This window comes from Martes martes (genome assembly GCF_963455335.1).
Source record: "Martes martes genome assembly, chromosome: 2".
NCBI lineage: Eukaryota > Metazoa > Chordata > Mammalia > Carnivora > Mustelidae > Martes > Martes martes.
The window spans coordinates 139,649,214-139,716,878 of record NC_137889.1 but is presented as its reverse complement, the minus strand read 5'-3'; the positions used below and the strand labels follow the sequence as shown (position 1 = coordinate 139,716,878).

The 67,665-nt window shown below is 55.1% G+C and overlaps 3 protein-coding genes across 4 annotated transcripts in view; all 3 read left to right on the top strand.

Moving 5' to 3' along the window:
* Nucleotides 1-954, top strand: part of TMEM129 (transmembrane protein 129, E3 ubiquitin ligase) — a 5,167-nt gene extending 4,213 nt beyond the window's left edge. The window contains exon 5 of the mRNA XM_080796608.1: nucleotides 1-954. This exon is cut by the window's left edge and continues 107 nt beyond it. Within this exon, the coding sequence (XP_080652734.1) occupies nucleotides 1-12 (12 nt within the window). The 3' untranslated portion in view covers nucleotides 13-954.
* An 821-nt stretch (nucleotides 955-1,775) lies between these two features.
* On the top strand, nucleotides 1,776-15,646 carry SLBP (stem-loop histone mRNA binding protein). Of its 2 annotated transcripts, XM_080797663.1 has the most exons (8): nucleotides 1,776-1,907; nucleotides 2,006-2,122; nucleotides 4,966-5,070; nucleotides 7,980-8,039; nucleotides 8,334-8,471; nucleotides 9,121-9,270; nucleotides 10,646-10,727; nucleotides 14,680-15,646. In XM_080797663.1, exons 1-8 carry the CDS (start codon nucleotides 1,849-1,851, stop codon nucleotides 14,794-14,796), a joined length of 828 nt encoding a protein of 275 aa, XP_080653789.1. In that variant the 5' UTR covers nucleotides 1,776-1,848; the 3' UTR covers nucleotides 14,797-15,646. The 2 variants fall into 2 exon arrangements, with proteins under 2 accessions (XP_080653789.1, XP_080653790.1); XM_080797664.1 differs by lacking the exon at nucleotides 4,966-5,070 and having other exon boundaries at nucleotides 14,680-15,642.
* A 15,492-nt stretch (nucleotides 15,647-31,138) lies between these two features.
* Nucleotides 31,139-61,551, top strand: FAM53A (family with sequence similarity 53 member A). Its single transcript, XM_080797291.1, has 5 exons — nucleotides 31,139-31,362; nucleotides 41,075-41,301; nucleotides 49,367-49,421; nucleotides 51,156-51,763; nucleotides 60,716-61,551. Exons 2-5 carry the CDS (start codon nucleotides 41,224-41,226, stop codon nucleotides 61,025-61,027), a joined length of 1,053 nt encoding a protein of 350 aa, XP_080653417.1. The 5' UTR covers nucleotides 31,139-31,362; nucleotides 41,075-41,223; the 3' UTR covers nucleotides 61,028-61,551.
* Nucleotides 61,552-67,665: the final 6,114 nt, after the last annotated feature.

The window sequence follows — 67,665 nt, the reverse complement described above, 5'->3', positions numbered from 1 at the left end:
GCCCTACCCTGAACCACTTGCCTTAATTTTATGTAGCATACCTGCCTTTCAGTTACATGCCAAACCCAGGTTCATCCAGACTGGTTGCAGTTTGTCCTCCAGACTCCTGTCTCCAAGCTGGCTGGTGGCCCTGTGCCCTGTGTCCCCTCTGCACCCATCCAGGCTTCTCAGCGTCTGGGGAGAGTCTGGCGGTGCAGAGAGAGACTGGGGTGCCACTCCAGGGTGAGAGCACTGCCTGGGACTTTCTGGGTGGGGTGGCCCCTACCTGCCACCTGCCCCGGGGAGATCCTGGACTTCCTTTTAGAGGCTGGCTTCTCTCAATTCCTGTTCTTCAGCTACATGCTTGTGGGGGTTGCTTGTCTCCTGGAGGGCATGCACTTCCATGCCTACTGCTGCCCCATGAGTCCAGAGAAAGGCCAAGCCTGACTCCCAGCCAGAGGGTATACTGAGCTGAAGACAACAGCGCTGTCCTTGCAGACAAGCTTGTTGGGACACAGCACAGGGCTGGCCATAGCTCTGTAAGGCCACCTGGGTCAGAAAGTGCCCTGCCTCTTCCCAGTTCCTGGTGGCATACCTAGGAGGGCAGGAGCAGCCAGGCCATCAGGCCCAGCTCTGACTGATGTGGTTGCTGGAGGGGGCCCTCGTATTTGTAGCCCTAAGCCTCCTAAACCTGGCTCTTTGAAGCAGGGGTGATGGACCAAGACGGCTTGCCTTGGCTAAGGCCACACTGAAGCCCAGGGATTTGGGAGCCGAGGTGGCTCAGCCTCGTGGGCTGCCAGGGTACCCCGCCAACTGAGGCCATCAGAGGGGACGACGAGCCTAGCGTCAGCCAAGGGTTTCAGATGCTGTCGAAGGACTGGGTCGGGTTATTTTTATTACAAAAGAAAGTTACTTAGTTTTATAAATTTACTGTAGCTGAGCAATACAGTATTTAATAAAACAGTCCGATGTACATACTGGAATATTGTGTTTTTCCTGATACTCGAACTGGTAACGCGCGAAGCCGACTGGGAAGTGGCAGCGCTTTGCCCATTTCCGTCTAAAATGAGGCGGAAGGCGGGCGCTGTAGGAGCTGCAGCCTCCGTTTTCCCAGCTGCCCGTTCCTGGGGCTCCAGCGGGGCTGGGCAGGGGTTCCGCAGAAAGGGTGGCGGCCCTCACGGCGCGTGGGTCGGAGGGGCGTGGAGGGCCCGCGGAGCGCAGCCACGAGCCAGGGGCCAGGGTCCGGAGGGCGGCGGAAGTGAGCTCCGCGCGGCGGGGAGAACCGGCGGAGGCCGACGGTCCAGATTGCGCCCTCCCCTTCCGGGTTCCCGATTCCCGCCTGCCCAGAGGCCGCCCCCGCGGGGTCGACCAATCAGAGGCCGCCTTGCCGGGCCAACCAATCAGAGGCGCGTCCTCTCCCGGGTCCTGGCCCCTCCGAGCGCCTGGGCCGCGCGCGCGTCCGAATCTCCCGCCAAAAGCCCCCCTCGCCCCGCCCCGCCCGCCGCGCGGAGGTTCGGCAGCCCCGGCCGTCCCATGCTAGGACGGGGGGCAGCGTGTCCTCGGGCCTGTCCCCGTCTGGCCGCGCGGCGTCGGCCCGCCGCCTTCCGGAAGGCGGCGTCGGGGCTGCGGTCCCGCGTTCCCCTGCCCGGGCCCGGGACGCCTGCGAAGCGCGTGCAGCCTCCGGGGCTCCCCCGCCGGCCTGGGCCCGATGGTCTCGCCCGCCGCGGCGCGCGCGGGAGCTCCGGGGGCGGGGCCGGCGCCACATAAAGGCGGTTGGGGGCGGGGCGCGCGCAGAATCTGTCAGCGCCGGCGCGGGTGAGGCCGCGGTCTCCGCCTCCAGCCCCGGACCCAGCCGCCGCCGCGCTTGCCATGGCCTGCCGGCCGCGCAGCCCCTCCGCCTATGGGAGCCGCCGCGACGGCGGCAGCAGGTGAGGCGGTCCGCGCGTCCCGGGCATTCCGGGCGGGCCGGGCGGGGGTCCGCGACGGGCGCCCGGGGCCTCCCCCTGACGCAGTGTGTCGCCCGCAGTCCGCCGCCCCCCGCGAGATGGAGCCTCGGGCGGAAGCGCAGAGCCGACGGGAGGCGCAGGAGGCCCGACGACGCTGAGGGCCCTGCGAAGCCGGCGGGCGAGGGCCGCCCGGACAGGTGGGCCCAGAGTGCGGCGCGGGCGTGTGGCGCCCGGGGCTCCCGCCCGGCTGGGGGGGGGGCGTCCCGCGCGCTGGCGGTGCCCGCGCTCCAGCTCAGCCGGCCGGAGGGGGCCGTGTCGCCGGCGGGTTGGGTCGCGTGTGTCCTGCTCCGGCGGCGGCGCAGCCTGGGCGGGGATCTGCGGGGCAGGTGCGCTTCGTGCAGAGCCTTCCCGCCGCACTCCCGCCGCGGGTGGTTCCGGGCCCCGGAGAGGCCGCTGGAAGCCGGGGGGCAGCGGGGAGGCCGGGAGCTCCTGGGGCGCGGGCGGGGCAGGCCCTGTAGGCGGGCCTTGTGTGGGGAGCGGCTGACCGGGACGCGGGCGCTGTGGGGGGAACGTGCGGGGACTGGACTTCCCGCGGTTCTGCACTCGTTGGCGGGCCCCGGGTTCGGACGGGAGTCTGGGGAGACTCAAGGCGCAGGGGTGGCTCCGAACACCCTTGCTGCCCACGGAGCCGTTTGCTGCGAAGGAGAGGGTGGGGGTAGAGCGGATCCGGCCGGGGAGGGAGGCGGCGACTGGAGCCGGCAGTGTGGACGCTCAGAGCGCCGGGTACTGCACGAGTGTGGCCTGTGCGGAGTGGAGCCTTTTAAAGACGCGCTGCTGGGAGAGCTGCTTGGGCAGAGACGCTGATGTGGCCGGCGCCTGGACGCTGCTGCAGCCGGACGTGAAGAGAAGCGACGGAACCCCGTGGGGATCAAGATCTGAGTGCTCGGCGGTCTCCGGTTTAGCGGAGAAGAAAACGTTAGGTCCTTATACGCTGCCACCAAAGTCTTCTGTATCCCCGTGGGTGGGCCTCTGGCTCGGGAGTCAGCCACCGGGGCCTTACTCCTTTAACACGGCGGCGGGAGTGCCCTTGGCTTCTCTTGGCTCTGTGGGGGCTGCTTGTCCCCTGTCTGCTGCGGTGATGCCTGGGGGGCGACCGCGGGTGCCTGTAGTAGGGCCCTTAGTTCATGGTACAAGGTAGGCTTTGTTTTCTATTGCAGCACTTTCCCCTAAAAGTACTTTTGTCCTAGAATAGGATAGGTTGAATACGCTCGCTTGATCTAGAAAGGTGGCCTTAGTTCTACCAAAGGTATTTTCTATTTTACCAAACTATGCGATGTAGTGGAAGGTCATTTGTAAGCACCTTTTAAGAGTTCAGCAGTCTGTCATGGCCCAGACCTGAGCCTCTTGGTCCATGAGTAGGGACACTGAGGTCCAGCTGTCGACAACCTTCCACGTGGTTCCTTTCTGTGTCTGGGATGCAGTTACTGAGTCACTTTAACTTTTGGTTCTTTAGATTGACTTCAGATCCTGCCAACCATTTTTAGGTTCTGGAAACTTAGTTTTAGAAATCTTAGTTTTTCTGGGTGAGATAGCTGTAAGAGAAGAAGTGGTAATTGCGCACAGTTATCATTCATCTGTTGCTGCGGTGGCATGTGGTTTGCAGCTAGGGTGCATCTGGTCTCTTAGAGTGGCACCTGGAGTTGTGTCTATCTTTGGTGTGTCAGTGGCGGCCAATAGAAAATTGAGGAAAAATAAAAATGTCGGTTTGCATCTAATCTACAAATAATAGACATACCAACAGTTCTGAGTGCCAGAATTCTTGGTATTAAGCCTTTTTCAAATTGCTTTTTTTTTTTTTAAACAATTTTTTATTTGAGAGAGCATGCGTGCAGAGGCTGAGGGACAAGCAAGACTCCCCACTGCGCAGGGAGCCCGATGTGGGGCTCAATCCCAGGATCATGACCTGAGTCAAAGGCAGGCACTTAATGGACGGAGCCACCCAGGCACCCCCTCCTTTTTTTTTCTTTTTAAGATTTTATCTATTTAACAGATTGCAGGCAGGCCGGGGCTGGGGTGAAGCAGGCTCCCTGCTGAGCAGAGAGCCCTATGTGGGGCTCAGTCCCAGGACCCTGAGATCCTGACCTGAGCTGAAGGCAGAGGCTTAATGAGTCACCGAGTCACTCCATAAGTTGGTCTTTTTTTTTTTTCTTTTAAGATTTTACTTATTTATTTGACAGAGAGAAAGAGATCACAAGTAGGCAGAGAGTTAGGCAGAAAGAGCTGGGGAAGGGGGTTCCCCACTGAGCAGAAAGCCCGATGCTCTCTGAGATCAAGACCTGAACCCAAGGCAGAGGCTTAACCCAATGAGCCACCCAGATGCCCCTTGATGAAAGGTTTCCTTGATCTCTGGGTTGAACTGAGCTCCTTGTTTACACTTAACCAACTCTAAGGCGTGCTGTTTCCAGTACGCTAAGTCCTAATGTGGCAGGAACTCCTACGTATATTCCTATCCCATTATTTTAATTAGGTGATACGTTCTGAATAGTTAATTAAGTGCATTTAAAAGTAAATAATAAGCACCATTTATTAAGTACCTTTTATGTGGTGGTCACTTTTTGTATATGTGCTGCCGAAGCGAGCACGGTGGTCACTTTTTGTACTATGAAGTGTTACCTAGTTTCTTTTTAAAATACTGAAAAATAAAATAGTTTCTCATTTTGTAAATGAAAGAACAAGTTGTGTTCTTGTCTGTGCTGAAGGTGGCTTGTTCACGTGGCCTTCCCCCCAGTGGACTGTTTCCTTATGATCCAGCCAACACCGGTAGATGGTGGGTGCCCGCAGGTTCTACAGATAAACCCCCGAGAGGCTTGAAGTGAATTGCCCAAACTCAGTGAGCTAATAAGCAATGGAGTGGAGAGTATCCTGGAGCCCATTCCCTCGACACTCTGCAGACAGCATGGGAGCATCTCCTAGTGTGCTGTTTGAAAGGACACTGAATGAAGGTGTCCTGGTTCAAACGCGCGTTTTTGTTGTATTGCAGTTTTACCACTCCTGAAGGCCCGAAGCCCCGTTCTAGATGTTCAGACTGGGCAAGTGCAGTTGAAGAGGATGAAATGAGGACCAGAGTTAACAAAGAAATTGCAAGGTATACATCCCAGACCCTTGTGAAGTGTGATCCGTGGTGTTGCCAATTATATGTTAGTTTCGAGGTGTGTGTTAGAAGGATGATTCTTCAGAGGGTGGTTCCCATTCCAGCAGCATTAGCAGTGCCTGACCACTTGTTGGAAGAGCCCATTCTCAGACTTCACCTGGCCTGCTGAATGGGAAGCTCGGGTGGGGTCCAGCCATGCCTTACATGAGCGGTGCAGATGCATTTGCTCACTGAAGGACTGTTGTCTTAGTGGCTGTCCTTCCGCCATGGCGGTAGGTGGGAGGTGGTGCTACCATGATGTCGCCAACCTACCACGATGCCTCTAACCTACCACATTGAGTTCTGCCACCCCAGCCAACTGTGTGGCTCTCTATTTACCTTTTTTTTTTTTAAAGATTTATTTATTTATTTATTTGTCAGAGAGAGAGAGAGAGAGAGAGGAGCGAGAGTGAGCACAAGCAGACAGAGTGGCAGGCAGAGGGAGAAGCAGGCTCCCTGCCGAGCAAGGAGCCTGACGTGGGACTCAATCCCAGGACGCCGGGATCATGACCCGAGCCGAAGGCAGCTGCTTAACCAACTGAGCCACCCAGGCGTCCCTCTCTATTAACTTTTAATTTATTATTTTTTAAAAGATTTTATTTATTTGTTTCACAGAAGCAGGCAGAGAGGCAGGCAGAGAGAGAGGAGAAGCAGGCTCCCTGCCGAGCAGAGAGCCCGATGTGGGGGTCGATCCCAGGACCCTGGGATCATGACCTGAGCCGAAGGCAAGGGCTTTAGCCCACTGAACCACCCAGGCGCCCCTATTTATTTATTTTTTTTAAAGATTATATTTATTTATTTGACAGACAGATTACAAGTAGGTGGAGAGGTAGGCAGAGAGAGAGGAGGAAGCAGGCTCCCCACCGAGCAGAGAGCCTGATTCGGGGCTTGATCCCAGTACCCTGGAATCATGACCTGAGCAGAAGGCAGAGTCTTTAATCCACTGAGCCACCAGGTGCCCCTGGCTCTGTCTTTAGTTAGGGAGTGCACTCTTGTCTGATACCTGGTTCAGGTAACAGCTCGGAAGTGGGAGAGCACAGGGAGGGGTCCCTGGCTTGGGGCCTAGGAGCCCCTTGCAGTTGTACCCAAAATTGTTATGTATATCCAAGTTCTCACAAACTCCAAGCCTTTGCCTCGACTCATTATGGTTCACACGATGCATCCTTATGCACTGCTTCTCTCTCGATTACAGTCTGGTATTTTTGGATCTTTCCTTCCATTTGAAATATGCCATCCAACCCAGCTGATTGAGCTTTGAATTGAAATGCTGTAGCTCGTAATCAGTTGGAGTATATTGAACTGAGTCTCTTGGCTCTTAAATCTTCAGAGAAGATGCATCATCTGAGCAGGGAAGTAGGGCCAGCCTGCCTGTGCCACCTCTGCAGTGCTTGATGGTGCTTACAGCTACGTCAGGAAAGGCCCAGGCCACACGTGCGTTAGTTAGGGCCCCTCAGAGGGCTGCTTGAATTTCTTTTAGGTATCAAAATGTATGTGTGTGGGTGGGCAGTATGCCTGGTTAGAAATGGGCTCCTCCAGCATTTGGAATTAGTTGTTTTATTTATATAGATTTCGTTTTTCCCAACTGTAGATCTAGGATGTTTGATTTGGTCTCTTGTAGTTTCTGTGTTCCGTTCCCAAGGCTCGTAACAGCTTTCTGCACATAGCCTATCTGTCCTGACCCTTGCCATGGACTATTTACGGATCTTGTTGATGGAGACCCCTGTCTCTCTTGACTCTCCTTTGGTGGACCCTGCTTTGTTCTGCAGTTGTCTCATAGGCCTGTCTCCAAAAATTGTTCTACTTTGCAAAATAGGCCTGCTCTATTTTGGGCCACCTTGCCGATCACACCCTTCCTGATGGAAAGCTGCTGCTCTAGTAAGACCCTGGTGGTTTGACCTACTGCTGATGGTAGTCTGCCTTTTTTACCAGAATTTAGTTCACTGTACTTCAAGAAGGATAATATGCACTACACATCACCTGTCTGGAAAATGGAAAATGGGTTTTAGCCATACTTGGAAGCCAGTCTGTTTCATCTGGAGTCCCTGAGAGAATGAAGCCCTACATATAGTGATACCGAGGACCTGCTTTCTCAGTTCTCACAGGCTGGTATAGAATCAGAGCTTTTCTAGGTACACAGGAAGTAAACTTGTTTGTTACTTCCTGGTTTCCAAACTGTACTTGGTGCCTCAGCAAACTGGGGGGCCTGGCACTTTTGAATTGGGAGACAGTAAGATATGACATATTTCAGACATATGAACTTCCAGTTTGAGGTGGTTCTTGGCTTCAATGTTAGATTGAGCTACACCCTTTGGCTGACATACCTTAGCAACGCAGGGTTCCGGTAGTTGCAGTGATAGAAATCAAATGCCTCCTGAAATCCATGAGGAACAAGACTGGGGTATGTTCAGTCTCTTTTGCAGATGGAAGAAGGCAAGCAGAACCCAGTAGGCATACATGTAAGCACTTGTGGTATTTGAAATAGAAAAGAGTTTATCTCAATTTAGGTTTATTTATTTTTTTTTTCAAAAAGTGGATCTCACTACATAACCTGAAGCTGTTAGAGGCTTTTTTTGGCTTAGAGAATCTCTCCATTACATATGGCGGTGCCCAGGGTTATTAAGGAAAGTCGTTTGCTCCCAGAGCCTGGCTGCTCTAAGCGCTTTGTACGAGCTTGGTGTATAACTGACCTTATGAGAGAAGGTAACCGAGGGAGATTAAAATGAAATGGAACCACCGTGCCGTTACCCTGATTCACTTACCAGTCCACACTGTTCAGGGAGAGGACCTGACCTCTGGGGGCTCCCTGAAAAGCACTGTGTTAACTTGTATACCTTCTAAAAGAGCAATGTTTATTTTGTTCTCAGATATAAAAGAAAACTACTCATAAATGACTTTGGAAGAGAGAGAAAATCCTCATCGGGAAGGTAAATGCCATGTAAATGTTTCTTCTCTTAATTCAATAGGCCTGACACTTGATGGTGGGAAGAACTGCACATGGGATGCTGGTTTCCCAGCAGCTTGCGCTGCTTAGTCCTTTCCTCCCTGCTTTGAAATTTGTGCCTGTTATGTACTACATTCCCATGGAGACAGTTCTGGACTGTTCTGGGATTAACGTGGTTTAGAATCCAGAGGACAGATGTTCTTTCATTGTTGTGTTTTATCATTGTCTTATGTAGTGGTCTTAATTTTGAGGCTCGTTCTGTCCATCTCATCTTTAGTTCTGACTCCAAGGAGGCGGGGTCCACGGTGCCAGCTGACTTAGAGACAGACGAGAGCGTCCTGATGAGAAGGCAGAAGCAGATCAACTATGGGAAGAACACCATCGCCTATGACCGCTATATTAAAGAAGTCCCCAGGTAGTCTTGTGTCACTGGCGTGTCCCGATGGGGCTGTGGGGCACTGCAGTCTAGTCTCTGGTCTGCTTCCGTGGTAAATCTGACTTGGTGTACTTCATGGCAGCTGAGGACCACTGAACCACTTTGAGGTGCTTATGTGACAGATGAGGAAGGAAGGGGACTGAAAACCCAGGGACAGGAAGATAAGAAACTAACATGTTATAGTTCAGAGTGTTAGGTAACATTTCAAGTCCCAGGACTGCTGGGTTTTAGACACATAAAGCTGTTAACATGCGTGATAGGAGAAGAGTAAAGTTCAGGTTATAGTTGTAAAGATGGTGTTGGAGAAAAACATGAACTTTGTCCCCTCTTGTCCCAGCAGCATGCTCTTCCTACCCTGCTCCTCACACACAGGGTTGCAAAGAAAGCTCAGAGAGGGTATCCATTTCATGGTAGGACTAGGGGTCATATATGCTTTTCTGGAGCACAGATGGCAAAGGGAGAGGAGAGTCAAAGGGGTAGTGCTTTTTCGTACATAACTTTTGCTCATTTTATGGTCTCAGTTGATCTACAATTTTTGATACCTCTAATCTCAAGAGTTTTGTTAATCTTCGAGCTGACGTACAGTGGCAAATGGTATGTTCTAGAACAACCTCCCTCTTTCCTGTAGACACCTCCGACAGCCTGGCATCCATCCCAAGACCCCCAACAAATTCAAGAAGTATAGTCGACGATCGTGGGACCAGCAGATCAAGCTCTGGAAAGTGGCTTTGCATTTTTGGGATCCTCCAGCTGAAGAAGGATGTGATTTACAAGAAATGTATGTCTTCGTTGCATTCTTATCCTCTGTTTCTGCAGTTGGTGTAGTGATTGAAATCACGTGATCGTTTATGTGCAGGTTATCATGGTACAGAGGGTCCCTGGGAGTTCTGAGAGCACCTTTGCATAGCTAGAGAAAATGGAGATCAGTAAACCTAGTGATATGAGGGCTGTTGTTTATTTGTTCTTAAATTTTAATTATTTTTAAAAAAATTTTTTAAAGATTTTATTTATTTATTTGACAGAGAGAGAGAGATCACAAGTAGGCAGAGAGGCAGGCAGAGGGGGAGGGGGAAGTAGGCTCACCGCTGAGCAGAGAGCCTGATGCGGGGCTTGATCCCAGGACCCTGAGATCATGACCTGAGCCGAAGGCAGAGGCTTAACCTGATGAGCCGCCCAGGCACCCAGTTTGTTCTTAAATTTTAAAATAAACATTCTGAAAGGTATTTGAGTAACCTATTAAACTATGAAAATAAAAGGTCTTAATTAAGGAAGCTTCTTACTCCCCCCCCCTTTTTTTTTAAGATTTTTATGCTGGGGGGAGAGAACATGAGCAGGGAGGAGGGGCAGAAGGAGAGGGAGAAACAGACTCCCTGCTGAGCATCAGGCCTCAAACTGAAGGTAGCCCCTTCACTGACTGAGCGCCCAGGTGCCCCTTCCTGTTGGTTTTTCAACTCAAGCCTAGTTGGAAAGGTCTCATGCTGGGTTTTTGCCCCAGGGTGAGGACACCTGTTGAATAGGAAGGTGGAAAGGACTGTCTTGCATGTGACCCCTCCTTGGGCACCTATTATTCAGCTCCCTCCTGACCTGGGCCTCTGCCTTCCTCAGAGACAAGTTTATTCATTCAGCAAATACTTGAGTTCCTGCTTTGTGCTGGGGAAATTTATTAGGAACTGTCATTTTTGAAATGAGTTATAACATGGCTTTATAGATTTGGTCTCACAGATGTCATAACATCATACTGATTTTTTTTCCCATTATGACACTGTTGTCTGTTCTCTAGGAGTAGAAAATAGGAAAATTAGCAATTGCAGTATTCACCTCCCCCCGCATTGGGCCTGTATTGGTGCTTCTGTGTAGAAGGATGCTTGTGGGTGTGTAAACAGCCGCACCACAGTTGAGAATAGGCAGGTGGTGGTATTCTCTGAGCCAGGTGGACGTTTCCCCTTGTGGCCACTGTGCTAACCCTACCTGTGCAGGGCAGGGAGGTGAGGGTTCACTGGAAACTCCCCATTGCTTCCGGAGCAAGGGAGATACTTGGTAGTCGGTGTGCGCATGGGGCAGCGTGCTGATCGTGCTTGTATTTTGTGAACAGTCTGGGAGGACCTCTCTGCTTTAAGTGGTGGCTGATGCACCTGTTTCCTTTCACTTGGCAGACATCCTGTGGACCTTGGGGAGATGGAGACAGAGTCTGTGGAAAGCAGCTGCGAGTCCCAGACGAGCTCTCAGGATAACTTCGTAAGTGCCTTTTCTTGGTTTTGTCTCTCACCATGGTGTTTTGGGTTAGTTGTTGACTGCGTCTTCCCCTTGATGAACTGGCATTGAAGCTGGAGTTCAGTTCTCCTGCTTTTGAAGGGGCTCCTTTATCTCTTCTCACATCACTGAGATGTCGACTTGATGGCATTCCTAGGTAGTACCCTTAATTGAAGTTTTTGGTTCAATCCACCTACTCAGTCCTGCCATTTTCATTTTAAAAGTGAAAGGCCTTTTTTCCTGGATTCCAGTGTCTGTGTAGGTCTTGTCCCTGACATGAATTTTAGGCTGTATGCAGTTTGTGGTGGTGATTTGCTAATGCAAGATTATTTGTTAGTTACTTCTAAATAAAGGTATGCTTTGGGCCTTAAGGGTTTCCCCCACATTTGCCGATTTTTAAAAATTACATGTCTTTGAGGGGGAAAAAAAACTATAAAGATTAAGAACAGGGGCGCCTGGGTGGCACAGTGGGTTAAAGCCTCTGCCTTTGGCTCGGGTCATGATCCCAGGATCCTGGGATTGAGCCCCGCATCAGGCTCTCTGCTCAGCAGGGAGCCTGCTTCCTCCTCTCTCTGCCTGTCTCTCTGCCTTCTTGTGATCTCTGTCAAATAAATAAATAAAAATCTTAAAATAAAATAAAAAAAAGATTAAGAACAATATACAAGAGGCACCTAGGTGGCCCAGTGGGTTAAAAAGCCTCTGCCTTCGGCTCAGGTCATGATCCCAGGGTTCTGGGATTGAGCCCGCATTGGGATCTCTGCTCAGTGGGGAGCCGGCTTCTTCTCTCTCTGCCTGCTTCTCTGCCTACTTACGATGTCTGTCTGTCAAATAAAGAAATAAAATCTTTAAAAAAAAAAAAAGAACAATATACAAAATTAGCTCATCTAACCCTGTAGTTGCTGGTTGGGTGCACGTTCCTTCAGACTTTTCTGCATGTGTACAAGCAAATATACACGAGCAGTTTGTAATAAAAGCCCTTTATTACCTTTATAAGGAGACCACCCTGATATTTGCATATGGAAATACTTAGCATATTGAGTGAAAAAAATAGATTGAAACTAGAAAAAAGCAAATATTTGTTGTGAGGTAGTTAGGCTTTCTGTGGGATCATGCTGTACTGTATTTGGACACTTGAGAAGCTGGTAAAATAAAGGTGCATAGTTGCCTTTTTCTTTCTCTTTTTTTTTTTTTTGCCTCCCATCTGTGTCCCACCCATGGCAAGCCTGGCATGTGTCCTTCTAGTTTTGTGGCCCATCTGCATACCTTGCCCTCTGTGTGACTGTCCCACAGGAGAGGAATAGCAAAGTTAGATCATGAGGCATAGAGTTTAACGGGTTATTATTTTTTTTTAATATTTTATTTATTTATTTGACACAGAGAGAGAGAGATCACAAGTAGGCAGAGAGGCAGGCAGAGAGAGAGGGGGAGGCAGGCTTCCCTCGGAGCAGAGAGCCCGATGCGGGGCTCGATCCCAGCACCCCAAGATCACGACCCGGGCCGAAGGCAGAGGCCCAACCCGCTGAGCCACCCAGGCGCCCCCAGGGTGCCTTTAGTCTTTTTGAAGACTAATGACGTGGAAAAATTTTAGAGATAAATAATAGCAGGATATTCAGTGATGGAAAGATTCCAGTTTTGTGGATATTTATGTGTATGTAGGACTAAAAGGGACCTGTGAAAATCTCAACTGGGGTTCATCCTTAGTTTGGATCAAGGGTAACTCTTGTCCCCGCTCAAGAAACATTCTGGGGATGCCTGGGTGGCTCAGTGGGTTAAGCCTCTGCCTTCGGGTCAGGTCATAGTCTCAGGGTCCTGGGATCGAGCCCTACATCAGGCTCTCTGCTTAGCAGGGAGCCTGTTTCCCCACCTCTCTCTGCCTGCCTCTTCTTGTGATCGCTCTCTCTCTCTCTCTTTCTCTCTTTCTGTCAAATAAATAAATAAAATCTTAAAAAAAAAAAAGAAAGAAACAGAGTCTGAACATCCCACCTGCAGAATCAGGAGTTAGAGGGAGCTGCTCAGGCCCAGGGGGCAAGGAGGAGCCGGACCATGAAGATTAGAAGTAGGAGTCCTGGGGGGTCCAAGAGGAGGTGGTTCAGAGATGGCCGGATATGCTGAAGGGAGGAGAAGCTCAGGACTAAGCCCTTTATTTAGTACTACGCACACCCAGGTAACTGGGTCCCTCAACCACCCCAGTAGACATGGACATAGCCATGATGTCACTGTGTTCCAGAAATGTCATGTTGACAGAGCACTCCTGTCTAATCAGCTGTCCATGTTCAGGCCTCCTGGTTGCCCTAAGAATGTTCTTTTTACAAGTCTTTTTTTCTTTTTTGATCCACAGTTAGATCAAGGATAACTTGTTTAAATTGCCGTTTCTTACATCTTAACTTAGAATAGTCTTCCTCCCCTTTTCCTCCCATTACATTAACTTTTTGGGAAGACTTCAGGCTAGTTTTGTAGCGCAGAGTTCCTCATTTGGGAGTTCTATTGTTTCTTGCAGAACCAGATTCAGAGTGAACACTTAAGGCAAGACCATGGTGGGAGTGTATGGCCCGTTGTCCCATTATTGGGGATGTTAAGTTTATAATATGATTCAAGTGGTATCAGCCGGATTTCTTCCTTGTAAAAATAACTTTTTTTAAAAGATTTTAAGTTTTTTACAGATTTTATTTATGTACTTGAGAGAGAGAACAAGAGAGCACAAGCAGGGGGGCTACAGAGGGAGAGGGAGAAGCACTCCCCACTCTGTGGGGAGCCACATGTGGGATTTGATCCCAGGACCCCAGGATCATGACCTGAGTGGAAGGCAGACGCCACCCAGGCGTCCCTAAAAATAACTTTATTTTATTATTTTTTTTTAATATATATATATTTTTATAACTTTATTTTTAACATTCATTTAAAATTTTGGTTTTAGTTGGTATAAACATTGGGTTTCCCTGGGTTTAAATGCTCTAAATCATAAACTCTCTTAACCTTTGATTGTATGACCTTGTAATTAAGCTTTTTTTTTTTTTTTTTTTTAAAGATTTTATTTATTTGAGAGAGCGAGAACATGAGAGGGGAGAAGGTCAGAGGGAGAAACAGACTCCCCGCAGAGCAGGGATCCCGATGCAGGATTCGATCCTGGGACTCTGGGATCATGACCTGAGCTGAAGGCAGTGGCTTAACCAACTGAGCCCCCCAGGTGCCCCGTAATTAAGCTTTTTTAATGAAAAAGCAAAACCTCTTTAGTAAGGCAGGTCAGAAATACGCTTAATCAAACACTGCTCTCTCCTGGCCTGAGAGCTATTGTTTAGTTTTGTCCCGTCTTTCATCAGTATTTTGTGCTCACAGAAGGTGCGCATAGGTGTGCACATCTGTCTGAGCTGCTCACTTTACACAGTGCTTTGGATCTAGCACCTATGATCCCTTTGGTAGTGTAGTTATTGGGGATTGTGAGTGAGCGTGACATACGCTCTGTCACGCGATTCCCACAAGTTGCGGGGTGCAGGATGGGCTCAGCGGGGGCTCTGTCCTCTGCCCAGTGCTAGAGTAGCTCAGCCAGGTCCTCCTCGGCTGGCAAGCACGTGCTCCTTGGTTTGGGGGGACTCTGCTTCACAAGTCACGGGGAGCGGGTGGTGGTGCCCCCAGTCCCCGATACAGCCCCCTGAGGGTCAAAGGGCTGGGGCTCAGTCGCTGTAAAGGGTCTGTGAGTTTCTAATGGGTTGGTTGGTGGGTAGGGATTTGACCTATCCACTGCGTGGAAGTAACTAGGAGATGGATTTGAATTCTCTCTCAGTAGCATTCCAGAACACACAGACCTTCACTGGCCATGCTCTGTCTGGGTCCCGTAGAGCTGTGAGCGTGGGAGGCAGTGGTCGCAGCCTGTGCTTAGTGCCTGCAGCACCAGGCTCCACATGCCTTGGGAGCTCGCCCTGACTGTGCCTCTGTCTTCTAGGACGTGTACTCTGGCACACCCACTAAAGTCAGGCACGTGGACTGCCGAGTGGAGGACGAGTTTGATCTGGAAGCTTGTTTAACTGAGCCCTTGAAAGATTTCTCAGCCATGAGCTAACCGATGCTACCTGGAGGCTACTGGGAGCGAGAGTGCCTCCACCTGGCAGGCAGGTTGGGGGCTGGCCAAGCATGTGTCCTGCATTGGTAACTGGAGGGTTTCTGTTCCTAGTTCATTACTGCATTATCTCATGGTGAATTGTTACTCTTGCCTTATTTTCTTAAGAAACGTTAATTTTATGTATAGTGAGTATATTTTGCATGTTTTAAATTGTAAATGGAACTAAATCCAAGGAAAACTGAACTTGAAGCAGTCTTGGAAACTTAGTTGCTTAATCCCTACCATCCTCTAAGTTAACCTGACAAGCTGATTTTGACTGGTTTTCCCCGAGTATGTTAGACATTAAGTTGTTACTTGTCAGATGGCTGGTTTGGGGTTAGCCACACATTCATGGGGCCAGTTGTGCATCAGCTTTCTTTACTGGTATCTGAGTATTCTCATAATTGGTTAACTTTAATATCTTTATGGAAACTTAATATGGGGCCTTTTGTCAGTATGTCAGGGTGTGGGTTTTTTTTTCCTCATACAGAGCACTGGATAGTCAAAGATAGTAAATTAAGTGTTAAGGGATTTTATGTAAGTTATACAGTCTTAATTTGGTACTTGTAAATAGTGGTAGGTAGGCCTTCTACCTGTAATACTCCAAGAGTTAAGGCAGCAGAGGGGTTTAGAAAGAACATTTTTTTACCGTCCGTTAATTTACCATGTAAAATTGCTGTAAATGACATGTACAGATTTTCTGTTCAAATATTCAATTGTAAACTTCTTGTTAAGACTGTTATGTTTCTATTGCTTTTGTATGGAATGATACTGCAAAAATAAAAAGAAAAGAACCTTCTCTAGCTGATTTATTATGTTGTCAAATAGGCTGACTGCCAAGTGAATTCCTGTGTTTGGAGGACCTTACCCTGTGGCGCTGGGGAGAACAGTGCATGGTGGTGAAGGAAGCTTGGCCCCAGCTCACTGAATTCTGCCTAGTGAGGAGGACCTTATTTTATGTTTGGAGCTCTGATGGCGGATCTTGGTTCGGGCCAGAGTCACATCCAGATCTCCTGTCACTGTAGAGCCTGGCCATATTCGGTGGCGTGTGCCCAGTAGACTTAGGGTGGAAGCCAGGGGATCTAGGCTTGATGCTCATTCAGCAGCGGAGGTGGGTGGCAGGGCTTTCCCTGTTTCCTGAGACAGACCAGGGCTGTGCAGTCTGCCTTGGAGCAGGGTAAGCATCAGGTTTCGAGGGGCAGCCTTGACCACTGCGTATCTTCCGTAATTACGCCTGTGATCCCTGGAAACTTGGCCTATGGATGGTCTCTCAGACATGATGCAAAGGATGGGTTTTGGCAGCTTTGTTCAAGGTCTTTCAAAAAGGCAGGAGTCCTTCCTTGTTCACTTTATTGAGCCCATACTGTGTGTCAGACACAGTTCTGGTAGGTCTTGGAGACCTGTAGGAGACCGGGTGCTCCAAAGTGTGCACTCATGCTCTACTGGGTACAGAAGACTGTAAGTACAGTGTCAGGTTAAGGGGTAAGAACAGAGATGGGCAGGGGGATTGGGGAGGACTGGGAAGTGGGAAGTTATCTTTTTTTTTTTTTTTACTTTTTTAAAAATTTATTATTTTTTTATTTTAATAAACAAGTTGTCATTTTTTATAGGTTGATTGAGAGATGCCTGATGAGGTGGCCTTTGGACAGACGTGATCTCAGGGAGGAACAACCACCTCAGAAGGCAGCAAGTGCAGAGGCCCTGGGGTAGGCTGTATAGACTTGTGTATATAGACTGGTGTATAGACTGCTGGTAAATGGCTCACGTGTGGGAGAGATTTTGTAGCTGGGCAGGAGCTGGCAGGACTTGGAGGAGGAAAGTGCCGGTGGGTGCCTCTGTGGCTTTGAGGAGACTTGGGGTCAGGGGCTTGGGGGGAAGGTGTGCAAATACTAGGAACTGGAGCAACATGGTCCTGGCCACGTGGCGACGGAGTCGAGCAGCACTGTTGCGTCTGGGGTGGGGGTGGAGGAGGACAGGCTGGATGGGCTGCCCGGGTGTTCTAGGCAGTGCCTTGGGCGCCCCTGCTTCCTGTTGGAGCTCCGGCTGAAAGGCCCGAGGAGAGCGGGAGCCCAGGGAAGGGCTTGTGGGCAAAGGAGCAGTGCTCACTCGTCTCCCGTGCCTTCCACCTTCCCGGGGATAAGCAGGGCTCCTGTTGAGACCCGGGGTCCTGGGATGGCCAGGAAGGTGTGTGCTGGGATGAAGCTGCAGCTGTGGTCTTGGCTCATTACGACCTTAAAAAATCGGGACCCCTTTCTAGGTTTCCCAGAAACTCCAAGGCCTTCCCCAGTGGAAGCTCAAGACGGAGAGGGGCTTCTTCCAAGGAGACCTGTGTGAAGGCCAGGAAGTTTCACAGGAGGCTCAGAAAGCTTTGGAGAGAATCCCATTGTCAGAAACACTGCTGGTTTGCGCTGGAAGGGACAGGCAGGAGGAAGTAAAGAGGGGCCCTGGACCCTCTGGATTCCACTAGCAGGACCCATGGGGAGGAAGCTTCAGCACTGCAAACACAGCCTGCCTTTTTTTCCCCTCCCTTTGGAGGTGGAAGCGGGGTGGGGAGAATCTCAGGCTCCATGCTTGGTGCAGAGCCCAACCTGAGGCCCTACTGGGGCTCGATCTCACAACCCAGAGATGACCTGAGCTGGTATCTTCTTCACTGATGGAACCACCCAGGTGCCCCAAACATAGGCTGCCTTTTGTGGAAAAAGAGTAATTCAGAGGGTGGACCCAGGAGCCCAGAGGCAGAGCCAGGAAGCCTGGAGGCCCTGATGGAGCAGGACCAGGCCCAGGGGCCCCCCGAACTCTGAACAGCAGTGTCTGGAGCAATTGGCCCAGGTGGGGCCCATTGCTGCGTGTTGTGTGTATATGTGTGGGGGTGGGGTGGGGTCTGGGGACAGAGCAGACACGATGTCTCTAGCTCACAGGTCTTCAGACTGAGAGGATCTCCACACCAGAAGAGTCCTTCTTGAGGGATAGATTCTGGTCTTGGGGCTGGTGGTGTAGGATAAGACTTGGAGGCCTTGAGGGGCTTGTCCCTAACCCCGTGGCCGGAGGGTGGACTAGAGTGGTCTTAAACGAGGGTGAGGAGGCTGTGTTGGCTGGAGCGGGGGTGTTACACACGTAGACTTGGGCTGAGTAAGGTGGGCAGTAGCAGATGTGAGATCTGATTTAGGTTCTAGAGGAATCATTCTGGCTTTTAACTTCACACTTAAATTCTTGGAATGCTGTTAAACAACAAGGAAATCAATCTTCGAACTTCAGTTCTTGCCTTTGGATGCTGTTAATGTAATCTAGTATTTTCTGTATGAGTGTTACAAATAACCAATAGGCTAGGATCCAGTCCTCTTTATTCTTGGCTCTTGTACATCTAACGAAGAAGTGTCAGAACTAAATTAAGTTTGTCCTGCATGATTAATTCTTCACACTTCCAGGCTGATTGCTATCTCGCTCCCATTGGGATTCTTTTTTGTATCTCCCCACGCGTAGACATGGTCAGCTTATCAGGATTGTCATCCTGTGTCCCCCAACTTTTTTGTGTGTGTTGGAAAGCCACTCTTGTTTCTTCCTGGTGTATCAGGAACCTCTCCCTTTGGTAGGAAGACATCAGTGGATCCTCTCAGGTGAGTCAACGGTCTCTGCCTGAACCAAAACCCTGCACTTTTGGCTTTCTGGACCGTGTAGGTGGCTTTTCTGTTTAACAGAGGTCTTTTTATTCCATGTAGGCAAAGTCCCATCACGGTGCTAACACTTGCATGTTAACAGGTGAGCAGTCGTCTTTGAACCTGGGCTGGCGGGTGGGAGGAAGTGTGCCTTTTTGATCATCGGTTCTGCTTATTTTATTTAAGGGTGGTTTTAATATGTTTTTCCTGTGTTTGTGTGCATGTGTGTGTGTGGACGTGCGTTTTTTGTTTTACTGTCGCTGTGTCCCTTGCTTTCCAGTGTGCAGGCTTTACTTGGACCTTATGCCACTTTGTAAAACTCACATTTCAAAGATGCATGCTGTTTTCCAGAAAAATGATTCATTCCCTCAGTGTAGCATAGGAAGCCAAGTCTCCAAATATCGGCACTAAGGACCTTGATCACTGGCTTTCCAACAAAGGCACCAACTGTAGGTGTCCTTAGCTCTCCACCTGGCCGCATGTGCATTAGGGGCCGCTGAGTGTGGACGGTGGGATGCAGACCTGTCCCTGTCTCTAAGAGCAGGATAATAGCATCTACCCCGTAGATTATCGGGAGTTCAGAGAGACCCTGAGTGCCACGTGAGCAGCTGTGGTTGCCAGGAGACCCATGTACTGCATCACCACAGCCCTGCACAGTGCTGCACGGTGCTTCATCCTTCACCACCACTCAGGGCAGGGATGGTCTTCGGGCAGAATAACTGGCCTTTGGGAAGCAGGAAGCCAATGACAGAGGTGTCCTAGCCATTTCATGGAGGCTGAGATGTGGGTGGGTGTGCCTGGGGAGGGGTCCCAGGGCTCAGTCAGGTGTGTGCTGCTCCCTCAAGTCTGTGCCAGGCCATGTGTGGGGCATGTGGCATGTCCCCCTGTGGCTCTGAAGGTGATTCTGAGAGTGTCCTGTGTGACAGCTTTTCGTGTCTTTGGCGTGCACTTTGGGTAAAAGGCAGAATTTTAGTTTCTTTTTCTTTCTTTTTTTTTTTTAAGATTTTGTTTATTTATTTGACAGAGAGCACAAGTAGGCAGAGTGGCAGGCAGAGGGAGAGGGAGAAGTAGGCTCTCCACTGAGCAGGGAGTCTGATGTAGGATTTGATACCAAGACCTTGGGATCATGACCTGAGCTGAAGGCAGCCACTTAACTGACTGAGCCACACAGGCGCCCCAGAATTTTAGTTTCCAGAGGAACTTTCTTCCTATCCTTGGGCAGAATTGGGCCTCTCCTTGGGCCTGTGGTTGACGCAGGCAGGCGGGATGAGGCTGTACGAGTTCTCTCTCGATGCACAATAGGTTTCCCCCAAACTTAGTGGCTCATAAGAAGGATATTCTCTCCGTTTCTATGGCTTAGTGGGGTCCTCTCTTTCGGGCTCTCACACTACTGCAGTGGAGAAGTCGGCTGGGGCTGGGGTCCCATCCGAAGGCTTGACTGGGGAAGGATCCATGTCCAGCCGCACTCACGGATATTGGCCATGGATTGCCCTCTGTTCCTCAGCAGGTGGCTTCTCCGTACAGCAGCTAGTGTAGAGCATGCAAGCAGGGAGGGAGCCAGCCGCATGGAAGGTGTAGCTCGGTTTCGGAAGGGATGGCCTGTCACTTCTGGTGCTGAGCAGCTGGTTGCCGGCCAGCCAACACCAAAGGAGAGGGGATCAGCCAGGAGTTTGAAACTGGGTGGGGATTGCTGGAGCCGCTTTAGAAGTCAGCCTATGGCAGGGGCGCTTGTGGATGGTTGGGCATCCATGGCCGTGGGCCGCAACCGGAACCTCAATGTTGTACAGAAGTGAACTTAAAATGGGCCACAGACTTAAATGTAAAGTGTAACACTGGTAGAAAATCACTGCACTCCGGAGCTGGGCAGAGTTCTTAGTCTTGACCCCAAAAGCATGATCTGTGAAAGGAAGCATTACTGAAATGGACCCTGTCATAGTTAAAAGCTTTCGTTCTGTGAAGGAGCTTGTTAGGAGGATGGAAAGACAAAATGCACAGGAGGAGAAAAACCTTTGTAAACGACACACCTCACAGGACCTGTATCCAGAATATATCAAAAGTTTCAAAATTCAAAATAACTCTGATTGGAAAGTGAGTGAAAGGGGGGTGTCTGGGTGGCTCCATCGATGAAACATCCCTTCGGTCGTGATCTCAGGGTCCTGGGGTTGAGCCCTGTGTTGGGCTCCATGCTCAGCGGCGAGTCTGCCACTCCCTCTCCCCACTCATTCTCTCTCGAATAAATAAATAAGGCCTTTAAAAAAATGAAAGAAAGGGGGCGCCTGGGTGGCTCAGTGGGCTAAAGCCTCTGCTTTCGGGTCAGGTCATGATCCCAGGGTCCTGGGATCGAGCCCCACGTCGGGCTCTCTGCTTCTCGGAGAGCCTGCTTCCTCCTCTCTCTCCCTCCCTGCCTCTCTTGCCTACTTGTAACCTCTGTCTGTTAAATAAATAAATAAAATCTTAAAAAAAAAAAAAAAAGAAAGGAAGGAAGCCAGAGGGTGTGAAGGGGGCATGGCAGAGGAGCCAGAGGAGGGGACTGTCCCCAGATGCTCCTGCCTGTCCAAGTGGCTGGCGTATAGCAGTGCCGACACTGAGTGCTACTGAGAACCAGGTGGGGGGTCTGGGGGCCTCCCGCAGCACTGGTGGGAGGTCCACCACTCTGGAGACAAGCTTGACTACTTAAAAACCAAACATGCAGCCCCCATAAGCCCTGTACTTGTGTTCCGGGCTTTAATCCCAGAGGGAAAACACATTCAAACAAAAACCCGTACCTGAATGTTCACTGGGCTTGTGATCGGAGCTTCCCCAAACTGGAGACAACCCAGATGCCCTTGGACAGGCGAACAGGAAGCTATAGTGTGCTGCGCAGGCGGGATCCCCACAGGGACCAACGGTGTCGCCTGTGCCGTGTTGGGTGTGAGAGTGTACTCTCCTTTTGCAAGACCTTTTCCAACAGAGAAAGGACCATTCACAGAGACTTCTCTGACGTACAAAAGATCTGTAACCACACGTTGAAAGCACACCACATTTCTGAACACACTGGCCCAGAATGACCAATGCCAAGACATGTTCTAACAAAATTACTGGACTTGAAAGGAAAAGAAAAATCCTTTGGACATCTTATTAAAAAAAAAAAATACGGGAAAGCAGTACATTATCAGACTTTTTGACAAGTATTTTATCCTAGGGAGATGGTGAGTGGTAGCATGTTTACAAGATGTGAAGAGAGAAAATGTGCACCGAGGATTTTATGCCCAGAAAACTCAACTTGGAAGTATAAAGGGCACAGGGCATTGTTACCCACATGGGAGAATGCCAAACAACCTGCTCCTGGGAGCCATTCCTGAGGAATCTGCTGGAAAATGAGCTCTGATGGCCAACAAGATCAGGACATAATTTTTGCAGTGATCGTGGTGCTGTTGCTGCTGGCTCGGGGTGCTGCTGACATGGAGAGGGGCATCCCTCTGCCTGCCGCTGCCCTGTTTGTGCGTGCATACCCTCCCTCTCTGACAAATAAAATCATGAAAAAAAAAAGGCCAGGGGAGGATGGGCAGACACAAGGCTTGTGTTTGTAGTGATCACATTGTGGGTGCTAGCCTCGCTACCCTGACAGTGTCCTCCGTGTGGGATAAAGGACACACACTTGCACCCAGTGAAGAGCTTCCAGAAATGCTGTGTGGTCCAGGGTCAGCCAAAGTCGGCGGGTGAGCAGCTGCCAGACCATGGAGTCTGACTCAGCAGTAGAGAGGGGTGAGCTGTGCGGACGCCCAGCCCCAGCGAGTCTGAAGGAATCCTCCAGTCCAAGAGGCTGCGTACTACCTGGGTCCTTGTACAGAGCAGATGGGAAGGGAGAATGACAGAAGTGGAGGGCAGGTCAGCGGCCAGCAGGGATTCTGTGGGTATCGTACACATCCATCTGTAGCTGAGCATTTGGTCTAAATCTTATCTGTAATCTATACTTTATACTTAATATCCGTATCTAATCTGTATCATCTTTACCTGCCCTCATGCTCTTGCTGCTGAAAAGCTTTAGAAACAGTGACCATCCTTTGCCCTCATGTTGTGGTCTTAAAATCCCATTAGTCACCGTGAGGGCCTCTTGACAGAATGGCCAGTCCCAGGTGTTGGGGATGTTCGTGATGAGCCTGGGCGAGGAATGTCTGGGAGGGTCACACCCAGAGGACTTGGCAGTGACCTGGAGAGGCCCCCTTGCCAGCCAAAGCTGGGACAGTTTGATCTCCAGTGGGGACAAGAAATGCAACAGATGGAAACCCATGAAAATGTTTTACATTCACAACTTGATAATGCTATTTTGGAAAAAGCAAGAAATGGGCCACTTTTGGGAGATGTTGAAAGCCGCTGGAGAGTGGAGGGGACAGTGTGTCTGGCCCGACATGAATGAGCTGTGCCACGGGGCCAGCAGGCTTGCTGACCATACCCACTCCCTCTCTGGCCCTCCGCCTTGTCCACTGGAGCGACGTGTTCTGGGCCCCTTAGCATGGACACAGCAGCCACATCCATGCTTTGGGCACCTCTGTGGCTCCGAGTCTCTAAGGGGCCCAGACCCTTTTTTTTTCCTCTTCTTTTTTAAGATTTTTTTTTCTTTTATTTGAGAGAGGGTGAGCGAGTGTGAGAGCACAAGACAAGGGAGGGTCAGAGGGAGGAGCAGGCTCCCTGCTCAGCAGGGAGCCCAGTGTGGGACTCCATCTCAGGACCCGAGGATCATGACCTGAACCGAAGACAGACCAACTGAGCCATCCGGGCACCCCATCCAGCAATTTTTTTTTTTTTAAGATTTTATTTATTTATTTGACAGACAGAGATCACAAGTAGGCAGAGAGGCAGGCAGAGAGAGAGGAGGAAGCAGGGTCCCTGCTGAGCAGAGAGCCCGATGTGGGGCTCCATCCCAGGACCCTGGGATCATGACCTGAGCCAAAGGCAGAGGCTTTAACCCACTGAGCCACCCAGGCGCCCCAACCCATCCAGCAATTTTTAAAGGCAAGAAAGTGAGGATTTTCAAGTCAGGCTGATGGTGACCTAGCGAACCAGGGGCATGTCAGGGTGCGTGAGCACTTGCTGGGGAGCCTTGTGTTAAACAGCTTTGAGCTATCATGCACATACTGTATAGTTTGCTCGTTTAAAGTGCGCAGTTCAGTGGCTTCTAGTACACTCAACAGAACGGGGCATGCATCTGCGCAGGCTGGCTCCTGCCTCGGCCACCGTTGCCTGCATCCCCAGTCCCTGCTGCTCAGGACACTGCAGGCCAGGGGACTCCCCCGCTTGCTTGCTGTCCACTGAATGCCCGGTCTGGTCCCATGTCAGGCCTGGGCACTGGCCGAGCCCTCTGGCCGGCCCACACTGCTTGTTTGCCAGGCACCAGGCCACCAGGAAAAGCCACTGGGTGCAGATAAGGAGAACGGAGGTGATGGAGGTGCCTGCCCTACACGAGGGGTGCAAGTGTGGAGTGGTGCACGACCTCCAGAGGGGTCAGCCAGCCCTCGGAAGCCTCGCATGTGTTATGGATGTAAATGTAAACAAGACTTTGGAAGATGATTTTGGAAAAAGTATGTATAACTTTTGGGATGGGAAAAAGGAGACCATCCAAAGCAAGGAGAATGAACTTAAATAAAAAGAGTTTTTGAGGAAGATGGCCTTGGGCCTGGCTAGAGGGGCCACCACCACCCCTTTCCTCCTCTGCCTTGTACTGCCGAGTCCACCAAACTGGCCCAGTGGAAGGCGAGCAGAGGCAATGGGTGACTGGAGGACTCTGGAACCCTGAGCCCGAGGCAGAGAAAGGTGAGCTGGTGGAAGTTGAGCTGTGGGAACTAGGACTCACTGCAGACCTTCTTCCCAGGGTCTGATACACATCTGTCCCTGAGGCCAATGCCCTGTGCCTCCTGTTCCTAATTCAGTAATCAGAAAGCAAACAAATAGAAGCCAGAGGGGGAAAAACTGCATCATTTCTTTACTACGTAAGTATCGAAAAATGAGTGAGCGTCCAGCTGTGGGACATCCTGGGAAAAGCAGAACCACGGGGGCAGTGACAAGACCTGTGGTTGCGGGGGCTGGGGGGGTGGGGGGGGGAGGAGGGCAAACAGGGAGCACGGGGCATGTGGGGGCCGGGAAGCAACTCGGTGATACTGCGGTGGTGGGTGCCTATCCTGCTGTCCTTGTCCAGACCCACAGAACGTGCCCCACCAGGGGGACCCTGATGTCATCTGTGGACTCTGGGTGATGAAGCTCCAGAGCTGCTCTCGTCCGGGGTAGGTGTCCGGGGCAGTGCTCTGAAATTGTCACCATCCTGGTCATCCATTATGTTTGGCATCTGTAGTTGGGTTCTGGAGAAAGAAGCAACAGGAAGCGGAGTGATACATCGATACGTTAGAGTACTACCGTACTTGTTCTTTTTCATACACTAAGACAGACACACATATCAGACAAATCCTTCTGTGTCTGGCTTATTTCACCAAGCACAGTGCCTGCAAGTTTCATCCCTCTTGTAACAGGTGTCAAAACATCCTTCCTTTTTTTTTTTTTTATTTATTTAAAGATTTATTTATTTATTTATTTATTTGACAGACAGAGATCACAAGTAGACAGAGAGGCAGGCAGAGAGAGAGGAGGAAGCAGGCTCCCCAGGGAGCAGAGAGCCCGATGCGGGGCTCGATCCCAGGACCCTAGGATCATGACCTGAGACGAAAGCAGAGGCTTTAACCCTCTGAGCCACCCAGGCGCCCCAAAACATTTTGAAGGCCGTGCCATATTCCACCGGAGTGATGGGCGCCATTTTGTTTTTCCATCAACGGGGCATTCGGGTCACTTTGTCCCTCTGACTGTTGTGACTAAAGCTACTGTGAACGGCTTACAAATTCCTCTTTAAGACCCAATCTTCAGTTCTTTAGTGTGTATACTCTCAGAGGTGCAGTTGCTGGGTCATATGGTAATTCTGTTTTTAGGGTTTTGAAGAACCTCTGTTCTGTTCCTTGTGGCCACCTCTTTGTTTTTAAAGCAGTGTTTCTTGAAGAGCAAATATTTTCAATGTTGATAAAGTTAAATTTGTCAGTTTTTAAAAACTTTATGATTTGTGCCTTTTGTGTATTTTTTTAAAGATTTTATTTATTTGACACAGAGAGATCACAAGTAGGCAGAGAGGCAGGTGGGGGCGGGGTGGGGGTAGGAGGCTCCCCACTGAGCACAGAGCCTGATGCGGGGCTCGATCCCAGGACCCTGAGATCATGACCCGACCCCAAGGCAGAGGCTTAACCCACTGAGCCACCCAGGCACCCCAACCTTTTGTGTATTTTTGACTATATTTCTGTTACTGACTTCTTGTTTAATTCTGTTGTAGTCACAGGATGTGCTCTGTAGGATTTCTGTCCTTACAGGTGTGTTCAGCAGACGGTAACTGGGCATGCAGCTGCTCGTGGAGAATGTTCCAGGCACGCTGCAGAATAATGCATTCCGCTGTGAATGGGCTGGAACTGGTGGGTAGTGGTGTTCATATGCGAGGCGTCCTTCCTGAGTTTCCAGATTTCCTCGCTCTGTGAGCCGCTGTCTACGGGCCGAGAGGAGAGTTGAAACCTCTACATGTAGTTGTGGGTCTGCCTCTTCCTCCCCTTAGTTCTCTTGGCTTCTTACTTCACGTATTTGGGAACTCGGCTGTTAGGGTCTTTGCTTCTTTTTTTTTTTTTTTTTTTTTTTTTTAAGATTTTATTTATTTATTTGACAGACCACAAGTAGGCAGAGAGGCAGGCAGAGGAGAGAGATGGGGAAGCAGACTCCCTGCCGAGCAGCAATCCTGACACGGGGCTCGATTCCAGGACCCTGGGATCATGACCTGAGCTGAAGACAGGGGCTTTAACCCACTGAGCCACTCAGGCGCCCCAGGGTCCTTGCATCTTTCTGAAGAAATGACCCTCTTCTCCTTAGAAAACGTCTTTCTTGCTGCCGGGTAACTCTCCCTGACATACCCACGCCAGCCTTTGTCCCCCCATGGTAAACAATTTGTTGCTCACAGGGGGAGAAAGTAAGATATCCTTAGGGAGAAGCACAGACAAGCTATTTACAGAGATGAAGAAAATTCACAATGGCAAGCACGTTTGTGAGGCAGGCAGACCGGGCAAGCTCACCAAAGCTGATGGCAGAACAGAATCAAGGCAAGGAGAACCCTAGGGATTTGTTTTGTTTTTTTTTTTTAAAGGCACTTTTGGAAAAGCCTGCAGGAAAATAAAAGGAAACAAACCAGTTACTTCAGGCATCTTTAATGTGAAGAGCAAAACCACCCAGGTTGGGTGTTAAGGACATGGACATTCAAACAATGGCTCTGCTCCCAACCCTAGTGAAGTCAGCTGGCTCCGTCCTCCGAGGAACATTTCACGAGGGTGGCACTGGGAGTTCTTGCAGCTGCCTGAGGGGCCTTGGCTCCTGTGTGCCTCCGTGTCTGAGCCCTACCCCCTGTGGCCCCCCCAAATCCAAGCCCCACAGTGATCTGAGCAGAGTGACACCCCCTCCCGCTCGGCTCCTCCCCGTCTCCCCGTGGAGCGAGGGCCGTGCCTCCAACTCTCTTTTGACTGGAGTTAATGTGGGGTCTCTTTTTCTAGCCTTTTACTTGGTGCACATGCATCTGTGTGTTCTGGGACGGTTCCCATGTGTGGGCATGTGACCAGTGAGCCCTCTGGGGCTGCGTGAGGTGAGGGTTGCAGCTGGGCCCCCTCCCCCCGGGGTATCACAGCACCGTCACAGGGCAGTGGGCTCTTCGTCCCTGCCTGAACCCTGCAGTTGTGGGTGTGGGGAGGGGCACAGACTCAGTCCTGTGGGTGTGCTGCTTGCCAATAGCAGGTGTTTGGACGCTTGTGCTTTGGGTTCTGATTGCCCTTCACACAAAGCTGCTCTGCCCCTGCCACCCCTTCCACTCTGAGCCCCTGAGCCCTGAGCTTCACCTGCCTCAGGGCCTTTGTCTGGCTCCTGTCCTGAAGGCTCTCTGCTGGGCATCCAGACCACATCATGACTCCTGCTGTTTCCTGGCAGCCCCTGCTTCCACTACCTGTGCAGGGTGATGGTCCTTCTCTCAGCCCAGCCTGTGCACCCCTGCTCTGGAGAAGGGCCTTTCCCCAGAGGATCATCCCATAGTCCCCATCCCGGCCCCTCAGATACTGTGCCTACTTCCTTCCAGAACACAGGACACATTATGTGAACCAAGGTCATAGAAATGGCCCAGAGCCCAGAACTCTGAGGCTGGCAGGCCCGGGAGTGAGTCCCAGGGTCTGCACAGGGTGTGGGGCATGCACGGTGCCCTGGAGTCAACCTGAGCCCTTGCTCGGTCCAGACATATGCTCTCCTGGCCACCCCAGTGGTTGCCAGGCTGGTGCTGGTTTCTGCCCCCTCCTCTGGGCCCCAGTTTTCTCATCTGTAAAATGGGAAATGAGCATGCCCAGGACTGACTGGATGCAAGGACACTCTGCCCAGGGTACGTGGCTGCATGCTCGGCAGAGGAATTACTGTGGACACTGCCAGCTGCTCCCGTGATTCCTGGGGACAGCAATGGAGCGAGGGCGGGCCAGGGCATCCCAGATTGGCGCTCAGCTCCTGAGTCATGAGCTCTCCTGTCACAAAACCGTTTAGTGCAACGCCCTCTCCCCACCCTGGTGGCATTTATAAAAAGCTTCCTTCAAAGTCCAGCCTGAGAGATGCTCTAGGATCAGAAGTTCACTCAACTCTGACAAAGCAGCATTCCACATCTCCTTAGAACTGTCCGGTGACATCAGTACCTTAAAGGCTCCGATGTGTCCTGCAAGTAAGCTGGAGTAACATGGAGTTGCCAAGTGAACACCTATGGACAGCGCACTGAACGAATGGCTGAAAATACTGTATTGTGGCTCCTTCTGGGATAAGACAGGGCAAGTCACTTGAAAGCCTACTCGGCCTCACGTCCCCATTTGCACCTCCCTCTATCCCAGACTTGCTAGTTAGAAGCAAGGTGCAGCAAAGCTAAGTGACCTGACTCTTCCTGCTGAGTCATGGCCTTGGCAGTTTTGGCCGGTGGTGGAGTCAGATGATGGCCACTGGCAGGCTGGGCCATCTCTCCCAGACCCACAAGCAGTGGGTCTGCTTGTGTCCCCCACTGAGGGCTGGTGAGCAGTGGGGGGACCATTTTCCCTGTGGGGTGCTGGCAACTGAATGCCAGGAAGCATTGAGGGCTGAGGGAAGGGAGCAAGGGGGACTGTAGGAACTGTCCTCGCGGCAGAAGGGTGTTCAGGCTGTGTGGAGGGAGCTGCATGCAGGGGCTGTGGCCCCACACCATCGTTCTGGGGGCTATGACCCCAGCCTGCAGGGCCCTGGCTTCCTCTTTTCAAATGGGGCTTTTAATTCCTATGTCAAAGGTCAAGTGAGTTGACTCCCTTAAGCATGGAGAGAACTACAAAACCATGTGAAATAAAAACACGAGGACGTTTATCTCCCTGGAGAATGTCAACAGCCTCCCCTCAGTAGGGTCTGTCAGTGACATCTCAGCTTCTCCCCGACCAGGGGCAGAGGCAGGCAGCAAGGAGCTGGGTTAACGGCCTGCTGCAGAGTGCTGAGTGCGGGTTCATTCCTAGAGCCTTGCTCGCCGGGAGCTGGTGGTCCAGATTCTGTCCGCTCTGCAAAACCATAAGCGCTCTAGTTTCTGGGCTGGGTGATGGCTGTGGCCACAGGTCGTGGCAGAAGTGTGTCCTAGGAAGCCCCCAGGGGTGAGGGGAGCTGTAGTACCTCTGGTCTCCCTGCTTCAGTCCCACATTATTCAAGGGCCCTTCCTCCAAAAAACAAAACAAAACAAAAATCGCATCTTATGGTAGCATTGGTCTAAAGACAGATTAATACTGTGTATTAAAACACTTTCTTTGACCTCAAGTTTCACTTTTTCTTCTGACTTCCCTTTACTCTAAGCTCCGCTTACTTGTCTGTAACTTGGGGACAATTTGAATCCCTCTCCCTGGCTGAGGCACAGCATGGGCCTGATAGATGACACTGTGGTGACTGGGCTTCTGGCCAATGTGGACCGAGCCCTGACACAAAGCCATGGCAGGCTGGAACACATTCCATTGTGCTGGACAAGACACTTGGGCCTGGTCTGACCCTCCCACATGTGAGCACTGAGCTCCGGTGGTGACCTCTGGTCTGCTACTCTGTCCCCGCAGCTTCACCTCTGGCTGCAGGAGGGTTTGGAATGATCTCACACCATCTCACAACCAGCTTGATCAAAGACGTTACTGTAATGTGGCAGACGGTATCTCTTCCACTGGAAGCCTTCGGGAACTGTCCCAATCAAGGCTGAGAGAGGCAAGTGGATAAAATTTATCAGTCACAAGCCTTTTGATAAGCACAAAGGTGCCCGTGGTGACTTGAGGCTGTCACTGGTTCAGGTAGGCTAGGAAAGAAAACCCAGCTCCCCTTTCCTGGAACAGGTGCTCCCAGGTATCCAGTCCTCCTCCAGCCTGGGTCACAGAGCCATTCGTCTTGGCTAGTATGGATGAACTCTTGGAGGGCCTAGAGGGACGGCAGTAAAGACCTCTGTGGCTTTGGGGGCCTGCCTGTGGAAATGACCTGAGCACCTGCTCTCATGCCCATGTGTGGCTGGCTGGGTTCCTGCACCAGCCCCACAGGGACTCCTGCTCATCCAGCCCTCCACAGGCTGCATCCTTACCTCCAGTCCTGGCCACAGCTGGCTTGGCTCCAGAGTCCTTCTCAGACCGTGGGGGGGCCCCACCTGGTGCCTAGGAGCCGCATCCCTGAAACCTCCCCTTACCCTACCCTGCTGTCCCATCCTCTGGGTGTCTTCCCAAGTGCCACTCCCTTTTCTACCTAAAAATAGGCCCCCTCCCCACTTCATGCTCTATCCCCAGGCCACGGTGAGCACCCATCTGACCCCTCTCACTACACCCCCTCACTATCCCCCGGCAAAGCTCAGGACCTCCCATTGCGGAGCCCCGGGCCACATAGTCCCTAATGACCTCTCCGGGGCCCAGAGCGTTGTGCAGCCAGCCAGGAACGCGCGTGCGCGGCGAGCCTGAGCCGGCAGGGACAGGGACCAACCCCCACCCCGGAGGTCCGGTCACAGCGGGCCGCCGTGCTCAGGAGGGCCCGGGGGCCTCCGCTCTCCCTGCCTGGGAGGAGCCCTGGACCACCACGGTCCTCGGGCACCGGCGCGCACAGCCGGCTCCCACCGCCCCGCCGGACACACCAGGCCAATCCGGAGGGAGACCCGAGAGGACAAGCGCCTTGCCCAAGGTCACACAGCGGGTCGCAGGCCGGCCGCAGCCGCCCCTGCCAAGGTCACCGCCTGCACGCCCGACCAGCCCGGCGTACGGCCCGGGAGTGGGGACCCTAAATGACCCTTCATGCCGGCCGTGGCCAGGCACCCCCCACTGCCGCCGCCCCCGCAGGTCACAGCCGCCTCCAGCTTTTTGCTGCGAGGTACCAGGACGTCACTTCCCCGGCAAGCCAGCGTGCGCGGTGGGCGGAGCTCCGACTGGGGGGCAGGGTCAGGCGGCGCACGCACCCTCCGGTAGCCCGCCGTGGATGCGCGCTCCCGACAGGGCCGACGGTGGGCGGAGTTGCGGGCGGGACGCCCAGAGGCCGCGCCCACGCACCAGCGCAGGGTCCGCCCCCGTGCGCGCGGTGCCGCTGAGGGGAAGGCTCAGCGAGGGCCGGCTGACGGGCGCGGCGGGGGCGGTGGCGGCCAATGAGCGGGGCCGGAGGGGGCGGGGCGCCGGCCGCGGTTGTGTTCCGACGCTGCTGAGGTGCCCCGCTCCCCGCTGGAGGGACGCGGCCTGCGGGGGCCCGTGCCTCCCGCGCTCCGCCGGTCCAACCGTGGTCGCGGTCGCGGCCGCTGGGCCGCCCTCAGGTACGCGGCTCGGCGTCGGCCCGTGAGGCCCCGACCGGGTGCGCGCGCCCCGCGCGGGGCCGCGCGTGAACTGGGGCCGGACGGTCCCCGCGTCTGTCGGCGCGCACACGAGCGCTTTCGCGGCTTGACTCGGGGGGTGCGGCGGGCGGGCGCCCCGGAGCTCGGGACCCGGCTTGGGGTGTCCCGGCAGCGCCGGCTGCAGGGGCCGCGTCAGCGGGGGCTCCGGTTCTCCAGTGCGCGGCTGTCGTCCGGTGGCGGGAGCGGGCGGGCGGGCGGCCGGGCCGGACAGCCGGCGGGGCCAGGGGAGGCCGGCCTTCTGCGGCTTCGGCGGGCGCGGCGCTTCTGCTGGGGTTAGGGCCGGGCTCGCGGGCTCCAGGGTGCCCTTTGTGGCTCATGTGGAGCAGGCTGCAGGGCGGTCTCCGAGCGCCGCGAGCTGCGGACGGGGGTTCATCGGGCCGCGGGCTCCCGTGCACGACGCTGAACACGGCGTAGATTCTGCCGCTGCCCCAGCGCTTGGGCGCCGCGCGGGTCCGGTGTGTCCCCAGGGGAGCAGATCCGGGAACGCGTGGCCGGTCGCTGGAGGAGCAGGAGAGTGGACATATAGACTCCCTGGCTTCTCCCTCAGCTGCGTCCCTGTGTGCGGGGTCCAGACCGCGGTTCGCGGAGGCAGCCTCGCCTGCATTCCCTCGTCCGGCCCTTCGTGGCTGGGCCCTGGCCCCTGAGCCTGCCCCGCAGTTGTGCGGCTCGGGCCCTCTGTTGGGCTCTGGGATGACCCCAGGAGGGTGCCACGATGGCGGTGGGAGCGAGCGGGGTCAACGGGCCGTCCTAACATTCTGCCCGGGGTTCTCTCGACTGAGGTTGGGTACACGGGCCGTAGAAAAGAGCCGTTGGGATGGCTCCTGCAAGTATGGGATGGAGGAAACAACAAAGTTATCGTCATTTTTTAAAAGTGGACGTCTGGGGCCCTTACCTAATCACATGCATGGCTCGTGCGCACTTATGTGCACTGGGAACGGGCGTCTATTTACTGATAAAACATCCAAGGGAACACAGACGTTTTTCACAGGTGCCTTGCAAACATTTGAAACAAGCTTTTTAAAACAATTTTTAAAATATATTTTTAAAAAATTTTTAAAGATTTTTTAACTTATTTGACAGACGGAGATCACAAGTAGGCAGAAGCAGGGAAGCAGGCTCCCCGCTGAGCAAAGAGCCCCATGTGGGGCTCCATCTCAGGACCCTGGATCATGACCTGAGCTGGAGGCAGAGGCTTTAACCCACTGAGCAACCCAGGCACCCTCAAAACAAACTTTTAAAAAGTTATTTTATTTTTGTGAAAGATTTTATTTATTTATTTGAAAGAGAGCCCAGGAGAGAGCAAGCACAAGTTGGGGGGAGCAGCAGCAGGAGAGGGAGAAGCAGACTCCCCACTCAGTAGGGAGCCCCACAGAGAGATGGATCTCAGGACCCCAGGATCACCCCCCCCTCCAACAAAGGCAGTTGCCCAACCGGCAGAGCCACCCAGAGGCCCTCAAACATTTTTTTTAAAAAGCAAGTTGAAATTTTTATAGAAATCTCTTTTGGCTTTTTCTGCAGTAATGTTTCTCGAAGGAAAGTTGACTCACAGTCTTTTGAGCCTTTGTTACAAGTGGTCGCCATTTTAAACGTGTCCCGGGGACCTGGGCATATTCACGTATTTTATGGCATTTGATTCCTTGTGGCCTCATGAAGTGTGTGAGTCTTTACTGTTTTCAGTGCAGGAAGGTAGGCCCAGGGAGGTGCGGTCCCCTTCTTGGGGGAGCCCAGCAGGGCTGAAGTCAGGCTTCCTTCCCGCCCACCAGAGCCCGCCATACGTCCTTCATCTCAGAATGAAGTTTGTTTTTCTTCAGTGTGCTATACTTTCCCCATAGCAGTTGGGGGAGCAAAGATGATCTAGTTTACAATGTGAGTTTCTTCTTTGTTGACTTGCAGGTGTGGTTTTGGTGCACCTTTAGATGTATTTATTTATTTGAGGGGGAGAGAGAGAGAGGGAGTGCAAGCAATGGGGAGCGGGCCGGAGAGGGAGAGAGAGAAGCCCGAGCAGACTGCATGCTTGGCGAGGATCCTGAGGCAGGGCTTGACCTCACGACCCTGAGATCCTGACCTGAGCCAAAGCCAGGAGCCCAACACCCAACTGACTGAGCCCCCCAGGTACCCCTTCTGTGCACATTTAAACCCCACTTGTGGCTCTCCAAGCCGTCTAGTTGCAGGTGTTAATATTAGCTATTGGTTCATCAGGAGGGGTGATGCTGGTCTTTTTGTTTTGAAGTCTCTTCAAAAAGATGTCATGTGTTTCAGTAGCACCAGCTTTGTGGGGCCAGCACAGGGCTTTGCCTTAGGGTTTTCCAGGAGCTGCTGAGTACGGCCCTTAAGCATGCCCTGTTAGGAAAGGTACGGACCCCTCCAGTGGAGCTGGACCCTGGGCTCCACCAAAGGAAAACAGTTGAGTGATTCTGGTGGTCTGCTGTGGCTATCCCGTGTGGCTTGTACCCAGGAGTGTGCATGTAAGGACGTGGCCCCTTCTCCTTGGTCCCCAGCCTCTGTGTGATGCAGGAATGGTGCTGAGGCCTGCCTCCTGCATGCCAGAGGGGTGTTTGGCCCCATCTGGCTTTGTTAGTTGTGTGGCAGCAGTAGCCAAGCCTCCAGAAGTGGTGGCTTCAGACAACAGGAACCACTTACTGTTGCTCACAGGCTCAGGTCCAGAATTCTCAACCGTTGGTCTGGCTGTCTTTGCTGGGGGGCAGGGGGCTTGTGCAGGTTGGTCCAGTGCTGGCTGGGGCCCGAGCGTCTCCTTGTGGGCATCCCCCTCTTTGCCTCCGTTACCTGGGCTGGGAAGGCTTGAGCAGCGGGGCCTCTGGGGCTCTTGGTCTCCACGAGCACAGCAGCCTTGGGACGCATCCTGCAAGAGCCAGGAGGTGAGAGGGCTTCTCCCACCCAAGTCTCGGAAGTCCCCATTGAAGGGGAAGTTGAAGTCAGCCTTCTTGTGGGAGCCGTGCCAAAGAATCTGCAGTCACGTGCTCAGACCCACATGGTACTGAGGGCTGGTTCATAACGAATGTCCAGCCAGACCATGTGGTTGCCTGGGTGCTCCTTGAAGGACAGCCCAAGACCTGAACTTGGTTGTCCTGCGTGAGCTGCGTGGTGGGGAGTCCACACGGTGCTCCTGTAGTTTGGAAAGTGCTCCGTCTCACAGTGTTGGTGGGCCTACTTCCTATGGTTTTCCATGGAAACCACCCTGGGCACCTGGTGGCTCTGGGCTGGGAAAAGGGCCCGGCTCTGGCCTTTCGTTCCTGGGGATGCTTCCTGTGACTGAGGACATTCGCTGAGCATGTGCCGTGTGGCAGGCTCTGGGCACAGCACACTGACTGGGAACTTAGAGCTGTTCTCCTGGTTCATGCTCTGGAAAGCAGCATGGAGGAGCTGGCCTGCCTCGTCCAGGACCCAGGTTTGAGCTCAGGGGTCTGACTCGTGGCCAGAGCAGGGCTCCAGGTTGCGGGCCAGCCAGGCCTCTGCCTGGGACTTGGGAGGCTGAGAGGCTGCGTGTGGAGCCGGCTGGATCCACACGCCAGGCTCCTGGGGCTCTGGCGGCTGGCTGTTCATGCAAGCTCCTGGGTTTGCTTATTTTATACATACTGTTAAAGATTTTACTAGATTTATTTATTGGAGGAAGAGAGAGTGTAAACACCAGTGGGCGAGGGTCAGAGGGAGAGTCAAGTTGACTCCCCGCTGAGCACAGAGCCGGATTTAGGGTTTGACTTCAAGGCCCTGAGGCCATAACCTGAGCCAAATCCAAGAATTGGACACTCATCCAACTAAGCCCCCAGGCGGCCTTCAGGTTCCTTTATTCTGCAAGTTTCTGTGTGGGACAGCCTGCTGCTGCTGGCCTCCTGAGGGTGCATGGCCCTGGTCGTCCCTCTGCCGTGAGACCAGGTCGCACAGGGCCCCTCTCAGCGTGAGCGGAAGGCAGAGATGACAGGCATGGAGGAAGCCACCAGCCTGAAAGCAGAGGCCAGGACAGGCAGAGAGGACTGAGGGAGAGAGATGGTCCAGTGCAGGGAGCGGAGAAGCTGGGGCTGGGTTGCCGCGGAGGCCAGGGAGCCAGGGGAGGCCGGCACAACTCGCACAGATGCAGCGGGTCCTTGTGGGTCCTCGGTGGGCACACTCCCAGGGCTTTTGAGATAAAGCGTGTCCCTGGAAGGCTTGCAGCATGAGGTCGGGGGCCACTCCTGGAAGCCGGTCAGCAGCAGCAGAGCGGCAGAGACCGAGGGCGAGGGAGGGCCAGCCCCAGCGTCCTGCGTCCAACCACCAGCTAGTCCAGAAACAGACCAGGGGACGTGGGTAGGCAGCACTCCACAGTGACACCAGCAAATCCCATTAGGAAGACCCCGCCCCATGTACCCCTGCGAGTTTTCTGACCCCAACTCGGGGAGAAAGAAGACCCTGTGAGCCCTGCAGCCATCCAGGGATGGGGGACGGGGTATGGGCATCCCCTCCAGGCAACCCCCCCACCTCAAAAGCTGCCAGATCAGTGCAGTTCCGGGCCGGGGGGTGGCCCCCCTCACCTGAATGGAGGCTGGGGGTATGGAAGGGCTGAGTTGTTTTTTGAGTTTTATTCTTCTGGGGAGGAGTTTGTATTGGGCAGGGACATGGCGTGTGAGAAAAGGTGGGTTGTTAACTTTGGGGAGCGACTCCCCTGTGCAACTCAGCTAGGAGTGCTATTTATGGGGACATGATAGTGTCCGTGGTAGCTCGATGGAGTGTTCAGACAGCTGTTCTGGGAGGTTTGGAGGTGGAAGGTGGGGAGTCTCTGGCCCTCACCGTGTTGGTTAGGGGAGGAGGGCGTCCCAGGCTTGGGCGGGGCGGGACACAGAGAACCGGTTCACGTGCAAGAGCTATAGGAGAGGTCTGGTCGTTTGTGCTCCCACAGGTGCCTATGAGCCCAGACACACGTCCTCTGTCAGTCCTTCTGGTGGCTCCTGTGGAGTCCCCATCCCCCACCTTTCACCTCTCTGTCCCTGGGGCCGACTGGTCTTCTCACCTGGTCCCTGGCTTCTGGCCTGCCTATGTCTGGCCTCAGTGCCCAGAGTCCTGGCTTTGCCCCTGTTTCCTAGCGGCACCTGCTTAGCCTCAGTCTTGGCTTTCTTCTCTGAGCCCCCACACCAGCTGCCCTGCTACTTGCCCCTGCCCCCACCTGGCTTTGTTTTGCTTGTTTCTTGCCTTTGCTGCAGGCTGTGCATTCCCTCAGGGCCAGGGCACTGTCCTGAGTGGCTCCATCCCTGGCTCTCTCTGCTGTGACTGTGTGCTAGGCTTCGTGACCATGACGTTCCATCCTGATGGTTGTATCTCTTATACAGGGAGCTGGCTTGGCATTGTGGATTGAATTGTGTCCCCCAAAAGAAAGATTCAATAGGACCTATGCATGTAACCTTATTTAGAACTAGGTCTTTGCAGATATAATTAAGATATAAATTAAGGTGAGGCCACCTACTGCTTTAGAGTGGGGGTGTCCTTAAAAGAAGGGATGTGGGTACAGGACAGACAGGAAGAGGGCTGTGGGAACATGTGGGGCAGCTGCAAGCCCAGGGCACCAAGCATTACTGGCCACAACCAGGAGCTGGGGGAGAGGCAGGGAACCCATCTCCTGTGGGGTGCCCAGAGGAACCAACCCTGCCTGTGTCTCGAACTGGCCTCCAGTTCCCGGCAGCCCCAGGAAGCTACTACACTCAGATTTCAGTGAATACCCAGTGGTTCCCCTGAGCCGTGGCTTTGCCTTCGTGGTTTCAGTCGCTTACTGTCAGCACGGTCCAGAGGGTGGTGATCCTCCTCCTGACTGTGGTCAGAAGGTCAACGGTAGCCTGACACTAGGTCACGACACCCATGTCATGCTCTTCCTCTATCTCACATGGACAACTACGTTAGTTCTTATTTTTTACATTTTTTAGAGGGTGGGAGGGAAGGGCAGAGAAAGAGACACTGGCGTGGACCCCCGGCTGAGCATGAAGCCCCGTGGAGCTCGATCTCAGACCCTGAGATCATGATCTGAGCTGAAACCAGGAGTCAGCTGCTCAACCGACTGAGCCCCCTGGGCGCCCCTCATGATAAAATGCGGGCACTTTATCACCTCATGTTGTCACAAGAAGGAAGGGTGAGTGCAGGACATCTTGAGAGAGAGAGAGAGACAGACAGACCACACTCACACTTGTATCGCAGTGTACATTACCCTTGTGCTAGTATATTGTTATTCTTGTTAATCTCTTGCTGTGGCAACATGTGAATTAACTTCATCACAGGTACACATGCATAGGAGAAAACATAGTACAGTTAGCCGTTGAACAATACAGGGGTTGGGGAGTCGAAAATCCATGTAGAACTTAGGAACCCCCCAAAACTTACCTGCTGACGAACTCCTGGTGTCTGCAAGTCTTACCGATGACATGAACCGTTCAGGAGCACCCGTCTGTGTGTTCCCATGTTTTGTGTGCTGTGTTTTTGCAATCAAGTAAGCTGGGGAAAAGCAAATGCTATTAAAATTGTAAGGAAGAAACATTTCCAGAGCTGTTCTGTGTTTATGGATGAAAAGTCCCCCGTAAGTGGGCCTGTGCAGTTCAGACCGTATTGTTCAGGGGTTGATGGCATCAGTAGGGTTTGGTACCGTCTGTGGTTTCAGGCATCTCAGGGGGGCCTTGGTATCCCCTGTGGGTGCAGGGCACGCCCGAATGGCCACCCGATACTATGCATTTCTTCTCACAGGAAATGAAACTTGCATGCCCAGCACTCTTTCCCCATCTCGGTGACTTCTGGAAGGTGCCGCCAGCTGCCCGGTGCCGTCCCTTCCACTCGCAGGTGCACCCTGTGCCGCACTGTGGCCTCCACTCACCAAGGTCATGCCGGCCAGCCCTCGCATTTGGACACCTGCACTTTGTTTTATTCTGTTCTTTTGAACCTCTTTTGAGAGTTGTGATAGAGCGTGGCACTCCTTCCCCATCTTGGTGGCTTCTGGAAGGTGCTGCCAGCTGCCCGGTGCCATCCCTTCCACACACAGGTGCACCCTGTGCCCCACTGTGGCCTCCACTCGCCAACGTCATGCTGGCCAGCCCTTGCATTTGGACACCATGCACTTTGTTTTATTCTGTTCTTGAACCTCTGTTGAGAGTTGTGATAGAGCCGTGTTTGCTGTTGCCATGGCCTGTGCCGGCCGCGGCCTCTGCTCCTGTCTGACAGGTGCCTGAGCAGGACTGTCTGGGGAGCGTGTGCCGGTGTCCCATCTGTGGGGCTCCTTCACATTGCGGTGCCTGCCCTGGAGCCCGCTCTCTGACTGGGGCAGGAGTTGGGGGAGGTCATCATGTCCCCTCTGTCCCCTCCAGGCTGGCCCGTGCCCCACTCCCGTGTTTCGTGCCCCTGACACTGTGGGAGAACACTGACCAGTTCCTTTGTGCCCTTTACCTCGTGTGGGTCTGTCGGGCATTTCTTCAGTCTGGGCAGAGCCCCTGGGTGTAGGCGGCAGCTGTGTCCCACCTGTATGCCACACACGGTCACCTGTCCATGGGACTGCCTGTTCCACTGTACCAGGTGCTGTCTGCCATCTCTGCGGACGCAAGACCAGTTGCCTCTGTGTCATTAGCCAATATCTTGTCCAGGGAGACTTGGACACCACCAGGGTGGCATTCACGGATGATTTTTGCCTGAAGCAGCATGAGGTGTTGGTTACACGCTGACCTAAGTAAGGACAATCCGTCCTTCCGTCTGCACTCCTTGGTCTGCACCCTGCCTGTGGGACCAGCTTCCCTCCCCTACTTATGGATATTTCCCAGCTCTTCATGTCAGATTTGTGGGCTCTCACTTCATTCCGTAGAACAGAGCACTCACGTCTGGGATCCCTGGTCCCATTCTCTGCGTGTATCCTGGCTTCCTGGTGCCCCAAGACCCTCGGGGCCTCTGTCCCTGCCCCAGCCCTGGAAACCAGCAGTCTCCCCAAGGGATGCACGGCCTGGTTTTCCAGTGAAAAGCTGGTCATGTTATAGTTTCTTCAAGTTTTGCTGTGGCTGCTGTAGTTTTTCCAGGGTTGCGCATGCTGTGTGCCACTCGGAGGATCACACGGGAGGCTGGGAGAGCCCCTGAGTGCTGGGCATGGCGGGCACAGGAGTTGGAGGGCAGGGCCTTAGCCCTTGTGGGTGGGTGTAATTGCAGCAGAGCTGGTCGGCCTGGAGGGCCCCTGGTAGTGCCCCCGTCCTGGGAGGGAGGTTCTGAGTTGGGGCTCCTGGAGAATTTGTGGGGAGAGGCAGAGAGAGCCAGGCCAGCTTTCGGGCTCGGTGGGTCCTGCCCAGGGGACCGTGGGTGAGTGGTGCAGGTGTGGGGATGGGGCAGGCTCTGAATTGGCTCCCTGGAGATTACCTTCTGTCACCGTTCTCATTTCTTAATTTCTGAGAGCTCTTTTCATTTTTCTTTAAATACTTGTTTTTTTTTAATTATTTTATTTTATTTATTTGACAGACAGAGATCACAAGTAGGCAGAGAGGCAGGCAGAGAGAGAGGGGGAAGCAGGCTCCCCACTGAGCAGAGAGCCCAATGCTGGGCTAGATCCCAGGACCCTGGGATCATGACCTGAGCCGAAGGCAGAGGCTTTAACCCACTGAGCCACCCAGGTGCCCCTGAATACTTGTTTTTTTGTTTTTTGTTTTTTTTTTTTAAGATCTGATTTATTTATTTGACAGACAGAGATCACAAGCAGGCAGAGAGAGAGGAAGGGAAGCAGGCTCCCCGCTGAGCAGAGAGCCTGATGCGGGGCTCAATCCCAGGACCCTGGGATCATGACCTGAGCCAAAGGCAGAGGCTTAACCCACTGAGCCACCCAGGTGCCCCCGAATACTTGTTTTTAAGGGCATTCTGATCTTATTCTGTGGACTGGGTGCCTTCTCCCTCTGAGGGCAGGGCTGATGCTGTTTCCTCTGGGTGGCTGGGGCCCTCCTGTGAGGCTGGCTCCATGGCTTCCGAGGCAGGTGACCCTACTCATGCTCAGCAGTGGGCCACTGAGAAGGGTGAAAGCTGGGGATGGCGAGTGGGTGGCAGGCCGCACAGGGGCTTAGGAATCTCCCCCTGCTGGTGTCTGTGGGCAGCCAGGTCCCAGGTGTAGCGTGAGTGCCCACTCCTGGGCTTGGAGGGCCCCCCTAGCTGCCCCTACAGCCTCCCCACTGCGGGGCCTGGGGCGGGCCCTGCACCCACTGTGGCCTCCTACATGGGGCCAGCTGGATGGGCTGGGGGAGGGCTGTGTAGCCGCTGGGGGGACAGTGGTGCGTGGGGGTTCAGTAGTTCTCAAGCAGCTGGTTCTTGGGGTAGGCTGTGGCTTCCTGCTCCTGCCCAGCTTCCCCACATCTCCCCTCCACCACCGTCTGCTCTGTCTGCTGTGGTGGTTGGGGAGGTGGGTTGGCCTTCAGGGCTGCTCCCCTTGGGGCTTCAGGAGCACTGGACTTCAGCTGTGCATGTAACCTACCGTCCTTCGACCAGAACAGTGCTTTTAGTGGTTTCTGGGCACTTGTATGGTGGTTGTGAAGCAGGAGGGTTTTTATCAGCTGGAGATAACAGAAATATTCTGCACACAAGGTACTCAGCATAGAGTAGGAGCACCGACCCAGTGGTTCTGCACATAATCACTTCTCTCTCTTCCCCACAAACACAGAGTCCTGAAGAGTCCCTGGAAATGGATCACTCCTCTGTAAAGCAGAAATCCACCTGGAGGGTCAGCTCTGACCCAGCAGTGGCCCAGGCCTCCTGAAGCTTGCTGTTGTGCCCCCCAGGGCCCCTCGGTACCTACTCGGGCCCCTGACCATGGTCACACTCATCACTGAGAAGCTGCAGAACCAGAGCCTGGATGACCTTTCCCACAAGAGCTACGATGCCAGCCCGGTAAGCTGGCTGTGACGGCCACGGGCAGGACCCTGTGCCCCGCCAGCAGTCTGGGGGAGACTGGCCGGGCTGGACTGTGCAGCCAAGGTCTGTGGGGACGTGGTGGGAGGAGGACTGGAGGGGGCTATGTCCTGGGGCCATGCTGTGCACAGCAGCCCCACATCTCAGCACCCTCATGGTGGGTTTTTAGCCTCATTAAAAACAAACCCCAGCTTTTAGTGAATGTCCACTCAAGTCCTGGAATTGTGTCAGTCCTGAGTGTGCAGCACTCAGCTCTCCATACCCATCACACATCTCTGAGCACAGGGTGCCCGCCCGCACCCTGATGCCCCTCGTGCCAGTGCCATCCCTCCTGATGGCCTCTCTCTTGATCCGCCCCCACAGCTTCCTCACCTGGCTTGAGGTTCGCGTAGGTGGAGCCGTTTTTCCAGGGTCGTGTGAGCGCAACCTTCAGGACTGTTTGGGGGTGGACTGTAGGTGCGGGTGGAGGTGTCTGGGTGTGCAGCCCACACGGTGCTCAGAGGCCTTGAACAGTCTTGCTGATGCCAGGTGCCCAGAGTGCTGTTGGTGCGGCTGGGCTTCGAGTCAGGGCTCCCTTTGGCGGCGGGAAGCTGGGTCTCCAGGCCTCTGCTTGTGGCCCACCGTCACCATCACCATCACCGTCACCGTGGGTGGTTGTGAGGTTCCGAGTCTCAGTGCTGCGGATGGGAGTGCCGGGGCCGGGGGGTGGGCCCGTGTCTGCAGCCGGGGGGTTTAGGGGCACCCAGGGGCCTTTGTAGGGTGTGGCTCTCCGGCCTGGAGCTCGGGGCCCTAATGGGATTCCGGCGGCACGCCGTGTTTGTGTTCTCACCCTCCCCTGTGCTCAGCGCAGTGAGTGTTTCCTGGACAGTGACTGAAACCCAGGCTGTAGAACATCACGCATGGTGTCCGATGGCCACGTGCCCTTCAGACAGTGCGGCCGGGAGCTGGCGGCCAGGTGCTGTGTGGCTTTGCTGGGGAGATGGGTGACAGATCGGGCCTGCAGGGCCCCTGTGGAGGAGTGGACACAGCTGGTCCTACCACGTTTGGGGAACATGTCACCCCTCTGGGGGAAAGAAGGGCTGCTGGGAGTGCCCTGCGCAGGAAGAGGGCCCACATGGTCAGCCCGTGGCACTCCCGGCTCCGTTCTCTGCCCTTGGGGGCGATCTGTGTTTCTTCAAGACGTGTGTTTTTTTTTTTGTTTTGTTTTAAAGATTTTATTTATTTATTTGACAGAGAGAGATCACAGGTAGGCAGAGAGGCAGGCAGAGAGAGAGGAGGAAGCAGGCTCCCAGCTGAGCAGAGAGCCCGATGTGGGGCTCCATCCCAGGATCCTGAGATCATGACCTGAGCCGAAGGCAGAGGCTTTAACCCACTGAGCCACCCAGGCGCCCTGTAACTGTTCACTTTTTAAAAACCAGATGTAATTTATAGGCAGTGAAAGGCACGAGTGGTCCTGTCTTTTCGAGCCGGAAGTCTGTTGTCTCTGTCACGTTTGACATTGGGCTTTAGTAAGGCCGGTACGGTCAACTCTGCAGAACTTGTGGGTCAGGGTCCCTGGAAGTCAGCGATTTACCTGGGGACCACCCCCTCATGCTGCCTGCATGCGTCTCAGTACATGGTACTTCTAACATTCATGGAAACAAGTCGACAGTTTAAAAAGCCAATTTGTTGTCTAGGAATAGAAATGCAAGTTTTTGAAGGTGACTAACGTTCGTATTTTCATGGCAAAATCCGAACACAGGTCAGAGTAGAGCTTTAGAGACCTTGAGGTCGGCACTGTCAGGCCCTGGCCTCTTGTCCTGTCTGTGCTGTCCCCCACAGCCTGCCTGCGGTTGTCTCACAGTGAATTCTAGACTGTTCTTCTCGGACTGTTCCGTGTGTGTCTCTACAGACGTGTTTTCGGGTGTCTCCTGTCCCTGGTGTGTTGCACAGATGGCTGGTCAGAGCCAGGCTGCCCCATGTGACAGCCCCTAACCCATGTGGCTTTTTAAATTGAAATTAAAGCTAATTAAAATTAAACACAACATGCTATTTCTTGTTTGCACTAGACACACGTCAGGTGCCCTGTGTCTCGATGTGGCCAGTGGTTCCCACAGCAGGTGGTACATTGGCGGCCCCTCCTCCCAGGAGGACCTCCAGGACAGCTCTGCCGGGTGCAGCCAGAGTCCCGTTGGATAGACTGCATTCTGTCTGTCCGTTTGTCGGTTGGTGGACATCTGGGTCACTTCTGCTTGGCAGCAGTTACCAGCACCACTGCCGTAAATGTTTGTGTACAGACGTCTTTGTTTCTCTTGGGTGTACGTCCAGGAGTGGGACTTGTGGGTTGTGTTGTGACTCTGTTTACCCTGAGAAACCGAGCTCTTTCCTGCATCAGTCACACCATTGTGCACCGAGAGTCCTCAGTCTCCTCATCCTCCTTAACACCTGTGGCCATCCCGCTGTCTGACTCTAGCCACCCTGACAGCTGCTGTCTCCTTGTGGTTTGATCTGCGCTTCCCTCACGAGTAATGATGCTCACCCTTTTCTTGTGCCCTCTGGCCATCAGTGGATCGTCTTTGAAGAAATAGGTCTTCAAGACTTTTGCCCACTGAACAACTGGGTTGCCTGTTTTTTTAATTTTTGAGTTGTTCGGATTCTTTATATATCCTGATCCGTAATCAGATATGTGATTTGAAAAAACATTGTTCTGTTCTGTGGGTGTCTTTCTTGATAGTGTTCTCTGAAGCACAAAAGCTTTATTTTATCGAAGTCCAACTGATCTCTTTTTCCTTTTGTTGCCTGTGCTTTTTGTGTTGTACCTAAGAATCCTTGGCTAAATCCAAGGTCATGAAGATTTACTCTTCTGTTTTCCTCTATCAGTTGTATATCTTTAGCTCTTACATTCAGGTGTTTGATCCCTTTGAGCTACTTGTAGTGTGTGGTGTGAGGCAGGGGTCCAGCTTCGTTCTCTTGTGTGTGGATCCCAGTTGTCCCAGGACCATCTCTTCACAGGACTCTTCCTTCCCTCTGACTGGTCCGCAGTGCCCTTGCCAAAGTTTACATTTTTGAAAACAAAGTCTCTGAAACCTAGTGTGTACTTTACACTTACAACAGATCTCAGTTTGGACACCAGGTTCTCATTACAGAAATGTCTGATTTGTGTTTAGGTTTCGTGAAATTTATCGTTGAAGAAGTAGATTTCACAGACTCCAGTTATTCTAAGGACACTGAAAAGTTTTCCAAAAATTGAGTCATTTGTTTTAAAGCTAAAATTCAAGAGACTTGTAAATAAAATTAGAAATCACTAAACACTCAGTGCCTTTGTGTCTCCAGCCATGTGCTGCTCTGGTCACTCACTCATCCCTCCCTGAATACCGCCACCTGCTGCATGGTCAGGAGCAGGTGGTGGGAGTGGAAGGCCTAGTGGGGGCACCTTGTCCAGTCTCGAGGGCTTGATCCATTTGAGGGTCTCTGCCCTGTCAGATGGAGAGCTGACATGTGTCTTGAGGGTCAGTGCCCCTGTTTACCATGGTTCAGTCAACACAGATGTGGGGAGTGCTCTGTGTGCCTGGCCATGCTGTGCTTAGTGCCTCCTCGTGGGTATTCTGGTCAACCCCATGGCCACTCTGTCCTCACCCATTCAGTGGGGGTAGTTCCTTTGTTTTATGTTCCTTTTTCTCTGGCCTCAGGTGCATTCCCACTTCCTGCCAAGGCCCCTACTCTCTTACAAAGCCTTCTGAACATGGGGATGGGGTCAGCTCTTCTTGCTTTGCCTCTGTGACTCTTGGGGGACAGAGGCTAGTCTAACTGTGACCAAAAAGGCCTAGAAACACCTGAGTTTATGTCCGGTTCCCACTGTCCCATTCCCTGCCCAGACAGGACTGTGTCTCAGGTTTCTGGTGTTTTTCGTAGCTGGTGCTCTGGGTCATGTTAGCAAATGCTGGCTGTCCCCATGAGTGTGGATGGGGGACCTGGGGCAGCTCCATCCAGGGGCACAGTCTGTAGTGATGGGAATGCTCCCTGCAGGCCCAGTATGTGGCTACTTAAAGCATGGGGTTACTGAGCCCCACGATGTGGCTGGGGTGATGGGGAGCTGGGAGTGTTTTGTGTAATTGAAGTTCAGATTTCAGTTGCAGCCCGTGGCTGCTGGCTGTTGTGTGGGGCAGCGCAGACAGAGTGCGAACTCGGTTCCCCGAGGGTCCACCGCTCTCTCCTGTGGACCCGCTGTGGACACACCTGTTCCCTCCAGCCAGGCTCTTCCACCTCCGTGGCTTGTCGTTCAAGGATGGTCTGCACCAAGTCCATGACCTTTGGGGAGAAGCTTGTTTTGCTCCTCAGGGCGCCCAGAGTTGTGTCCGGGTGGTTTTGGTGTCCGTGGGGACGAGGGGCACTCACATGAGGGTGCACCGTTTGCCTGCTGCAGGGCGGTCGCAGCTCTGGTGAAAACCCCATGGTGCTTGTGGAGCCGGACCCTGCGGCTCTTGGGTGAACTGTAGCTTCTGGGCTTCATTTGTGTATGGCCTGCGGCCACGGTGGGATCTGGGAGTGTAGGGGGCCGTGTGAGGCTATAGGGGCAGCGAGGAGGATGGGGTGCATGCTGTGGGGGGTCGGGGCCGAGGAGGAGGGTCGTAAGCTGGGGTGCTGGGGGAGTGGGCGTTCGGGGGTCTAGTACTGCCAGCTGTGGTGTGGGCTGTCCACAGGCCATATGCCCAGCTGCACAGGTACGGGCTTGGATGGAGGGGAGTTTGGCTTTCAAAACCTTTCGTGGAAAATTCGTATTTTTAGTGAGGCAGACTTTGCACATGGTGGAGCGTGACACGGGCTCTGCTGTCCTGTTGGGTGAGGTTTGCTGGCTGTGCACACGGATAATGCCGCCTCCACCACCCAGATGGGTTCTGACCTTCTGGGGACCCATATGGCCTAGCCCGTCCTGGGTCATCTGGGCTGTGCAGCCTGTCCTTTTGGAGTCCAGCTTCTTTCCCTGGTGGGAACTCGGGAGACTCGCCATGTCGATGGTCGTGGGTGCTTCTGTCCTTCCTCTGCAGTGCGGTCTCTGTCCTGCTGTCAGTGGACGTTTGGGCCCTTCCCAGGCTTTGGCCACTGAGACAGACGTTGCTGAATGGCCCATGTGCGGTCCCCAGGGGCCGGTTCTGTCCACAGTGCCCTGGTCACACCTGGCGCCATGTCCCCAGGCTCTGCCTGCTTTCCCCAGATGACGAGGGAGATCATGCCTCTTGTTCTGCTCAGTGACCAGTTGTGAGTGACTTAGGTCTTTGGCCATTTTCCTGTTGGGTTGTGTGCCTTTTTTTTACTGGTCTGTGGGAAGTCATCGATATATTCTGCTATGAGCCTTTTCTTGGATTCCTGTTTGCAAATATTTTCTCCTGTCTTGTGGTTTGCTTTGTCACAGGTGACTTTCAGTGAACAGAAATTCTGATTTCAGTGTAGATGGAAGCATCTGTTTAAGTTAGCATGTTTGTATCTCACTTAAGAAATCTTTGCTACCCTGAGGCTTGAAAATATCGTTCTGTTTTCTTCTAGAAGCATCTGTTTTCCTTTAGCTTGAAAACTTCACTCTCCCTGGAGCCGAGTAGTGTGTGAGATTGGGCCAGGCTAAGGGTGGGTTTTCTTTTTTGCGCCCTTTCTGGAAATGGCAGTCCTCTATCCACCGTCAGTTGGTAGGTTCTGCACTCTCACATAGCCCAGGAGTTGCCCCACATGTACGTCCCACTCTCACCCTGGCCCAGGTGGGGAGACCAAGGCTTACACAGAGGAGCTGTCCTGCCTCTGTCAAGGATGCTCAGGGGAGTGGACTGCAGGCCGCAGGCTGCATGGGCCGAACCTGGGCTCCGGCGCACGGCGTCATGGCGGATGTGGTGGGGCCGGGCCTGCCTTGGTGCCAGCCCGTGGTCTCGTGACCCCTGGCGTCCTGGGGGTATGTTCAGAGGCGGCCTTGTCTGGTCAGGGCTCCTCAGCATGAGGTAGGGTGTACAGACCCATTCTGGACGTGGAGGCCCATGCCGCTGCAGCTGTTCTCCTATAGAAAGGCCCGGGGCCAGCCCTGCCCTGCTCCCCAGCACAGGCGCAACCCACAAAGCCCATGCCCTCTGGCTGCCCCATGTGGCTGCTGCACCTTCACGCTGGGCTGGGGCCTGGGCCCCTGCTTGAGAGCCACTGGAGCCTTTCCTTGACAAACAGTGCTTCTGTTCAGGTTTCCTGTTGTGTGTGGGGATGACAGCCCTTGGAAAGTGCTTGTGCCTGGTGCTCACCTGGGGGACAGTGGCTGGCCAACCCAGCTTGTGGGGGAGGATGGTGGATGGGGGCTCTGGGAGGGCCATGGGGGGTGCTGTGGGAGGACGGGGGATCTAGGAGGGCCATGGGGGTAGCTGTGGGGGGTGCTGGGGTGCTGGGAGAGCCTTGAGGGGCACTGTGGGGGTACTGGGGTGCTGGGAGGGCCTTGGGAGTGCTGTGGGGGGTGCTGGGGAACTGGGAGGGCCTTGGGGGGCACTCTGGGGGTCCTGGGGGACTGGGAGAGCCTTGGGGGGCTCTGTGGGGGTGCTGCGTGCTGGGAGGGCCTTGGGGGTGCTGTGGGGGTGCTGTAGTGCTGGGAGGGCCTTGGGGGTGCTGTGGGGTTCTGGGGTGCTGGGAGGGCCTTGGAGGTGCTGTGGGGGTGTTGGGGTGCTGGGAGGGCCTTGGGGGATACTTTGGGGGTGCTGGGGTGCTGGGAGGGCCTTGGGGTGCTGGGGGACTGGGAGGGCCTTGGGGGATACTTTGGGGGTGCTGGGTGCTGGGAGAGCCTTGGGGGTACTGTGGGGTTCTGGGGTGCTGGGGTGCTGGGAGGGCCTTGGGAGCACTCTGTGGGGGCCGCAGTTCCCTGGGGAGGATTTGTAGTCATAGAGAGGTATGATTCCTGATGGTGTAAATGACTGGCTTCTGTGTTGACCATTTCCTGGAAGTTAGAGAGCTGCTTCCTCCTTGTGCCGCCTGACCTGGGTCTCAGGTCTGTAGAACTGCTGGTCCTCTGGTCCTCCTCTGGTCGGCCAGGTCTCTCCAGGTCTTTGTAGCCCTGCCGGGTGATGCGGGCCTGGCCCCAGAATATCCATGTGTCTTTGCCTAGGCTGGCTGTTGATGAACAGTTTTTCTGGGTCCTGAATGACCTCTATCCCTTCATGAGAATCAGCAAGGATCTCCTTCTAATTTATACCAGTTCAAAGGTCGCAGGGCCTGACCCCTTAGGAAGCTGGCCTCAGAGAGGAGGTGGAAAGGCAGAACCCGTCGAGCAGCTCCCGGACCCCACAGGATGGATCTATGTCCCCACAGCACCGGGGGCTTGCCCTGGGGACCCGGCCGGACAACGATGGTGCCTCTGGGCCAGGTGGGGAGAGCCCAGAAGAGCAGACAGACTCAGGCGAGCGTTACTGACCTGCCAGGCAGCCCCTTGGGTGCCACAGGGAAGATTGCAGCCGAGACACAGAGCTTTGCGGGCTCTAGTGAGACCCCGCTGCCTTCAGGGCTTGACCTGGGGTCTGGTATGCGTGGGAGAGGGCCTCCGTGGGGAGGCCGTGTGGATGGCCCTGGCTGTGGGAGGTTGCACTATCTGCTAGAGCACACGGGGCATGCACGTGGCTTTTGATCTTCCCTCAGTTGAGTGTTGTTCAGCTTTTAAGAATCTTGATTAAGAAAAAAAGGTATTCTGGGGTCCATGCTTTTCTTTTTTCTTTCTTTCTTTTTTTTTTTTTTTTAAGATTTTATTTATTTATTTGACAGAGAAATCACAAGTAGGCAGAGAGGCAGGCAGAGGGAGGGGGAAGAAGGCTCCCTGCTGAGCAGAGAGCCCGATGCAGAGCTTGATCCTAGGACCCTGAGATCATGACCTGAGCCGAAGGCTGAGGCCCAACCCACCCAGGCAACCCTGCTTTTCTTTTTCATTGCCAAAAAGACAGTGTTGGGGAAAGATAGAAGGGGTTGCCAAGATGAGACCATCACGTTAGCTTTGACTTGGTGTTGCTGTGCACTTGGCATCTGCGTCCATGGTGTTCATACTGGTTTTTCTTGTCACTTTCAGCGTTCTGCTGGGGCACTGAGCAACAATGGTCATTTGTTCCCTTTTGAGAGTGATGGTAAGTGTTCCAAAGCCCAGACCCCTCTTCCTGGGCTGCTGTGGCCACGGGCAGGGGACAGTGCGCAGAGGGCACGAGACGTGGAGCTGGGGTGTGATGCTGACTTCCGCAGCAAAGGCCCTCCGGTTGCTGCCCGGGGAAGATCACCAGCGGCAGGCCTCCCCCTGCTGGGCTGTAGGTCAGGGCACAGCCAGGTCTCTCCCTCTGCCAGGCCAGGCCCTCCTGGAGCCGTAGCTTCTGAAGGGAGAACAGGGTGGGATCGGGTGCACCTTGGGGGGCATGTGCATCTCCCATGTGGCCCATGCTGGGCCATCAGTGTGCGTTGGGGCTCATCCCCCTGCCAGGGCATGCGCCCCCCGACCATCTAAAATCCACCTCGTGTGACTGTGTGAGTGTGTGCCGAGCCTGTTACCCTCTGCTCTCACTAACCTCGGCTCTGGGTTGCAGGCTGTGGCGAAGCCTATTAGCTGGGCTCTGACTCGAGTGCCTATCCTCCCTTGGCTGGCCCGGCTCACCATGGGTGCTGGGCGGCACTCAGAGGCCACCAGCAGGGGCGCTGTGTTACGTGGCTCTCTAGACTACTGAAGTGAAGGTTATTTACCAAATTCTTTTGTGATCTGGTAGAGGTAGGAGTGTGAGCCCAGCACCAGGCCCTTGGCTCTGTGTCCTCAGTGGGAGTCCATCCTGCACACGTACTAGTCCTCAACAGGGATTCCCAGGGGTCTGACCCTGCCTCTTTGCTGCCTAGGGTCACCCCAGGGCCTTGGCCCCTGCCTTTCCCTACAGGGGTCCTGGCCTGCTCTCTTGGGCCCCACTGCCTCCATGCCCAGGTCCCTAGCTGGTAGTGACTGCGAGTGGCTGCAGTGGTGGGGGCTGCCGAACTGACTGTTGGCCAGGTCAGTGGGATCAGGGTGTGGTGCACCTTGCCTCCGCATGAGGAGTTCCAGGAGACCACTCACCTGACTCTGCCCCCAGTGGGGCTCAGGGAGCTGCAAAGCTTGCGACGGCCACCCTGGTGGGTGCATCTGGGCTCTGGGCCCTCGGGGTGTGTGAAGGAGAGTCTGAAGAAGGGCTGGGGTGGGTGGGCTCCTCCTGGGGCATTGGGGGCTGGTGGGCGGAGGGAGCCCCTGTGCTCACATGGTGGGTGCTCACTTATGGGTCTGCCAGGTGTGGAGCGCGGACCCCGGACACTCGTCTTGTGGGAGGCTCCTGATAGCTGTGGGACATGAGCATGTGGAGGCTAGGGGTGGAGTCTCTGGCCCCATGCGTGGTCCCTGCTGCTGTGTGCCATGGCCATGCCTTGAGGTCCCGGAAGCTGAGAGCTGCCTCCTGGAGAGGAGGGGAGGGGCCCCAGCTGCCAGGAAGCAGCGGCCTGGCGGGTCTTACAGGTGAGGTCGCACACTGGAGGAAGATGTGGCCGCAGACAGGGAAGATGACGGCGGGCGAGTCTTTCCATGAAATGAAAGGAGAAAAACGTGCTCTGGTCATTTTCAGGGAATGACTAGCTGGCCTCGTTGACAGGTGTCTTCCTTGGAAAAGTGAGGCCGGCTCCCAGGCTGAGCTGCCCCAGGGAATGCAGGTGGGTCTGGGCCCGAGATGCCATGTCCCCCGGCGTCCACATGGCGTGAGCCTTCGTATCTGGCCGCGTTCCCAGCTGGGCTGGGACCTCAGGGCCTGGCATAGACCATGCCTTGTCCCCTGCTCATCCATCTCTTCTCTTTTGTGTTTCCTCAGAAGACAGGTGCCCCTGGAAGGTCTTAGGTGGCAGACAGCCCGTCGGGAGTCAGACGGTCACGGGCACATGGGGCCCCGACGCAGGCCTGGGGGCCGTGAGCGCCACAGACCTCAGGGAGAGCTCAGGGCCCCCTTTGGCCCCACCAACCAAGCGTCACTGCCGCTCGCTGTCAGAGCCGGATGGGCTGGCCCGCTGCCGCTCCCCCTGGCGCCCTGGAGGCTCCAAGGTCTGGACGCCAGTGTCCAAGAGGCGGTGCCACAGCGGCGGGAGCGCCACACCGCAGGAAAGCCTGCGGCCCGGCCCCACCTCTCCCCCCGCACCCCAGCCACCCTGGGCCAGCATCAGCCGCACAGATGGCTGTGAGGGCGGCCCGTGCCCCCCCTGGCGGCGCCGCCTGTCGCTGTCCCAGGAGCACCTGGCGGGAGTGGGCACAGCCCTGCCGTCTGCCAGCAGCAGCCGCTCATCCACACCTGAGCTGGGCCGGCGGCTGGGCCTGCTCCGGTGTCGCTCACAGCCCTGTGTGCTCGTCGGGAGGAGATGGCGGCGCCGGCGAGAGGAGCGCGCTCGCTGGCCGCGCCCGTCCTTGGACTTTCTGAAAATGACCCGGGTGAGGCTCATCTTGTTTCCTGTGTGCTCGGCCCATGGCACTGGTCCGGTAGTCTCCGCCCCTCTGTGGGAGCCCGGTGGCCTGGGGACGCGCTCTGGACCTGGCAGGGCCTGAGGCTGCCACGTCCTCTGCACCAGCTCCTGTGGCCATGCCGCCTGCCTGCCCGGGTGGGGTGCTCGCCCTGTGTACATGTGTGTGCTTGTGCGTGCGTGCGTGTGTGCATGTGTGTGTACGTGTGTGTGGGTGTGTGTGTGTGTGCTTGTGCATGTAGACGTGTCAGGGTCCTGGCCCCATGTGTCCCCATGGCTCTAGGGGCCCCTGCCCTCCCTGGAGCAGGATGGCCATGACCACCTTTCAGTGTGGGGAGCCGCTGAGCAGAGCGGTGAGATGGGGGTCAGGACGGGGCAGACCTGAGTGGGGTTCAGCAGGCAGGGGGGCAGGGTGGCTAGAAGCAGGAGGGCAGGGTGCAGAGTCGGGTGGGGAGCTGAACCCGGCAGCCCCAAGGAAACAAAGCCCCGGAGATGTGAAGCCTGCTTGTCTGTCTTTTTAGAGAGCAAGCAAGAGAGCACGAGCATGTGAGGGGTATGGGGGCGGGTATGGGGGGGCAGAGGGAAAAGAAGAGAGAATCTCCAGCAGATGCCCCTGCTGAGCTCAGAGCCTGACTCGGGGCTTGATCTCACACCCCAAGATCCTGACCTGAGCCAAAACCGAGAGTCAGACGCTCAACCGACTGAGCCCCCCAGGTGCCCTGCTTGTCTTTCTAAAATATTTTCTGTCATTGTTGGTAGATTGCTGGGTGTCCCCTGCCCCCGCATCCTCGAGGTCCTCTGTGCTGGCCCCCGGATTGGAGAGCCCCTCTGCCCGAGTCCCCAGCCTCACTGGCCTGTTGCCTTGCTTCACCTGTGTAGCAGTCCTCACCGAGCCCACACGGCTTCATGCTCAGCGGGGCGGCTCTGCTCTGTCCCCCATTTGCTCTTGCTCCGCGGGGCTGTGTCCCCCACTGGCTCATCGCGCCAGATGAGCCACTTCCCAGCCATCACGTGCGGTTTGCTGGGGGCTCAACGGGACGCCATCCGGGCCTGGGGTGTGTGTGGAGGTGAGCGGACCCGCACATGCCATGTCTCTGGGACAGTCTGTCGGGGCAGTCTGCCGGTGCTTCCTGAATTGACGTGTTTCTGGGAAGTGGCATTGCATTTAAGGTGTCAGTCTGGGGCACAGAGTTGCTTGTTGTATCTTTTAGGGCTTTTAAAATCTTTGGTGCGTTGGTAGCTGTCTCTTTTATTTCTGATGTTTTGAATAATCAAACATAAACAGATAGAGGCGTCGTGAGCCGTTGTGGTAGCTGATGGACACGTCCCATGGTGACCTGGGGGATGGAGGCCAGCACTGAGCCCAGCCCTCGGTCCTGCTGCAGCCCCATCCCTCCCCAGCTCCTGGCTGCCCCTGGTTATGCCTCTCAATGTGCCGTTCATGGTCGGGGCACACTGTCAGCCCGTGTTTCCACTTACACCACCACTGGTGCCGGGCATGCAGCCTCCCGCCCACAGGTCTCTGGTCTGCAGACGCCGGCGGGGGTCTGACAGTTGGTGCCCCTCTGACACTGGCTGCTGTGAGTGCAGACCTTGCAGGCTGAGGGCTCAGCCTCACAAGACCACCCCTGCTTCAGATGCCTCCTGTATCTCCCACCCACCGTCTACAAATCAGGGTTCCCACGACCTCCTGCTCAGGCTTGCAGAACTGCGGAAGCACCCTATACTAACTCATGACCCATTTATCATGAAGGACACAACTCAGGATCATCCAGACCAAAGAGACACACAGGGTGAGGTGAGGGGCAGGGGGCGCAGAGCTCCCACCCGCCCAGCCCCCAGATGTGCTCCCTAACTCGGGAGCCCTCCCGCTCCTCCCAACCCCTGTGCAGGGGTGTTTTATGGAGGCTCCACTGCCCAGATGCGACTTTTGAGATCGCTGGCCACTGAGGTGGACCACCTCTCTATCCTCTCTCCGTCTCTGGGGGTGGGGGTGGGGGACTTGAAGTCCAACCCACTGAGCCTGGCGTGGTCATTCCGTCCACTGCCCCATCCCAAAGCCACCTAGGAGTCCCCAGGGGTTATGTTAGTGTAAACCCAGGTATAGTTGAATGGGGCTCGTTATGAATCACAAAAGACATTGCTCACCCCATCACTCAGGAATTTCTAAGGGTTTAGGTGGTAGGAACCAGGAATGGCCAAAGGCTAAACCCATACCTCTTGCTGTGTCAGCAGGAATCTGGGAAGGTCAGTTATCTTAACCGGACAAAGAGGTAGAAGCAGCAGCTGAGCTGTTAAGGGCTAAGTGGCCAGGTTTGGTGACTCTGATGTTTTGGGCGAGATCTATAGGTTTCTCTCGGGTGCAGTGTTCACCTAGATGTCTCCTACAAGTGGGATGGACACTTATTTGTGGTCAACGTATAACGGAAGGGAGCAGGAAACTTAAAAACACTTTTGGAAGTGTGGATTTGACCCTTGAGCACTGGAGGACAGGAAGTGTAGGTGGCTGTGGCTGGGCTGCTGGGGGCTGGGGGCGTGCGTGGGAGGTGGGTAGGGGCCACCAGGCTCTGGGGGTGGCTAGGGGTACGTGTGGGGGCAGGCAGGGGCCGCCAGGCTCTGGGGGTGCAAGTGGGGTGTGGGCGGGGCTCCTGGGGTCTGGGGGCACACATGGGTGGGCAGGGGCCGCCAGGTTCTGTGAGGCACACGTGGGGCGGACAGGGGCTGCTGGGCTCTGGGGGCGTGCATGGGAGGTGGGCATAGGCCGCCACCCTCTGGCTGCCGCTGCGGGTGCAGAGGCCCCAAGCGTTGCCGGGGGCCACATGTGTGCCCTGACATCTTGTGCACCCTGATGTGCTTTGCTGCTGGGGGCAGGGGGTCCCCTCTAAGAAGCATGTTGCTGGTTGTGGGAAGTGGGCACATTCTGTCAGGTTCGTGGCTGGAGACCCTGAATATTCCCTTCTCTTGAGGTTTTGCATGTACACAAGGCTTCTCAGAATGGGCCTGGGCAAAGCGCTGTGGGGGAGACTGAGGCAGGACATGGCAGGGTTTGGATGGCTGTCCTGGGGCCTGCCTTCAGACGCGTCTGTTGTCCACGTGAAGGTGCGGCTGTGAGCAGGGACAGGAGCTTCTCGGTGGCTCTTGCATCCTTCCTGCGTGTGTGTGCCATGGCCTGACGCTCCTGATATCAGCAGGCCACTTTTGTGCCTTGACTTGAAGCTGGGGGGCGGGAGGGTTGGGGGGGTTGAGAACATGGGGCCCTTGACTGCAGGCCCAGACGTGGTGCGCTGGATGGCTGAGCAGCCCGCTGCCCTGCCCCCTACAGTGGCCACATGGCGGGGTCACCCAGCGGCCCCTGAGGCTTGGCTTTGGTCAGCGAGGAGGGGACACTGGCTAATCCTTGTTCTGGGTAAGCAACCGTTTCCACAGGAAAACTTAGAGAGTTTTAAATTTTTATTGGCAAAGTTAGGTTTCAAAGTTGAAATTAAAACATCATTATAGAAAATGTGCAGATAGTCATGGTTCCAGCCGAGTATAAGAACGGGTGCTGGTTTTTTTTGTTTGTTTGTTTTGTTTTTGCCTTTGTTTTTATGAAATTGTGTGTTTTCAGGGTTTTCAGAAGCCTTTTTGATGTGCAGGACATTCTGAGCCATCTATGGCATGATCGCAGAGCTGCTCCAGCCTATGACTCGGATGTGTGGCTCCCTGCCTCTGGGTCAGCGTGGCCTCCATGGCAGACTCAGCCCCCGAGGAGGGCGGGTGTAGTCAGGGTGGGGCAGACAGGGGCATGCACACACTTCCGTTGCCTGGAGCCATGTGCCAGTCTGTGGCATGTGGCATGTGTGGCACGTGCTGTAGCTTATTGGTCACCTGTGACTTTCAATCACTTTGTCATCTATGATGTTGGTTCCTGTGTTTATTTTTGTTACACCTAGTGCTTTAGGGGTTTTGGCAAGGACTCTAGCTGTGACTTCATGAGGGTCCCCTCATTAGGACAAGGGAACCAATTCGCGGCCTGAGTGGACAGCTGGGTGGTGACTCGTGGCATCTGGTCCTAAAGTCCCTGCATAGGTGGTTGAACGAGACAGTTGTGAAAGAGAACACAGCCGGCAAGCAGTGGGTGGCCTGGGGTTGGACACGCGGGGGCATTCACAAACTTTCCATGCCTGCCTAGACAAGGGTGGCCAGAGGCCTGAGCCCCTGCAGGGCAGAGGAGGGAGACCCTGTCCTCCGGATCAGGCAGCGTAGGGGTGGCCGATGGGGGGCTGTCCCGGGACATGTGGGTGAGTGGGTCCTGCAGGCGGAGGGACCCCTGGTTCTTCAGGCTGTTGTGGTTACTGGAGACCTGGAACTTACTGAACAGACCGTGGCATCCACAGCCCGAGAGTCAGGGACTCAGCTTGCCATCCTGTGGCTGGGGTCACGTCTTGTCTGCTCCAGCAGGCTTGCTGCGGCACTCCCTGGGGGCTCGTAGCAGAAGGGGCGCTGGAGAACGTGCGGGTCTGCAGCTGTCACCACTCTCCACGAGGCACAGCCAGCGAGGTGTGTCGGTGTGCGTGTGTGCACAGTGGCGGGGGCTTCCTCTGCCACCCACTGGCATTTGGGATGGGCAGGCTGGGCCCGCAGTGTGGGGCTTGTCCTCCGTCTGCTTAGGGGCTGTTTGTGCCCCATGTGCGAGTCTCAGTCTGAAAACTTGATCCTTTCATTTACGCGTTAGTGTCGGGGTGTCACATCTGCTGTCCTTTAACTTTTCTCCTTTCCTTGCTCCGTTAGCAGGTTATTTTGTTACTTACATTTAGGTGGGAGGTGAGGCTATGAGCACTGCACCGCCCTATGGGCAGAGGGATGTTGTTACCCTTATGGTGACAGCAGGCCCAGGGTCACACTCTGGTCCCCACTTCACAGTGCTGGGGTCAGAGGTGGGCGCCGGGGTTAGGTGTCAGGTGTGGGTACTGGAGTTAGGTGTGGACACCGGGGTCAGGTGTGGGCGCCAGGGTCATGTGTCAGGTGTGGGCTATGGGCTCAAGGGTCAGATGTCGATGGCGGGGTCAGGTGTGGGCACCAGGGTCCAGAGCAGATGCTAGGGTCAGGCACGGGTGCCAGGTCAGGCACAGTGTGGGACACATAGGCCCGATGGCTGGGGCACTGGGAGTGTGCAGCTCCTGGGCTTGAGGTCAGGGGAGGGTTGTGAGTGGGTGCCCATCAGGCCACTGCAGGCTTCTCTTGTGGGGTCAGCACAGATCTTTGAGGGGAGATGGGAGCGTCCCCAGAGGCCCCAGGCAGCCCAACTCGTGCTCTGTGGGTGGTGTGGGTGGGAGGTGTCCGGGTTTGTGTGTCGTCCAGCTCTGCACTGGCCCTCTCCACACATGTGGGCATGTTTCCTTGCCGTGGTGTTATTTGGGGGAGCAGCTTCTTGGGTAGAGCCTGCCAGTCGGGGAGGTTTGGAAGACCACGTGAATCCAAAAGTATTTCTGTCCTGCTCTCCATGGAGCGGTTCCTTTGGGCTCAGGAGGCACTGCTGGCTGCCTTCTGGGCCAGCGTTGCTGTGAGGCAGGTGGCGCGGCTCGGACTTCCTCTCTGCCCTGCACACTCTGGGGCTTCTGGGCGACAGACCTGGTGTGTCTGTTTTGTGGACGGTGCTGTGTGCAGGGCTGCATCAGGTAGTTTCCTGGATTGTGGGGTGGGGGATTGGTTCGGTGTGCGCATTCACCGGCCCTCCCTGCCTTGGTGCCCGCAGCCTCCAGGACCCCAGCTGTCCAGACGTTGGGGCTCCTGCAGGCCGTGGATTCCCTTCTTGTCCCGCTCCAGGGCTGGAGCCCTGTCTCTGGGGGTGCTGGCAGTGTACTTGGATTTGGGGCTGTTTCTCACCCCTGTACTGCCTGCTCCTCCAGACTGTCCTCCCTGGTTCTAGCCTCACTTGTCTTCCCTGTTAGAGGCCACGGATGTTCTGTGACACTTCATGTCAGTTGGGTTTTGGACCAGAGGCTCTGTCTTGTGGGTGTGGCCTTCTGACCTGAGGTTTTGGGGGGTGACCTGAGTCTCCCACATGCTGGGAGCGCCCATGTCCCCATCTCTCTGAGTTTGCTGTGGGGTCAGGTTCCATGGAGAACACACCCAGTCCCCACCAGGGCAGGCTGGGAGCTGATGGGACCAGGCTCTGTGCTCAGAGTGCAGATGTCCGCTAGGCATCTGTTTGCCCGTGTTATCCCTCCCCCAGGCTGAGACCCACCAGTCCTTGGTGTCCTGGACCGCCCCCACCCATGTGCTGGCCTGGAAGTGGGGGCAGGGTCGAGGGATCCCATTGCTTCCCAGCCAGCTTCCTCATTCCAGCTCTCTCACCCGACACACTCAGACACACTCAGCACCCCTGCACACATGTGCACCTGCTGGTGTATACCCCATGTGTGGTGTGGACGTTCAAAGCCCTGCAGGCCTCTGTGGCTTGAACCAGGCCAGCCTCCTCCCTCCGCTGGCCGAGGACAGCACTCGGGTTTGCCACGTGGGTCCACATGGGATTTCTTGTTGCTGGGCATCTGTATCTCTCTCCACAGCCGGAGCCCTGGTTGGACCAGTGCTCGTGGGTGCTGGGTTCCAGGTGCCTGCAGGCAGCTGGGCTCCCCAACCGGGGCTCCTCCTCGGCCCTGGCCTTCAGGATGGCTGGGGCCCTGTGGGCCCCATGGGCAGGGTCTGGTCTGGCTGAGCAGAGGCGCGAGGAGCTCCCACCCGTGGCTGAGGCTGTACCATCCAGGAGTGCAGGTCCGCATGCTGTGGTTTGGAGACGGCTTGACGCCTCAGTGGGTGCCCATGGGGCTGGCTGTGTCCCGGAAAGTCCTTGAAGGGAACTTGGGATGGCTCACGGGCACCTCTGTTTTCTCTTCAGAGTCTCAGCTGCTTAGCGGGCGCTGGGACGTTGGCTTGGGGTGGTGGAGGCACTGGGCGCCAGCTCATACCCCCAGGAGGTCAGGGCCTGGCTCTGGGGCTGCGGCATCCCTGCAGATGGCACACAAGCTGGGGGACCCTTTCAAATCGAGAACCCCTCATTTATAATTAAAGTCTTGACCTTTGACTTTGGAAAAAACATAGTTTATGTTCATCTGCTTCAGTGGGTGACCTGAAACTAGAGTGACGATAGCAGTGGCGGAACTGTCCAGGCAGAGGGTCACACATGGCCACATGGCCCCAGCCGTCCCGAGGGGGCCTTACAGCCTGGCTGCCCGTCGTCCCCAGTGTTATGTGGGGGTGCACCCAGGGCACGCGGCTGATGCTGAATGTGGGTCATAGCTCTGCATGTGTGGCTTCATCAGTGGCCGCTATGTCTCCCAGGTAACCTGAGTGGCCATGCACAGAGCCTGCCACTTTCCACCTGCCACCCGTGGGTGGGCTCCTGGCCCAGCGACAGAGGACCTCTCTGCAGCGGTCCTTCTGCCACTGTCCAGCCACTGCTGGCTTGTGTGTGTGCCATGGGGTTGGGGGCCAGGCAAGGGCCCAGCCAGGCTGCAGAGACAGGCTGTGTCCTCAAGGAGTGACCCTCACGGTCACATCCACCTCGATTTGAATAAAGAAGTTATTTCCTGAGCCCTTGTTCTATGAGCAGACTATGTGACCAGTTGCATCTTTAAGGATTGAATCGTTAGAATTTTACTTTTCTGTGGCTTAAATATTATAGAACAACAAGGGAAGTCTGGCTGTTTCCTAGAGCCAAATAGTTTCCTTTTTTTTTTTTTATAAAGATTTTATTTATTTATTTGACAGACAGAGATCACAAGTAGACAGAGAGGCAGGCAGAGAGGGAAAGAGGAGGATGCAGGCTCGCCGCTGAGCAGAGAGCCTGATGTGGGGCTCGATCCCAGGACCCCGAGATCATGACCTGAGCTGAAGGCAGAGGCTTTAATCCACTGAGCCACCCAGGTGCCCCCAAATAGTTACCTTAAAAGTGCTGATTTCAAAGAGGATTTCTACTCTCCTAAGGGGCAAGTGTTTATTTACTTGAATTCATGGTGGGACTGTTTCTAGGAAATTTTCTAGCCAAGGAGATGGTCTGTTAGGAGGCAGGTCCCGGCTCTGGAAGGTTTGGGACTTGGCTGCGTGGCATTGTTTCGGCTTGTGCTCTGGGCTCCCAGATGTAGGTGCCGGGGCCCCGGTGAGAGTGTGGGAGCGGCTGCGTCCCCAGGACCCACCCCCCTCCGTGTGTTGCAGGTGACCTTCAGGGACCCCGAACCACGTGCTGACCCCTGTGTGGGGGCGGCCCAGAGGGGAGCCTGACCCCAGAGTCGCTGAGGTCACAGCTGGGCAGGTGGGAGGCTTCTCCAGCCGAGGGGTCGGCATGCGGTGGACCCCATGCAGGTGCTGCCCCAGAATGCGGGCCTGGGAGTTCGGGGTGAGGCCAGGGGGTGGTGTTGGGGAGATGGGGGGCCTGACTGGGCCAAGGCGGCTGCTGTTGTGTGTGGTCTGGAGGTGGGCTGTGGCTAGGCGTGAAGGGGAGGAGGCACATGCTCCCAGTTCTGGGGTCAGGAACCCTAAGCAGGGCTGGGTGGCCTGCTGGGTCTTAGGGCCCTTGTGGAGTAGCTGAGGTGGGGGGGGGTGTGCCACTTGAGTGGGCAGGGCTCTATTTGCAGCTGGGGGAGAGCGCTGGTGTTGGACAGGATGGCTCTGGGAGCTTCCGTCTCTAACAGCACGGGGGAAACTTGGCTGGAGGGCTGGGGGAGGCAGTGCCGGCCCATCTGGGGAATGGGTCTCAGCAGTGCAGCTTCCTGGGTCAGCGCTGGAGGCCTGTCACTCTGGGCAGGCTTGAATGTGGTGTGTGGGTGATGTGCAGGGAACCCAAGATGCTTTATGTGAATGTGGGGATCTGTTCCTGGGTCACTGGGACACTGCCTCCCGTGTAACCCTGTGGAAATGCTTTAAGCCTGTATCTTTTCTGTTGCAGACTTTAAAAAATTCAAAAAGCCTTTGCTCCCTTGATTATGAAGATGAAGAGGAGGATGACAGCCAGGGGAAGCTGGCCCCGTATGACCCACATGGCCTCATGGGTGTCGTCACGCCCGGCTCCAGCCCATGGAGTATGCACCCCAGCCCCCGCTGCACCGGCCCCTGCCCCTGGGCCTCTTGGGAGCCCGTGGCCGCTGAGGGTGAGGGCGGCAGTGGCGGGGACCCCAGTGATGGGGATAGCGTCGGGGAGGAGGGCGCCTTTCCTCCTGGCCGTGGCGAGCTGGACCTGGGGCAGATCGAGAGCAACTGACCCCAGGCGGGCGGGGTGGGGGTCCGGGCTGGCAACGGACAGAAGCTGGGTTATGCAGAACTTTGAACAATAGGTATAATTTTTATCCAGTCTTTCTTAAAGAAGTATTTTGGATTTTTATGGCTGTTACAGTTCTGGAGAAAGCTGCTTTATTTTGAATGAGTTTTTGGAAGGGCGTTCTATGAAATGGGAGCTGTGGGCTGATGGTAGTGTGGGTGTGTGTCCCTTTTCTGAAACCCCTGCCATGCAGGGCACAGGGGGCCGTGGGTGCTGCCTGGCCCACCGAGACCAATCTCTTGCCAGCTCTTCAGAGCTTGGACGGTGGTCTGATTTCAATAAAAGGAGTTTGCTTCCCCACATTTGTTTCTGGCTGAAAGCCGTTGGGCCTCGAGCCTGTGGGTCTCACACAGCACAGGGATTTCATTTAATGAAATGGGGGATTTCTGCCCAGGACACTGACCTCAGGAGGTTTGAGTAGGAGGGTATGGTTTGTGGTAGTGAAAGAAAACACTGATAACCTTTGGAGACATTTTCTTGATTTATTCACCCCCGAGAACATTTCCCAAGGTCACAGCCATTCACAGCGGCCACCGTCCCTGGTGCAGATGTAGATGGAAGGTGCTGGTCTGCAGGACGCTGGGCTCTCTGGGGCCTGCCTGGCAGCTCGTTCCCTGCAGGATGCGGGTCCTTTGGCCCACCGACCTGGCCGCATGGATATGTCCCACCGCTCGGGACTGACACATGCATTTGCGGAAGTCGGAAGTGGCCATCATGGCTTCACCAATGACTGTGGAAGAACTCTTTTCCTCCCACCCTGGGTTGCAGTCTGAGGGTCCCTGAGACTCTGGGGGTGCTCAGTTCATCTTGTTTGCTCCCTGGAGGGCCTCCTGAGGGAGCAGGCACTCTGAGTCTCAGCAGTTGTGCTCTGGTCGTATGGGTGCAGAAAGCTGCCTGTGTTTTGTTTTAGAACAGTCCACTTGTCCAGTTAGTGGCTCTCAACCATGGGGGAGTTTAGAAAACACTGGTGTCAGGGCTCCTCTGGGGTGTCGCCTGCATGGGATGGGGGCAGGAGCTGTTGGGTGGTGTCCGGGTTTAACCCAAAGAGGAGAGAGAGATGACGCAGGTGTGGCAGAGCCATCCCCCCTGCCCCAGGACACCGAGTCACCCTTGGTCCTCAGCGGCCTCCTGGGCTGGCAGACCTTTGGCCACGTGTGGTCTGGAGTGGGATCAGAGCCAGCAGGACACCTGCAATGCCAAGGAACTTTTGGGGTCATGCTGGTGCCCACAGGTGTCATTGGCGTCCCCAGAGCCAGCACCTTGCCAGGCAGGAGGGGGAGGGGCCCAGAGAGCCTCCAGGACCCGTAGGCAGGCCCTTGGTGGGCATGTGACTCAGGTCTCGGGATCACTGCACTGGATTCCCAGCACAGCTGCCAGATTCTACCCTGGGAGGTTGTGTTTGGGTTGAGTTTCTGGAGATGGGCTCTTTGTACTTACCTTCTTAGAGCCAGCAGTCCCCACTCAGAACTTTGCTCCAGGGTTGACCCATGGATCTGGTGGGGCGGGGTCCCTGTGCTGGCAGAGCCTGGCCACAGGGATATGGGGCAGCAACGGGTGGGGGGAGATGGGAGGGGGCCTTGGGGGACAACATGGAAGGGTACCGGCTGCTAGAGTGCCCTCCCAGGTGAGTCCTTGGCTGCTGCTGGCTGGGGGTCCCGGGCTGGGAAAGGACAGGAGAGCATCAGAGACAGAGGGTATGGACTGTGGGTGGGAGCAGGTCCAGGTGGCCCCCCAGACTGGGGACTTTTGGGGCAGGCAGGGGGGTAGGGTGGAGGGCTCCTCACATCCAGCAGGCCTGGGAGAGTGCCAACTGCTTGTCAGTGTCTAGCTCTGCGGGGGTCGGGGGCAGTCGGGATCAAGCGGGCAGGGGGAGGGCCGGACCAGGTAAGGTCCTGCAGTGGCACCAGTGTGGACATGGCAGGGTCATTCATCCCCTGCGCCATGGAGAAAGCTTACTATCCCTGGTGCTGACCCTCCCAGGGTACAACTCTGGATCAGCCCAGTGTCCCCTCCTGTTGGGAGGTGGGCCGGCTTAGAGGGGCTCCCCAGCTCAGTCCCCCTGGAAGCAGCCCCTCATCTGGGGATGCCCCCACCCCGGGGCTCCTGCTCTTCCCCTGGACCCTGTCCCCTCTCCTGGGCCCTCCCCCACTCCAGGCCTCCTAGGGCAGGGGGTGTTGGCTTCCGATAGGGAGGGTGCTAAGGCTGGGAGATGGGAGATGGGGCCTCTTGGCTGAGAAGCTGGACAGCAGCCCCCCTCTACTTGCCCTCACAGCCCAGGCTCCCTGTACCCTCTGTCCAAGGCCTCATCCATCACCCTCCACACTCCCCCAAAGACCCCCCCCCAACCTTGAGGGTTGACCTCACTCTTGGGGCCAGTGCCTGCCGCCTCCCTTTGGCCCCAGTATGTCCCTGCTGAGCGACCGCCAGAAACCAGGCCAGGGAAGGCAGCCATTGGGGATGGGTGGACCCTGAGCCCCCTGTCCACAGTCCCAGCCACCTATCTGCTGGTCTGTTCACGGGGCCCTCATGGCTGTGGTCCTGGCTGACTGTGCACCTGCCCACCAGGCGGCTCAGGGGACTCTGAGGGAAGAGGCATGGCCAGGGGCCTTGGCCATGATGGGCAGTGCTGGGGCCAATGGGGGCATCCCCCTTTGTGTGCAGGGCTCTCATCCCTTGTTCCGGGTTTTCCCCAGCCACCTCTGCCTGAGGGCCAGTGCCCAGACCCTGCAGACCTTCTGCCTCCCTGCTGGCCGGAGCCAGGTGACAGAGGGCAGTGGTGGCCAGGGGCAGGTGTCTGCAGCTCTTGCCTTTCTACCCAGCGGGAGAGACAATGCTTTCACCTTCTGTGAAGGCACGGGTTGTGACTCCCTGCCTGTCTGACCTCTGGGTGGAAGAGGACCCCCCACCGAGGACCCTGCACCCCATACCGGTGCCAGTGGCCTCCTGACACCTGGCCAGGGACACAGATGCAGACCCCTCTGTGGAAACATCAGAGAACCAGGTCTTGGGGCCCCTGTCTCGCTCGTTTGGCAGAGGTTGCTAAATGACTGCCGGGCGCCAATACAGGCCTGGGGAGGCAAGGGACAGGTGCTGGTGTGGGCCTGGGGAGGAGGGACGGGTGCTGGCATGGGCCTGGAGAGGTGAGGGATGGGCGCTGGCACGGGCCTGGGGAGACAAAGAACCAGCACTGTCAGGAAATCGGTTCCACCACACGCACAGCTCCGGGAGGGGAGCAGCCTGGGGGCTCCAGGGTGGCCTGGGACTTGGGGAGAATGAGGGTCCAAATGCCCTGCCTAATGCACTATCTGAAGGTGGACAAAGACAGCCCATGAGTCTAAGGGAAACCTACAAACTATTTCCAGAAGTTATATGCTGCAACAAAACCTGACAAAATTCCAAGCAGAAATCCACAAATCCGACCTAGCTGGAGGGTTTTATTTATCCCCTTGTAGCAGCTAAGGGGACCCCGGAGGAAACAGTATGGATGTATAGGATTTGATCACCCAGCGGGTGAGCCCCAGCCGGTCAGCAGAGCCCCTAGCAAGAGGGCGGGTGCTGCCGGGACTTGGCCCTGGGGAGGCCAGAAAGAAAATATCTGTGTAGTTCCAGGCACCGGTATCACACAGACTGTGTTTTCTTGCCATAACCCAACAACAAAAAGTAAACAAAACCTTGTGTGTTTGGGGAATTTAAAAATGCATTTTACATAACTCATTGACCAAAGAAGAAATCAACGTTCGGGTTAGACAATACTTAGAGCTGAATGATCCTGAAAATGGTACACATACCAAAACTTGTTAAATATATCTTAGGTTGTAGAAGGAAGAACATCTATGGGGCGCCTGGGTGGCTCAGTGGGCTGAGGCCTCTGCCTTCGGCTCGGGTCGTGGTCTCGGGGTCCTGGGATCGAGCCCCGCATCGGGCTCTCCGCTCGGCGGGGAGCCGGCTTCCTCCTCTCTCTTTCTGCCTGCCTTTCTGACTACTTGTGATCTGTCAAATAAATAAAAATCATAAAAGAAAAAAAGAAGGAAGAACATCTAAAGCCTACATGATTATATTAGAAAAAATAAGAGTGGGAAGTGAGCCAGCCTAGCTTCCAACTGAAGAACGAGGCAGAGGTCAGCAAATGTCCTTGAAAGGAAGTAAGTATTTTGGATTTTGAGGAGCGCAGGTGGTGTCTGTCCTTCCCCCACTCCCCGATTTCATCCCTGCACTGTCATCTGCTGACCCCCGATTGTGGAGAATGAAAGAGAAAAGCCAAAGGGAAAAGCGGGAGCGCGATCCTGAGCAGGCGACGAGAAGGCAGCTTGAGGAGACTGCTTTGCCAGACGGGATGCAGGGAGCTGCACCGGGAAGGGCGGGGGGGCTGGATAGGTTGTCCTTGGCAGGTGGAGGAGCTGCTCAGGCCGTGAGGAGAATGGGGCTGGTATGAGTGACTTGGAAGGAATGGACACGTTCCTAGAAGGGTGTCAACAGGTGAGTGGAGAAGAGAGGGACGCCAGGGCTGGTCCCAGGCCACGCTGTGTGACGAGAAGCTGTGGTTCAACACCTTCCTGTGTGGAAAGCACCAGCGCAGGCTGACTTTTGAGGCTGGTCTCGAGAAATACGCAAGTGTGACCCTGACATGAAATTGGACACGGGCAGGGATGAGGGTGGTAGGGGCTGCTGATGGCCAACCGCTGACCACTGTGGCCACAATGGTGGAGAAGCCCTGGGGTGGGCCTCTGAGAGCCTCCTCTCCCTGCTCCCCTCCCCGCCCTTCTAGGTGGCTGGAGGGGACTGGGGCGCCAGGGATGGAGCCCACAGGGCCCTGGGGAGTCTCAGCTGGGCCCGCCTGGGCAGTGGGCCCTGAGGCCACCCTTCCCACCTGCTCTCCTGCTGCCTGCACAGCCTCCAGTGTGCGTGAAGAAGTTCAGGGCGCTCCCACTGTGCCCCAAGTTCAAGGTCATGGGCAAGCAGGGTTTGGCTCCTGCAGCCTTCATCCCCGCCCTCCAGACAGTGGGGGAGGAGGCCCTGGTCCGCTCACAGGGGTGTCAGCCTGTGGAGCCAAGCCCCTCACTCCCTCTCCCTGTGCCTGTGACCTTGGCCCCTAGCAGAGGCCAAGTCCTCTCGATTTCAGCCCTGGAGTCATGTCGGATAGGAAGCCTGACCCAATCCCCCGACGTCCAGTCACATGCTTTTTCTATTTGTCTGCAGCTGTGGATATGGCTTCTTTAAGCCTCCTTAAGTTACTTTTGTTAATTTATATCGTCCTAGAAAATGGCCCATTTCATCGAGATCTGACGTGTTGGCTTGTCACTCTGTGCCTCTGCCCCCCTTCCCCCTCCCTGTGCGTGGCCCTTACGGCCCCACTTCTCCCACTCTCTGGCCAGAGGTTGCTTTATTTTGTTTCTTTATTTTGAGGACTGGCTCTTGGATTTACTGATGAGTTCTTCCATTTTTCTTGTTTCCAATTCATTAATTCGCCTTTATCTTTACCCCTCCTGCTCCCGTGGATTTACTTTATTGTTCCGTTTTCCCTCCTCATGTCGAATGTTTACGGTGTTTATTATCAGTCTTGCTTGCTCAGTAGTAAAAGCATTTAGGGTTGTGAATTCTCCGCAGGGCCCTCCCAAAGCCGGCTCCGCGGGCGTGCAGCCTCTTTCTCCTGGACGGCTGTAAATCCCGCCCTGGCGACTTCTACTTACTCTCTGACCTGGGAGTTATTTAGGGGAGTGCTTCTGAATTCCCAGCTCCTCCTGCTTCTCTCTTAGCTCCTTGGATTAATTTTTGGGCTGGTGGCATTGGCTTAGGTAGCGAGGGCTGCAGATGTGTGATGGTTTGGGTTGCAGTGAGGCACACGCAGGCATGTGCACACACACCCGGCCTGCCGCTCTGTCCTTGTGACTGCACACGCACGCGTGTGCATGTAGCCTGTAGCATGTTCTGTGGTTCCCAACCAGGCTGCTGCTCCCCAGTCAAGGGTGTTCATGAGAGGACCGCAGGCCCTTGCCCTCACTCCAGTTTTGCCCTTGCTCCTGGGTCTCCAGTGTGGTGTGGGCCGCGCACGGTGGTCTGGCAGGCTGGTGTCCTCATGGTGGAGCTGGGATCTTTGCTGTGCTCACTACATACACTGCTGACCCCACACAGCGTGCTCAGGGCCGGATGGCCAGGTCCACTGTGGACAGGGCCCTGTGGCATCTGAAGGGCCTGGCACCGGCCGCAGCAGACCGCAGGCCCATCCGGGGCTCACGTCGTCCCTCCCACCTTGAGGAGTGGCTGGAGCAGGTGCAAGGAGTGCTGGAGAGGCCCCGGGCAGTTTTCATACAGAAAATTCCATTTAATTCCTAGTTTGCTAATTACACGAAATTGTGAGTAGATGCTAACTTTATTATTTTTATTCATCTATTGAGATGATCATATGATAGTTCCTCTTCAGTCTGTATGTGAGTTTTCTAGGACTGCTGAAACAATGGCCACAGCCACAGGGGACATGGATTCTCTCAGAGCCCTGGGGGTTGGGGGGTATGAGATCCAGGTGTGGGTAGGTGGGTTCCCTCTGAGGCCTCTCCCTGTGCTGTGTAGACAGCCATCCTCTCCCG

Excerpts from the sequence above, each read along its gene's own strand:
- SLBP (XM_080797663.1), top strand. The coding sequence starts at position 1,849 with ATGGCCTGCCGGCCGCGCAGCCCCTCCGCCTATGGGAGCCGCCGCGAC. Across the intron at positions 5,071-7,979 it reads GTTAACAAAGAAATTGCAAG|ATATAAAAGAAAACTACTCA; the intron begins GTATACATCCCA and ends TTTTGTTCTCAG. Across the intron at positions 9,271-10,645 it reads GGATGTGATTTACAAGAAAT|ACATCCTGTGGACCTTGGGG; the intron begins GTATGTCTTCGT and ends TTCACTTGGCAG.
- FAM53A (XM_080797291.1), top strand. The coding sequence starts at position 41,224 with ATGGTCACACTCATCACTGAGAAGCTGCAGAACCAGAGCCTGGATGAC. Across the intron at positions 41,302-49,366 it reads AGAGCTACGATGCCAGCCCG|CGTTCTGCTGGGGCACTGAG; the intron begins GTAAGCTGGCTG and ends TGTCACTTTCAG. Across the intron at positions 49,422-51,155 it reads GTTCCCTTTTGAGAGTGATG|AAGACAGGTGCCCCTGGAAG; the intron begins GTAAGTGTTCCA and ends GTGTTTCCTCAG.